This window comes from Rosa rugosa, chromosome 3, assembly GCF_958449725.1.
Source record: "Rosa rugosa chromosome 3, drRosRugo1.1, whole genome shotgun sequence".
Classification (NCBI taxonomy): domain Eukaryota; kingdom Viridiplantae; phylum Streptophyta; class Magnoliopsida; order Rosales; family Rosaceae; genus Rosa; species Rosa rugosa.
Genome location: NC_084822.1, coordinates 31,910,971 through 31,979,265, shown reverse-complemented (window position 1 = coordinate 31,979,265; position 68,295 = coordinate 31,910,971). Strand labels below are relative to the sequence as shown.

Genomic DNA, 68,295 nt, shown 5'->3' with positions numbered 1-68,295 from the left:
TATTCTAGTCTAGAAATGCCTATTATGGAGGCAACTTGGCAAGGCCGGAAAGGTGGCTTCCCGGCAGCGGATTTGCGACTTCCGGATATTGTAGCGTAGCTTGAACATAGGGCTACAAGATGCAAGTAGCGGTTGGGCCTCACCATGGCTTGTGGGTGTCCCAAAGGGGGTATTACTAATGCTTGGTGAGATAGCAAACTAGCCTTGCTAGTAGAGGTATCTACAAAGGGTAAAACTGCGTCATGACCAAACATTAGTGCATAGGGTGTTGTAGCAGTAGGGTTCCTCTTGGAGGTGCGATAAGCCCAAAGTGTCTCATACAACTTGTTGTGCCACAGGCGAGGGTTTTCAACAAGCATCTTCTTTATCATGGTGATAATAATCTTGTTACTGGCCTCTGCTTGACCGTTGGACTGAGCATAATATGGTGTACTGTGGACGAACTGGATGCCCAAGTCGTTCACAAGCTGCTCTACCTCCCTGCCCATGAACGCTGCCCCCCTGTCTGAGACAAGCACCTCAGGGATACCGAACCTGCAGATGATGTTCTGATAAATAAATTGTCTAATAGTGGCACCGGAAGACTCTTTCAAAGGATCAGCTTCGACCCATTTGGTGAAGAAATCAGTGGCCACAATGATGAATTTGTGTTGGACAGAAGAATGAGGGTGAATCATCCCAATCAAGTCCAATGCCCAGCCTCGTGCAGGCCAAGGCTTGATAATAGGTTGCATGGGAATGTTGGGAATGTGTTGCACTGGACCATGTGCCTGGCACTCTTGGCATCCTTTCGCGAACGTGATACAGTCCTTCAAAATGCTTGGCCAATAATATCCATGTCTGCGGATAAGCCAACGCATCTTAGGGCCCGCTTGATGGGCGCCACATACTCCTGCATGGGCTTCGCGCATTAAGCGCTTTGCTTCGCGGCCAATGACACACCGGAAGTCTATGCCATCTTCCCCACGTCGGCGCAACTCGTCACCCCTGAGGAAATAGTTTAAGGCAAGAAAACGAATTTTCCTGTCTGCTGTAAGATCTGGCTGCTTGAGGTAATCGATCAACGGAATTCGCCAATCGACGTCAATAGGCTCTAGGACTGCGACGACCGGATCGTCCGGCGGGTCAAGCCGCGCGAGCCACGAAAGCAACGTGCGGCGCTCGACCTTCAGAATGCGCTCGCGAACTCCATATTTCAATGTATGTATTCCAAATCCGCATCATCAAACTGATCCAGAAGCTCAATGGCGCGATTCAAATATGGAATGAGCAAACAGCTTGCACACCTATACTTCTCTTGGAGCTGATTTATCACGAGTAGAGAGTCACCGCGTACCTGAAAATCCCTCACTCCCAATTCCAATAACACTTCTAATCCAATGATAAGGGCCTCGTACTAGGCTTGGTTATTTGTACATTTAAACTCCAATTGGAAAGAATAAGAGAAACGATCACCTGCTGGATTTTCCAGGACAATCCCTGCCCCTGCTAATGTTTCAGTTCTGGAACCATCAAAAAATAATACCCAGGGTTGCAAGGAGACTGTGGCTTGATGCCATATAGCGTACTCTGGAATGCGCGCCAAATTTGGTCGAGTTGCGGTAGCGGTAGCTATCTCTAATTCCTTCACTGGGGGAATATCCAACATAGGGTGATGGGCCAGAAAGTCTGCAATAGCCTGTCCCTTCACTGCCTTCTGTGGAACGTATTGTAGCGAGAATTCGGATAGAGCCAGTACCCACTTGCCAATGCGTCCTCTCAGAATAGGTCGCGACAACATGTACTTAACCAGGTCAGTTTGAGCTATGATGCATGTAGTAAATGATAACATGTAGTGTCCGACTGAGGTACAATGTGAGACACAGCTTTTCCATAGGAGTATACCTTGTCTCGCAATCCGTAAGTGTCCGACTGAGGTAGAAGATGGCATGCTCGACACCTCCCTCATCATCTTGGGCAAGTAGGCTACCAATGGAAGCCTCAGCTGCTGAAATATATAGCTTCAATGGAAATCCAGCTCGAGGGGGAACAAGCACTGGTGGACTCGCTAAATAGGCCTTGATTTTGTCGAAAGCCTCTTGATGTTGAGATTCCCAGACAAACTCTTTCTGTCCTTGCAACTTCAGCAGTGGAGAAAAGGGCTGGATCTTACCTGCAGAGTTACAAATAAAACGTCGCAGGAAGTTGATTTTACCCAGCAAGCGTTGTAGCTCCTTCTTCGTTCGCGGAGGGGATGCGTTGATGACTGCGTTTGCTTTATCTTCAGGGACCTCAATTCCCCTTTGATGGACAATGAATCCCAGGAAATCTCCTGCTTGAACTCCGAACACGCATTTGGCAGGATTTATCTTAAGTTTATGTTGTCGCATGCGCTCGAAGACTTTCCTGAGATCTGTGATGTGATCCCCTTTCTTCTTGGACTTCACCACTACATCATTGATGTAAACCTCTAAAATCTTTCCCAGGATATCGTGGAAGATCAGGTTCATGGCTCTCGGATAAGTGGCCCCAGCATTCTTCAGCCCAAAAGGCATAACCACATACTCGAAAACGCCCGCGAACCCAGGGCACCTGAACACGGTTTTATGTCTGTCCTCCTCGGCGACTGGAATTTGGTGATACCCTGCAGTGCCATCCATAAAAGACAGCAATTCATGTCCTGCTACGGCGTCGACCAACATATCCGCCACCGGCATGGGGTAAACATCTTTAGGTGTCACGAGATTGAGGTCTCTGTAATCCACGTAGACCCTCATCTTGCCGTTCTTCTTGCGAACAGGCACTATATTGGATAGCCACTGATTGTATTTGGCCACCCTGATAATGCCTGATTTATGCATTTTCTCGACTTCCTCTTTGACGAGGACTTGGGTTTCTGAATTCATTCTTCGCGACTCTTGCTTCACAGGCCTCTTGTCAGGGAGTGTTGGCAGCTGATGGCAAACCAAGTCCGGTGACAGGCCGGGCATATCTTCATATTTCTCTGCAAAGCAGTCTTTGAACTCCAGTAATAGCTCAATAAGCCTCTGCTTTTCGCTAGGCTCTAAGTAAGCGCTGATAGCCACTTCCATAGGCTCATCTGTTGTTCCAAGATTGCCTTCTCGGTAGGGTCTCTGACCTTAGGGGGTGTATCGTCCAGCGCTGTCGGAGGTAGCTGAATTCCAACCTCGTCTTCGGGTTCCTAATCAGAGAGTTCTTCATTGACGGTTTCTAAGGTCGCGATTCGATCATAGGCCTCTCTTTCCACTAAGTACGACTATAGCCGTTCATACAACGAGTGGAGGGCCTCTATCCCTTCCTCCGGAAGGTCGTAATCCATTAATCGTTTAAGGGTTTGGGCACAGCGTGGCCAGGCCTTCTTTTGTGAGCGTGAGCCCCCACTGTGCCAAATCAGAGGCCGTCACCCCTGTGGGGCGGCCCTTGTTATCGATGCCACTCACTTGCAATGGAGTAATAGGCTCCAAGTAATACCTAGCATCTACATAATTCGCGGAAACTGGGAATGGACGAGGGTCCGCTTTGATCACCTCACCCTTATCTGTCTCCCTGTTCCACATAACGAGTTCCTGATGGAGAGTTGACGGAACACAATAGCTCCGGTGGATCCAGTCTCTGCCCAGAATAGCGTTATAGGCTACATAACAATCTGTCACAAAGAAAGCATAAACTCCCTCTGCAGGGCCAACCTTGATGCGCAAGAAAAGTAACCCCAAGGTCTTTGTTACAGTCCCCGCGAAGTTCTTGAGTGTAAGGGACGTAGACTAGATTTTCTCTTTCTTGATCCCGAGCAAGTGCATGGTCCTGGTAGTGATGACGTTCACGGCAGCTCCGGTATCAACCATGATCTTGCTAACCTTGGTACCGCCAACTTCTGATGTGATGTATAAAGGTCGCATGTGTTGGACCATAGCGGGTGTTGGCCTGGTGAAACGCATGAAGAATTCTCTGCTGTTGGCATCCTCTGTTTCAAGAAAGACAGCCTCTTCCACAGGTGCTGTGACCGCTGACGTAATCTGCAAGGGCTGTGCACTACCTTCCTCATCTTCTACACAATCCTGCGCAGTGACTGGTAGCGCATACCTCGCGGGCAGTACGTAGACCATGTTGCAGGACATATCAGTCATAACTGTCTCATCCATGTCCTCATCCAGGTTCAACTTGGGTTCGTTGACAGGGGTGTCAGTGTTGAATTGCTTAGCCAGCCGGTCCACCAACGATTCTTCAGTGAGACCTTTTACCTCAAATTGCTCATGTTCCGGTATCCCGGTAGCCTGCTTAGGAGAGCTTGACTTTGGTTCCCTGGCTACGTTCGCCTCAAAAGGGACGACTACTACACTCTGGACCTGTTTAGGTTTCCACTATGAAGTATCGGTAGTCCTGTCCTTGCCCCCCAGTCTCTCAAAAACTGAGGATTTGGCCTCTGGGTCTTCACGAAACAACTTGCGTGATCAGAATGTCTTTGTGCTTGATCGTAGCCTTCTCCTATTGTTTCCGATCAACCACGGCCGCTCTCAGCTTCTTGAACAGATTGGAATCCTTTGGGGATGGCGGTGACTCCACTTTCTCCTTTTCTCTTGGGCTGGCAGGTTGATAGTTTCGCGATGGCGAGGCCCACTTGATGGGCGGGAGAGAGCCAAAACGAAATGTCTGCTCGACCTCTTCGTGTGACACTTGGATGCCACACTCTTCTTTGCATCGCGAGCATAGGACCACGGATGAAGCTTGGCCTGCTGGTTCAGCCTTCTTCTTTGTAGGGGCCATATCTTTGTCAGATTGGTCTCCTTTCCCCTTTGTATGCAAATCCAGGGTTGGTTTCCTGTGGTTCTGCTTGGCCCAGTTCACGTCGACCATGTTGATCCCAGTGTCAGAAAAAGGGTTTAGGTCAACGAGCGCTGCGGCTGTTACTGGAGCTTCTACCTGCAAACTGCCATTATCAAGCCATACCTGAATTTGGTCTTTGAGTTTCACACAGTCAGTTGTATTATGATTCCACAGGTTGTGAAATTTGCAGTATTTCTTCCCTTTCAGCTGATCTGGTCGCGAAAAAGGTCCAAAGTCGGTCTTCACCATCTTCGCAGCGATCATCTCATCTAGAATCTCATGCGCTTTATTGGCATCGTATGTATATGTCGCGAATTCAGGTTTAGTGAAGGCCATTGATTTGAGCTTAACAGGTTCCGTGGAGATTTTCAATTGTTTCAAGGCTGGATTCTTCCTCCCTGTCAGCTCATAAGCAGCGATGTCATTATCCTCTTCTTCATCGATCTTCTTCCTGAATCAGCTCTTCTTCGTGATGATGGTAATAAGGGTCATAAGTAGCTGGCTGGTAGTGCAAGGCTGCAACGGTGCGATGTTTTCCTGGCACATATGTCCCTTTGGACGCATTCTTTCTTGCGTCAGTTTCTCTGAGAAGATGTTCAAAGCTGCCCACTTCTGTGATAAGCTCTCCCATTGACTGGATCATGCTGCCATGTTGCTTCTTTCGTTGGCGAGGCTCCAGGCCCTTGATCGCCAACTTGATCAACTCTTTCTCAGGCAGGATCACGTTTAGTTTGGCCTTCTGAATCTGGAAGCGTTGAAGGTATGCGACACCGGACTCAGTAGGTTGCTGGGCCATCTGAGTGAGAGAAGCCAAATCCACCTCAGGCTCAATGGCTCCAAAAGTTTCTCGAAAGAGCTTTTCCATTGCGGGCCAATCTGCCACTGTTCCTGGTCAGAGTTTGGAAAACCATCTAAAGGCAGCTCCCGAAAGAGAAGTACCAAAGATCCTGCACTTGAGGATGTCATCATTCTGGTATTGGCCGCATTGCACCTTGAACCTGGCCAGGTGAGTTATTGAATTCTCGGTGTCTTCCCCTGAAAAAGTAGAAAATATGATATTTTTATAACCTCTGGGGAAAGGCGCGAGCATTATATGCGGCGGGAAAGGTCCCTCATAGACCCCATCCATTTGGGCCCTAGGGTTAGCCAGCCTGATCATCTCCTCTACCTCATCTCGTCTCACATATTCTGGGCCCGGAGGGGGAGGAGGAGGTGTCGCCACCGTATGGCGAACAGTCTGCACAGGTATTGCTTGGTTTACAGTCGCTGCCCCTTCTCCTATCTGTACAACGCGGGTTGTAGCTGGTTGTTGAAGAGTCACTGCTGGCATAGGCATTTCTTTTTCCAGAGCTGTTATCTTGACCGGGTTACCAGCCTGGTCAATCCCCTAATAGCTTCCTGGCAGCTCTTGATATATGTTTTCTGCCCCATCGCTGTCGTATTGAACGAACACGGCGGAATCGGACGAAGTTTCAACCCCTTTCGATGCCTGCTGCTTCTGTCTGGTGGTCTGTCCACCTGACAACGTGGCCTTTTCTTTGCTGCTTCCAATAACCAAGGCTTGTTCTTTATTTCTCAATTGCGTGGCAGCAACGGTTGCGGAGGGCGTAGCGGTATTGTTGCTAACCTTCTCTCGCTGATTTAGCGGCACATACTTGCCTGAACCAGATGGTTGGCCAAGGGAACCAAGGATAGCGTTATGATCTCCTAATGTTTTATTCAACACTTCTCTAGCTTGGTTCAACTCAGCTCTTTGCATGGCCACCTCGGTTGCGAGAGTCACTCCATCCTTACGAAGACCTGCCATGTCTGACGCCGTCTGCCTGGTATGGTTCGCAAGAGCCTCAATGATTCCTTTCTGCTGCTGACTCTGGACATCTGCGATGACTGTAGCATGAGCCCTTAATGCACTCTCTGTTTGTGCAATTTGTTGCTTAGTTTCCTCAGCCTGTCGGGAAATACGCTGGTTTATTTCGCGTATGATCTGGTCTGTTTTCGCGTTTTCCCTTTCAAGATCAGCAGCCATCTTCTTGCGATGATTTTCAATATTCTCCAGGATGATCGCGAACGTAACCTTGGAGGTCGCTCCCTCTGGAATAGGCTTCGCAACGAAAGCCTCTCTTTCTTCACTCCCCACTGTATTGGAGACAGCGGTAGTGACAGTTTGACCCTCAGTAGCGGTCGGGTGACTCTCTCCCTGTTCAGTTGACATATCGGAGGATTGGGAATGAAGAGAGAATCTTTGAGTCACTTGTTCTTCAGAAAGACCACGACAATCCGCGCGAGGATGCGGTTTGTAACTGGAGGTCTTATGCTTTGAACAGTTAGCGTAGCCCTTTTGGTAAGGGTTTTCGCTTGACTTCCCAATGGCTAACGTTCACGAAGAGACACTTAGTTGGTCCCACTGGGCGTGCCAAAATGTTTGACACAAAAACCAGTTGGTTTGCAAACTGTCTCTTTTGAGCGTGTGCACAGGCGTGCCAGCACCGTGGGGTGCAGTCGTCGGGGTAGTCCCTTGACCTGACTTCTTCTTCAAGCGTCTGTGGACGAGGAGAGCACCAACCTCGCCACAAGGTTCTTCTCTAGCCTTCCGGGAAAGGAATTTCTGCCTTACGGATAAGGACTTTGGGTGTGATCTCTTCGCGTCACCGAATCAATACTTAGTATTGTAGACTAAGCATAGCAATCACTGGGAAGTTTGGAGAAAGCACGGGTTGCGCTAAAGCGTGACTTTAGCTTGGCTGGGTTGCGAGGGCGTTACCCTTGCTTCGCTGGTAGTAACGGTGGCGGTTGCGCTCGCAGTCGGCTCCTGGGGAGACTGGGACTGGAAGTACGGTCGCCGGGTTGATCTGGTGATGCTAACAGTCGGCTCTTGGAGACACTAGGATTGATTGATTTGAGAGAGTTCTCTTATTCGTCCTTGAAACCAGCTGGTATATATACCTAGGGTTTCGACTGTTCCTTGTCATAGAAGGGATATTGATTGAAGTTTCCTATTCAATCCCTGCTACCCGACTCCAATAAGGTTTCGTTTTCCACACGGAATGGGTGAAGCTGTAACCCAAACCCAAGTAGGCTTATTTTTGGGCCGCAGGTATCGGCCCGCTGTGCTAAATCCACTAAAGGATCTTGCCAAAATTACTTTTGGGCTCAAACACGTACCCTGAACAAAAGTACCCATTGTTGATTATGAAGAGCCCTTTAATTTGCTTTGGAGGAACAAACTTTTTTTTCTTTTCTTTTGGCAAGCCCTTTAATTTGATCTCAACCCAACAATTTTCTCATGTACATACACGTACAAAACATGTTTTCCTTCCATCTGAACATCACCCAGCCAATTATTTGAGCTGCTGGGGTCATACTTCAATCTCAGATTTGATAACAAGTTTCAATGTTTACGGAAGCTACACATTGCTGATTATGAAAAGCTTAGGTTGAACAAAAGCAAAGCTTGCATGCATGTTGATGAATCTCAACGTGGAAACAGATTTTCTCATGAGCTCTGCAATTCGGGAAAATTGAGATTATCCTCTTCTCCTACGATGACTCATGGTTTTTAGAAGGGGCAAAGTTGGAAATAAAATTTTACAAAAATTATGGGAGGTCTGGATAGCAAATTGAGAGGTCTGAATAGAATCACTTTTTTTTTAATCAAATTTTTATTGAAAAAAAAAAGGGTGGTTCTAGTTGGATCTCCAAATTTGCTATTTGGACCTCCCATATTTTTTTATTTTCTTTTGAAAAAGGGGTTTGGAACCCAGCCTAATTGGGAGGCTCAGCCCCACGCCTGTTATTATTTATTATAGAATTATTAGGCATCGGGGGGGGACATAAAACCTGGACCCCGAGCCACAGCATAGAAATGACTAATATCCTCGTAGAGTACATCCTGAATAATACCACGAGTCTCTTCTAACCATACATCATCAATCATACCTCTCCTAGCAAGGTGAGCCAATCCATCTGCTACACCATTTGCTTCTCTGAAAATATGTCGAACATGGACTACCTGAAAAGCAGACATATAAGCCTTGCAGTCATCCACAACCCGACCAACCTCAGATAGGTCAATTTCCTCTCTTTTCAGGGCTGCAATCAAAAGGATAGAGTCGCTCTCAATTTCCATTTCCAACCATTCTTGGTGAATACCAAGTAAAAGCCCCGCCCTACACGCCTCAACCTCCATATTGAATGCAGAGTGAGCGTGGGCAAAGGGCCTGGCTAATGCCGCAACTCCCAAACCTTCATCGTTCCTCACCACGACCCCAATACCACCACAGCCAACATTTGGGTCAAAAGCCCCGTCAATATTGATTTTGAGCCTTCCACGAGGAGGGCACTCCCACTTCATGAGAGGACGTCGCTGTTTACTCCTAGGTTTGTACCGATGCTGTTGGAACTCACCTAAATACGTAACCACCGACTGAGCAACAAAAAATGAATTGAAACATCCCTTCTGCCAAACAGTCCTATTTCTCTCATTCCATAGGGCCCACAAGCATGCAAAGAAAAAGCCTAACTGATCAAACCCCATTGAATCAAGAGAGAAACTTGCGTGGGGCACCCGCACCACGTGTCCTTACGGCAGACCAATCACCTCCCAGCAGGGGGGTGTTTTGGGTATTGTATATTTAAGGAGCAGGGGTATTTTTGGAAAAGACAAAAAAAAATTCTTCCTCCTGATTGGCCTGCCGTAGGGACACGTGGTGGGGAAACCCCCACCTAAGTATTTGCCTTGAATCAATAATAGCCAAGACCCATTCCACCAAATTTGGAGCAGGAATGCTTCTGACACTAACTCCCAAGTTGGTCCCAACATCATCCCAAAAGGGCCCCACTGCCATGCAATCTTTAAACAAATGAAGAGGAGTTTCATGATCTGAAAGACACAAGACAGACCTGGTATCATTGATGGGTATCCTCCTATTGGCCAATGTAGTACGTGTAGGTACGTCGTTGGAGGAACAGCGCCATGCAGACGTCTCCATATGAACACACGTACTTTTGGAGGTACGTTGGCCCTCCAAACCTCATTCCAGTATCTACCCATCCCACTTCCAGGTCCACTGCTCGACGAAGACGCTCGAACACCCCTAGTCTTAGCCTCCCTCAAGACATAGTAGCCACTTCGTACAGAATACACCCCTCGCTTGACAAAGTGCCACACTAACCTATCCTCCATAGAGCGTAAACTAAGAGGAATACATGCAATAGAGTCAACCTCTTCTTGTGTGAACAGTTCCTCGAGTACGGGCATGACCCACTCCCTCTCCTCATGATCAATAAGGTCCTCTACCAGCATCTCCTCCAACCCCTCCATAATTGCAGAAAAATGTTTAAAACTATGGGGCCTGGGTATCCAACAATCGTTCCAAATTGAGATGCGCCGACCATCACCAACTTGAAATCGAACACCCAATTCCAAAACCTTCCTCCCTGCAATAATACTCCTCCATGTGTACGACGCCCCACCTTCCATCGTCGCATCCATAAACTCCACTCTCGGATAATACTTGGCCTTCAACAACCTAGCCAATAACGAGTCAGGCCGTTGGATTAGCCTCCACCCCTATTTAGCTAATAACGAGAGGTTGAACTTGCACATATTTCTGAATCCAAGGCCGCCATCTACTTTGGTTGAGCACAATTTATCCCACGCCATCCAGTGGATCCGTTGCTTATTCTCCGAATCTCCCCACCAGTAAGTAGCCATCAACCTATGCATTTCATCACATAAATGCTGCGGCAGCTCAAAACAATTCATCACATAAGAGGGTATGGCTTGGGCAACGACCTTTATCACTACCTCCTTCCCTGCCGCACTAAGTAACTTCTCCTTCCAGCCTTGCGTTCTCTTCTGTACCTTCTCCGCTAAGTACCCAAACGCTTCCTCCTTTGAGTAACTCAATTCCATAGGCAACCCCAAGTACTTATCATGCTTCTCAACCCTAACCACGCCCAACACACCAGCCAAATACTCCTGAACCTGTAAGGGCACGTTTCTACTAAAAGAGATGCTGCTCTTCTGCAGATTAACCTGTTGTCCTGATCCCTGCTCATAAGTACGAATCACATCCCGTAGAACCACACAGTCATCCTGCTCAGCCTTACAGAAGACAAACGAATCATTTGCGAAGAACAAATGGCTGATGTTTGGAGCCCCTGTACAAATCTCTACTCCACTAAGTCTGCCTCGCCGCTCCTCAAAAGTAATTAGGCATGAGAATGCCTCTGCGCAAAACAAGAACAGATAAGGGGAAATAGAATCCCCCTGCCTCAGTCCCCTCGCTGGTACCACACATCCCTTAGGCTCCCCATTAATTAGAAAAGAGTAGGAAACCGTCTTCACACATCCCATGATCCACTGAATGAATAGGTGACAAAATCCTAGCCTTCTCATCACAGCTTCCAGGAATGCCCATTCAACCCGGTCATACGCTTTGCTCATATCTAACTTCAACGCACAAAACCCTTTTTTTCCACTTCTTCTTCTCTTCAAAAAATGTGCAATCTCAAAAGCGATGAGGGAATTATCAGAAATATTCTGGCGTCCAGGAACAAACGCACTTTGGAATGGCGAAATAATGGAATCCATCAATGGTTAAACTCTGTTGGCTAACACTTTAGACCCCAGTTTGTACAAAACATTGCATAGGCTGATAGGTCGAAGTTGACTCATGTACTGAGGTGTCTTCACTTTTGGGATTAACGTGACAAACGTTCCATTCATGCTTCGCAGTAGCTCCTCCGACACCAAAAAACACTTGACAGCTGCCACCACATCATGCCCCACAATGCTCCAAAAATTATGATAAAAACACGGGGAGAATCCATCAGGCCCCGGCGCCTTCGATGGGTGCATTTGCTTGAGCGCACCATAAACCTCTGCCTCTGAAATCTCATGAACCAACGCTGAATTAATCTCATCAGTAATAACTGTGGGAATAGCGGCCATAATATCCTGAAGATCAGTCGGATAAGATGAAGCAAATATACCCTTAAAGTAATCCAAGACAATTGACTCCAACTGCGAATCCTCTGTACACCAGACTCCATCCTCATTAAAAAAACCCTGTGATAGTATTCTTCCTCTTCCGATTAGATGCAGACCGGTGAAAGTACTTCGAGTTGGTATCACCATCTTTTATCCAGAAAATTTTCGCCCTCTGTTTCCAAAAGATGGCCTCTCGTTGATTGAGTTCATTCAACTTGTGATATGCTTATATTTTCCTATATTTTTATGCCTCTTAATCTTGGTTTTTATGTTTAGTTCTCCTTATTTATGATTCATTTACATCTTTTAGTGTTTTTGTAGGTTTGTTCCATAGAAAGAAGAAAAGAAGCCAAAATGAGCTAAGTAGGATTGAAAGGCAATGTGCAATCTGAGACTGGGAATCTGTCTGTGCAGAACATCCAACTTCGCCAAATTACTGGGAAATTTACAGATCGAATCAGACAATGAATCTTATATCATTGGAAAGATACGGATGTCTACTTTCTGTAGAATTTTACGGATCTCGATTTTGATACTTCTGGAGAAAGTTATGATTATTTGAGTGAAGATAGGTCAGAACAGGAAATCTGCTCGGGAATTTACAACCATTCGTGGAGAACTCAAGTTCCGTGGCACAAGATCATCAATCCTAATGTTTCAAGGAAGTTAATTCAGATGTGGATTCAATGAGGAACTTATTCCTACTTTTACAAGAGATATTTCAAGCTTTTCCCATTCCAAATGAAGAAATGAATCTAAACCCAAGTTTTACAAGGAAACATGAAGCCAAAGATGAGCAGAAATCTTCCCTATATAAGGGAGCACGAATTTACATGAAGAGGAGTCTCGGGAGCACAATGTAGACGCCTAAGGAGTAGAGACAACTCATCCATCTTCCCTTTCTTTTCCCCTTCCATTCTTTTTATGTTTTTCCTATGTTTTATTTAGTTTTGTTAAACTTTTTCTAGGGTTAAGATGATGCCCTATCATGATTGCTTATGTACTTTGATGATTTATTGATGGATTTATAGTTTCTTTATGATGAATTCTTAGTCACTATTTGAATTGATGCTTTATGTTTAAGTTCTTTGATTGATCACCTTAGGGCTTTGCATCTAGTAATTAGAAGATGAATTTGAGGCGTACCTGCAATATAATTCAAATTAGCTTCTTGTGATTAAGAGTTGTGAATTACATTATTGTCGTACCTGAAGTAATGGTTTGCATGATTCTCTTGTTTTCTAGAACGTAATGAGTCCTAAGTGTTAAATTTATGCCGTACCTGGATAAACTGCATGTTAGGATATACGACCTCTGCCGTACCTGGAGAGAATCATACACTTAAGGAAAACTATGGTCTAAGTGCCGTACCTGGACTTAGATACGAGAATTGTCATCAAAAGGAACAAAAGAATCTGTTAATTACATTGAAACATAAATAGGATTGTTAGTGGTTGATTTCGAAACCCTAGGTTTTATCATTAGTTGTTTGATTCTTTAATTCTCAAATTATTTGTTTATTGAAAAAACCTTAAAACCATATCTTCTTTAGTTTGATTGTTTATGTGTTTTTGTGTTTGGATTAATTAGGTTAGGATTTAAATTAATTATCAATCCTCAGTTGGAACGACCTCGTACTTGCACACTATACTAACGATGATTCGTGCGCTTGCGAGTTTTAATTAAAATTTCACAACAAGTTTTTGGCGCCGTTGCCGGGGATCGATGATTGATTTTGATTCTAACTTGATTACCAATCTTGATTTTATATTTTTTTAATTTAGTTTCTATAATTTTTAGTTTTAAGTTTGCTAACATTTATCTTTTTGTATTTCAGGTTCTGTACCTTCTTTTTGACGTAGATTCTGGATATCTTCCTGGAAGTTTTAATAGGCTTATTGCATATCACCAGAAAGCTACACGAGTCTAGTTTCCAACGCACCAAGCAGATCATCATTCGGAGCTGTTAGCTAAGAGATATTTGAGAAATACCGAACAGTGCTCAATCTGCGCGGAAATTTTTCCTGATGACTTCTGCAATCTTTTTTGACTTCAACATCGGCTTTGTGCTATTCTTCAATAAATCCCAGGGAGCTCTAAACTCTTCTCTTTACTTTTCTTGTTTTTATTTTTCACTTATCTCTTTTCCATGCTTTTATGTGCATTGTATGCTTTAATTCTTTCAACATTGAGGACAATGTTAGATTTAAGTGTGGGGGAAGGGTTTTTGATTTTTGTTTCTATTACGTTGTTAGTTTTGTGGGTTTATAATAAAAAATGAAAAAAAAAATTTGTTTAATTTCTTTATTCTTTTATTTGTTTTTTTGTTTTTGTTTTTGTTTTCTTGAGTCTTAAGAGGCCTTTCAACAACTATGATGAGTATATATTTCAAAAATCATGGCTTAAGAGGATCATAAAATTGAGATGATGTTTGACTTTATTCTGTGGTTAATAAAGATTATGATTGTCATATGTATGTGTAGTGGAAGTGGCCTTGCTTACATGGTACAGAAAAGAGCATGTTAGGATAAGTTTTTGATTCATACATAACCTATGTGAGATATTTGAGCCTATTTGCCTTTTCTTTGTTGAGTGTTAAATGAAAAAAAATATATGTAATCTTATTTTCTTGGCGATGATTTTGTTGATCTCATTATTCTTTCATCTTGATTGATTACTTGCCATAGATTAAGTTTAATGGACAATAGAATGCTAGAATTCACTCTTATACTTGTTGAGACTTTTATCAATACATGCTTAGACCTTGGAAATGATAAAGGCACCTTAGGAAACTACCACCATTGCCAAGTTACCATGTGTCCCTAGTTGTGCACAAGATGTACACCCTCTAGATAAAACCCTTTGAGCCTACATTAAGCCTTTTCTTTCATCACCCTCATAATCCTTAAACCTTGAACCTTAGTATAGTTACAACTTTAGCCTTTATTCTAAAGACTTAGTGGAGCTAATTTTTGAGACATACAAGAAGTTTTTGGCTTCAAGAATGAAGATGGAGAAAAGAAGGAAGTTCAAGTGCGGGGGTAAGACTTGTCCATAGAAAAAAATGCATGTATGTATATGCCGTGAAAAGTAAAAAAAAGAAGAGAGAAGAGAAGGACAAAAAATTGAAAAAAATTATATGTGACGGCAAAATAAAAAAATATGATAAGTGTTTATGGATTTTAGTCCCCCCATTGTGGATTTGGAGTTTGCTTTGAATTGAAGGCCTATTCAAGAAAATTTGGTCTTTGTCCAATTCACAAGTGTTCAAAGGAAGTTTTGAATGAAGCATGAGCCCAACAATGATGACATTTGGCCCTTTATGAAGACTTGGAAGGAGTCTATGACGTTTCTATTTGGTGGAATTTCAAGATTGTCTCTCTACATCAACAAGAGCTCTACTAGGTTTTTAGGATACTTTGTGATTTTTCTATCCCTTCGTTTCTATAAACCCTAAGCCTTGGCCTCATTACAACCTTAATTATAATACCTCTTTGATCCTTGAAAAGAGCAGCCTTTGATCTGTGGAGATGAGTTATAAGAGTTGAACCTATGGCTTGGGTTCATTTGTGCAAGTAGTTGGTATCCTTCATGAGATCATACTTGAAAAAATATTTTCAGAAAAAGCTTTTTCTTTCTATTATATGTGAGCTATTTGTTTGTCTTATATATTATCTCTCTCACATATAACTTGAGTGAATATATGTTTTTGCATGAGCCCATGAATCTGAGAGAAGAAAGAGGGTAAACCGGTGAGGATTTGAGTCATAACTTGTTTGAAGCATGCTGAGATTAATATCAACAATGTTGCCCCCATGTCCTACATGTTTATATGTTAAGTTATATATTTTTGTTGACTCTTGAATAAATGTTGGATTGATTCTTGGTTGTTGTGCTAATCTTGATGCCAAGAAAGTATGAGATTTTTTTAGAACGTTGAAAGGCTTCCGTGTGCTTTTGTTTGTTTTGTTTTGTGTCTTTGAGTTTTTAGTTTTCGTTGTTTTGCTCGAGGACTAGCAAAGTCTAAGTATGGGGGTATCAACTTGGACTGAAGTTCCAGATTGACTGAAAGAGGAGGACAATTGGTAGCGTCATCGTAAAACACTGCTAGCTGGGATTTAATCTTATCGATCTCCCGTGTTAGACTACCAAACTTACTCGAGCTGCAATTTTCCAGAGCCTTCCTAGTCTTTGAAATCTTGCTCCGAATTCGGTCAACAGAGTGACTCCCCACACCCGACTCCCATCCTTGTTTAACTATATTCACACACTCTTCCTCCCTCAACCAGAACTCCTCAAACCTAAAGCGTTTGCGCTTACGTTTCCTCTTTTTTCGCGGCACAAACTCCTTCACCTCTAACAAGACCGGTAAGTGGTCTGACTCATTAGGGAGCAGGTGAACCACCCTTGAAGCTGGGAACAAATCCGACCATCCCTGAGAGGCAACGAACCGATCCAACCTAATTTTAATAACATGGCCACTCCTCACTCCAGTCCAGGTAAACTTCGGACCAACATAGCGCACATCCTTCAACCGACAGAACTCCAAAGCCTCTCGAAGACCAGCCATTTGTCTAACATTCCTCACTACCCCTTCGTCCTTGTCCGAGATGGAGGTAATTTCATTAGAATCGCCCCCAACAACCCACAGAAGGTTACCCTGCAAGGCAAGCGTTCTCAACAGCAGCCAAGAAAGATACCTATTTTCCACCTTTGGTTGGCCATAAAAACCAGTAAATCTCCACCGCTTAGGATCTGTAGCCTCGCCCACAACCACATCCACATCCACATGACTATCCGAGTAGGACTGAACCTCGACCGTGACATCCTCGGCCCACATCCAACACAAACCACCCGCCCTGCTAACACCTTTATCATGCTTTTTCATAACAAACTTGCAATCTACCGTAAATGCCGACTTCATCCCCACCTGTCGTCTAATCTCATCCATCTCCTTATCCGTACATCGAGTCTCACTCAAAAACACCACTTTGAGAATGTTTAGGGAAATCAACCATTTCACCCCCCTAACTGTCCAAGGGTTCCCAATCCCTTGGCAGTTCCAACTTAGAAGATTCATTGGGCATGATGGGTCAAATCTGGACCCATCACGGAGGGACGATCAAGAGCACGTCCAGAGCTCACCTTCTGTTGTACAGCCACGGTTCCCCCACCAGCCTCCTTCTTCCGCCTTCCTCCCACAGCAAAACCTCTCTTGAGACTGCCTTTCTTTTCGATCCCCACTTTCCCAGACGGCCTAGTAAACCTCTAATTTAATTTTTAGTTGAAATTGATGACTTGATATTAGTTAAAGGGTCGATATGAAATTGATGGTGGGAAAAGGATTATTTTGATGATTTGAAACACGATATTAAACAATTGGCGTCAAATAAAGTTATGTATGTTTGAGGTCTTTTGGTAAAGTATAAAACCAATTTTGAGACCTGGGAGACTAAAGCGAGGTGAATATGACATTGTGTAATGTGTATGTCTACGTAGAAATAGGTGACTTGACTCATCTAGTATCTTTTATGGAGCTACAGAATGAGTTTGTGCAATGAGATGAGATTTGAGAGGGATCTTTGGCTTTGATCAATGTTGAGCTGACGAGCTCGAATTGTGAGATGACATTCAAAAGATGACTCAAAACTCCCCAAATTGAAGATTGCTAGAAAAAAAAACAAAATTAATCGAATATATATAGTCGATCTCCTTAGTAGTTAGTACCATTTGTTCTAGTATCAGTAGTATCTTGTTTATAAGTGGAAAGTTTTGAGTTTAGTTCACGAACTAGTTGTTGTGTGTATTCTTAGCTGTTATGTGATACATATGTATATATATATTAAGTGACTTGGATTAGAGCCATATTTGTGGTCTATATTAAAATTTAGAGGGGGAAAAATTAATCTATGGTCTTGTACCATGGTACATGTGGTGATATGAATTAATGTCATTGGTCCACATGATATGTACATGTTCTTGATTGTTTCCTTAAATCAACGACATATTAACGTAGTGGTACATCAAAGGTAAACCAACTTCCTCTAGCAGTTAGTAGACCAACTCCCTTAAATCATAGACTAGCTCAAGATCAAGCCAAGTTAGTTTACCAATGCATGGAGTAAGTTTATCTTTCTATCCAATTAATCTACTTGATGTAACGATATAATAGTATGCCATAGACGAAATCAATTAATCTACTTGATGTAACGATACAATAGTATGTCGTAGACGAAATCCATGACAACGATTTAAGCTTGCAACTTTCATATTATGAGCTCCTCTCTATTCAATTATTGTAGTTTAGAAGTTTCATTTTCCAAACTTCCCTATACTTCATTATGTGCTTACTTTCTAAACAGAAAATGATTCGAACTTAAGCTATCAGAACATTACTGCTACCCCAATACCAGATTACTATTGATGCATGATATAATTATAGCTAGTATATTAAAACTCAAATATTTTGTAAAAAGATTTTATATTGTACCAAAAATTAGCAAATGACTGATAGACTGCAGCGCTATTAGCATATTACAACCCACTATAATATGTAGGGTTCCTACATATAAGCAATTATACAAGCAAAAAACTAAATTCCTCAAAACCATAAGGTCTTGTTACTTCTGTGTCTACCTGGGTCATATCCTAAACCAGCACACCAATTGTTGAAGAAGAAGAAGTCTTCCATCATCATTCACAGTAAAGGTGAACTTCTCAGTTACTTCTAACATCTTTAACATAGCAACAGGTCCTGGATTATAGACTTAACTTCAATAGGGTAAAGGCAGCATTCACTTCACTAGAAGTCTCTTCTTCGACTTTGTAAACCTTCACAAGAAATCGAACATGTTGCATCAAATTTGAGGATATTGAGAACCAAGTAGTTCCATTGTCCCACAAATAAATAAATAAATAAATAAACGAAGTACTTCCTGTGAAACTTACAAAAGTCATGTCCAAAAAAAAAGAAAAAAACAATGGCATATCTTAAACTTGAGACAAGCTATGGTACATACCAGTATCTCATGCACTCATTTTACATCTATTTGAACAAAAAATTACAATTATTTGAATCAAAATTACAACATTCAGAACAAAAGTTACCATATTCATTTACACTATTTACATATAGTTAAACAAAAATTACAACATTGACAACGAAGTTGTTAAAAAGCTTGTAACAATGTCATAAGAGGTGTAATTACCATTATTAGAACTAAGATTACACAAAATAGGACTCAACACTACCACTCTGACAACAAATTTGTTGTCACATTTGTAGATGCATGTGTGTATGAGATACTGGTATGTACTATAGAATTTTCCCTTAAACTTTAACGGCCTCACCCAGTGGAAAACTAAGAGATCACCTTCAAGTAATTTGCCTTCCTTACAGAACCTTCTCCACCACCAATCAGTCGTCTATATTTTTTAATATACTTCACTGTATATTCGTTCCCACTTTCATGTTCCAAAATTATTCTTGTGTCATGTCACAAATATTCATTGCAGAAATGATTGGGAAGCGTCTTTCAATATGACAACTAAGTGGATCAGCATAGCTTCAAACACAATTGTCCTTCCAAACTTGGTACATTACGAAATTAGATCTGTTTTTGACAACATCAGAACTTCAGAAGGTATCATACACTTCATAAAGAATGGGCTTTTGGCTTCTAGGATATCTTGAACTTGGTTTCTTACAGAAGGCTTTTCATGATAGTTGGGCTTAGATTTCTTACATTTTTAGCTACTCGATCGATCAATCAAGAGATCACATTAGATACTTCAAAATAAATATTAAAGCTAATTTGCAGAACGCATATAGATAGGTTTACCTACCCTTCATGATCATGAGAACTACAACCATGCTGCAACTTTCTGTTCAAAATCATCAGTAATTTTCTCATTCAATTCATTATGGAGTCAATAGAAAACAAGATTAGCATCAAGATCACTGAACCAGGCAAATGAGTCACGCATCCAGTAGTATACACAGTGAAGTAGAAAAATATAAGGTATTGAAATGCAATTTACAATTCATTGGGTCATTTTACCAAAATGAACTAATCATGGCCACTTTTGGCTCAATGGCACAAAAACAATAGATTCTCTTCTTTTATCTTAACTAACATAGTAAATGGAGAAAAAGTAGATTTTGTATTCTAAGCTCAGAAATCAAAGTGTAATCTTAATTGGAAAAAAAAAAACATAATCTTAATTGGAATAAAAATCAAAATCATTGTCACCCACTCGCTTGGTGTTAGAGATTGGACTTGAGGGACTCTTGAAGAATGTTTCCTTCAAATCCATGTCGAGCATGTAGCTTTAGTTGCCTTTCCTCTCTTATTGAGCCTGAGAGCCTTATCACTCACCACCTTGTCTTTTTGCACGTATGCACAATTTATAGAAAGACGTTACAAATCTATATTTTTTTTTTTAGAAAAATTTCATTTAAGTCACTCAATTATGACTTAGTCGACACTTTTTTGTCACTATATTTTTAAAATTTTCACTTTAATCACTCAACTTAAATACGTCAATCACTTTGGTCACTGCCGTCAACTTCACTGTTAAATTCTTGTAAATAACTCGTATTTTCAGGGCATTTTAGTCAAATTGAGTACTAAATTCCTCTTTTTGCCTTTTTATTTTCAAAATATTTTGGCAAAAAAAAGTTCGTAACTTTTCTCAAAGGGAGACTAAGCTTGATCCTTCTAGCTTCTTCAATAAATATAGCCAAATTTTAATATTTTTTTAGTAATTTGACCAAAATGTTATTAGTTTTAACGGTGTGTAATGGAGTATTTAACGGCTGTTACTAAAGTGAAAAAATAAATCTAAACTTTTTTTTTTTGATCGGGTTAGTTGTTAGTAACTCACACACCCATGCAGTGGTATCCCAGCGCCAGGACACCTGCACCGACATTGCGGCGAAAGCCTGGCAAAGCCAGACTAATCCACTGCACCGCAGACGCACGAACCCAAAGGGTCCCTCAAATCTGCTGGCCACGGGATGGAGCTGGGATTCGAACGCTAGACCTGGGGGTTCCAGACTAGGCCATTCGACCAACACACCACACCACGTGGTTAAATAAATGTAAACTTGAGTGACTAAAGTGATATTTTTAAAAACAGAGCGACCAAAGCGTCGATTGAGTTATAGTTGAATGACTAAAGTGATAATTTTTTCATTTTTTTTATTGAATCACTTAAATCTAGGGGCGTGTTTTGGACAGATCGGATCAGAAAAAAGATGCTCGAATTCCCATATATAAAGTTCGGAGGGATATTTCTGTTCCAATTTCAAATTTGGAATTTTGATTTCTTTTTTCAAATTAGGAATTTTTTTTTTCTTTTCTGAAAGGGGTTTGGAACCTAGCCAGCCCCACGCACGGTTCCATTTATTATATTATAATTATGATTTTGCATCGGGGGGGGGGGGGGACATAATACCTGAACCCCGAGCTACAGAGAAGCAATTACAGTAATCCTTGTAGAGAACATCCTGAATAATAGCAGACGTCTCATCTATCCAAACATCATCAAAATAAAACAAACTAGCAAGGTGAGCCAGCCTATCTGCAACACCATTTGCTTCACGGAAAATATGTCGAATTCTAACTGATTGAAAAGCCAACAAGTAATCTTTACATTTTCCCAACAAAGAACGTATAGTTTCTTTGGAGATGGGGTTGCTCTATTATATATCTATCTTCCTCTTTCTTGCCACTGATGACGTTGGCACTTTAGCCTCCACAGATTTTTTGTTTCCAAAATCTTTACCCTTTTCTTCCACTCTCTTGATAACAACACTGCACTTCTTGGAAGAGAGAAAGAACTCCACATTACCAAACAGAGCAAAGGACAACACTCCTTGATGTTCTAGACCTCTATATAGCTTCTATTTCATCCTCCTCATCTTCTAATTCTTCATCTTCATCAAAATAAGTCAAGTACTTCACATCTTCCTCCTCTGCCATCCTATCAAATGCCTTCTTTAAATCCAAAGCTGTGTCCACCATAAGGTAAGTGGAATTCCACCTTGTTGGAACATCCAAAATGCAATTTTTTTTTTTATATTCTAACTTCACCTTATACACACAATTGTTAACTGCATTTGTTCTAGCCTAGGAACTCCTTACATACCTAACAACATTCCTAATTGAAACTATGACCTCTCCATTATATGCAAACCAGATCTCACAATTAAATTCACAATGTGAGCTAAACATCTCACATGCATAAACTTGCCTCCATAGATTGGCTTTTATCCCAACTTAACATCTTCTTCCTAACATAATCAATAGCATGCTTATTTGCAGCTGCATTGTCTACACTAATTGTCAAAACTCTATCAATGGTCCACTCAATCAAGGCATTCTCTAAAGTATTACCTATGGTAATGCCATTGTGGTTTGGAATTACACAAAATTTTAAGACTCTTCTGTACATTTTCCAACCACAAATTAAATGGGTTGTGATGACCATGTAGTTAATGTTTTGACAACTAATCAATGTGTCTGTCGAATTGCTATTCACTCTTCAACTCATTCTTTTTTTGCTTCATACATCCTCAAAAAATCTTCACAATAACCTTCCTATATTGTACCTTAAACCTAGGAACAGCTACATCACAAATGTGTCTAAACCCAGCCTTTTCAATGAACATAAGGAAGCTCATCCATCATTATCATTCTGGTTGCAACATCTACACATGCCTCATGTGTCTAAGTCCTACTAGTTAAACTCTTTTTACCATTCACCACATCAGTAATTAAGACTTGCTATCCCTCTTCTAAATCAATTCTACCTGGATAACCCTTAGAAATCTGCTCATTGTGTTTCCTAAGTGAACTAGTGCCATTATCTCTGGAATCACATGCTAGATGGGTAGGGCAATACTTACTTTCTACTCATTTTGTGCTCCTAACTACATTTTCCTCCCCATTGATCACCTCAATAAGCGGCTAATCAAACTTGGTTAAGTGCTCCCAAACCCTTGAACGTACTGCTGTAGCTTTTTTCTCCCTATTCCTTTTTGAAGTTCTCAGAGCAGTTTTTACCTTCTTCCCGCTTGGAGTAGCTTCTTGCGCAACAATGGCTTGTTCTTCTTCATCTTCTAAAGTCAGAGTTGTACTTGCAGCAACTAGCTCATAACCAACTGTTGGACTTGAATCGGAGGTCATTGATGAACAGAGGAATAGAAGACTGTAATTGAAGAAGCGAACGATTTGAATGAAAAACTCAGAGCAGCTTGATGGATTAACTGAAACCGAACCACAATATATACTGTTTTAAAAAATTGACACTTCTTAAGTCTTGGAACCGCACCGAACCGTCAGTTTCGGTTCGATTCGAGACGGTTCTTCAGATCCTTGGGTCTAAAGTCCCAGTCATATTTTCTAACTACCCATATGTGTGTCGTTTTTGTCCTGCTTGCTGAAATTCAGTATTTGGATGACTTCTTTTGATTAAAAAGAAAACAATATTATATCATTTATTCTTTAGTACTGTGTTTAATTGTCATGAACTAATTAACTGATGGCAGTATAACTCCATAATTTTTTTGCTAATAAGTATTAAATTTTCTTGTCGTGAAAGTCCTGCAAAACTCATCGTAATTAATGAAAAGTACATTTCTATATGGAATCTGGTAATTAATCAAAACTATAATGTTTTTTAGGCAATATGAAGTGCTCCTCAAGGTTTTGCTAAATATGTGTTTACGTGTGAGCTAGCCAACAGCACGTTTTCAGAACGAAGTTGATATGAAAACGTTTCCTGAAAATATCTGTTTATTCTCATTTTACATATGTTGAGTAATTGACCCGTACATGCACACTGATGAATCGATCCCTTACAATCATCCCTTCTAAAAAGATATGTGGAGCCTTTAGAAGCTTACATAGCAGCTCCATCTATGTACCTACTTGGATGCCTGCAACTTTTGACGTGTGGAAAAGATGTAGACCAAGTGAGGGACATGCAAAGAGGCTAAGACAAATATTAGTCGGTGAACTGCCTCAAATGGGCCTGATATAGGACGAGCAACAGAAGCAGACCAGCTCTGCTTCTTCAATTTCTCTACCCCAAAATGGTTTAGGGAAATCACAGCTTAATGTTTAGTCATCATAATGATAGATGCAGGGGCGGAGCCACGTGGGGACCCAGTGGGTCCCGTGCTCCACTCAGTTTTATATTTTTTTCAAATTTTTGTACATGAAAACGATGATAAATAGCTTGCAGTTTATAAAAAGTCATTGCCAGCCGACTTGGTGTAGTGGCAAAGTTTACATGGTTTTTGCAGCTGGTCTCAGGTTCGAATCATGCATGCTGGGAAGTTAGTTTTTCAATTGTTTTTTATTCATAAAATATATAATTTAAAAAAAATATTAATCTTACCTTAATTTTATTTAATTTGTTATCTTTAATTAAAGTTTTGGTATATATTTTAAATTCAAATTTATTTTTTGTTCTTCTAAAATTTCTGAATGCCCCACTTCATATCATATTTGCAAAATATCTTTAATTAAAGCTATCATAGATGCATCTCATGTTCGGCATCTAACTTTAAGAGCTTGAGGGCATGGTGTTTGTTAAAATTAAGCATCCGCAACTGATAAAAGATATTAAGAAAGTAAATTAATTAAGGGTGAGCAAAGAAGTTGAAATAAAGTGTTTGAAGAATTTCAAACCGATTGACCTACTGGATTTTTGCAAATATACATGATAAGCAAGCTAATTTGTCAAATTGTGGTCTCTCCTCGGTCACATGTTCTAGGGAATCTGAATCATGACAGATCTCAAATAGCACAGAGCAAATTGGCATACTCCACCGTCCATAATGATACGTATGTACTCGGGTCCTTGTCCATCTCTTATTACGCGTATTTGAAATGGAAACGACAAGTTTTCGCTACATTTTAATACTTCACACACACACACACACACCCGTATTATAGCATCAGAAAGTACTGATCATCTCAGCCACGACGGAATTACTGAAACATCTTGCTAGCTGATGCAATAGTATGCATCTGCATTTTGTTTGCATTAATGCCGGCCTTCCAATCCCATCACTATCCGATTTGGTTTTTGTCATTACAAAATTGAAAACAAGAATCAAACTATACCACAACAACGTGTGAGTGAAGGACTAGCTAAGCCAATGAATCCCTAAGTGTCAGTGTCACCCCTCTTTGGACCATTTTTGACACAGCTGCACGGTAATCTCAACGGCCACCGTTCATCATTAATGTTCAAAGGGACTAGTGATTAAGAGTTTCCATCTCCAAGAATTAGCTAAATGATTCGAGCTAAATGTGGTTCACCCAGATTGGGTTACTTTCACTTCTTGAAGCTTTTGATGTGAAAAAGATTAATTATACATGTGTTTGTGTTTCGATCGCTCATATATTGTCGAAGGAACTTTAAATTTCTTATCCAGTTTGGATCGATATTTGAAGTTCATATCAAATAGTTGAATCAACTTGGTCAAACTTGACAAGAAGAAAAAGAAAAAGAAAAAAATCAGCAAAAGTAATATTCATCTTTGTTACTCGTTGAAAGCAGTACATAAGCATGATTGAATTGAAAAGGAATACCAATAATCTCACATTTCTCTGTATACGGTCAATCCCATCAGACTCTAAAATTGACATTGGCATTCGTACTCACTCAAATCACGAGTCGAGAAACATGAACTAAAAACAAGCCTAACTAGCTACACCAACAAGTGGGAAATGCAGAAATTAATTTCTGATGCCATGCCCCATCTTAAACACCATTAACGCCATTTGCTTGCTTCAATTGGTGAGGCTTTTCGAGGCCAAGCTCCACATTGTCTTCAGCACTAGGCTGCTGCTTCTTGGTGTCGCCGCCCTTGTTGTCATGGTAGATGAAATACAAGATGAGCTGCAATGCCCCCAGAGCACACCCAAACCCATTTGGCACCTGCACACACGGTCACACCATAACACTCATCTCAATCATATATATATTTCCAAAGAGGGTTTTGGTTTCTTTCTTCATTTCTTGAGGTGAAAGATTTTGGAATATAGTAAACTTCTACATAAATCTCAACTTTTTTCACTTTAATCAAATCAAATCAGAAAAAGGTAAATCAAGAAAGGACGTAAAGAAGTACACTTACAGCCACGAAAGGGTCATGGCCCAGCAGCCCATAGACGAACCAGGAAGTGCCGCACAAGAACACAAACAGTGACAAGAAGAATGGCATGAACTCCACGCTCTTTGTTTTTACCACAATCCTCTGCACAATTACGCTTCACTACAGTTACTTTCCAAATTTACCACAACAGACTAGGGGTAAATCAGTTGAAAAAGTTTACCATGATTGAGAGAGGCGAGCCGTACATGACGATGGAGAAGATGGTGGTGGCGAGGCCACACAAGAGCTTCCTGCCACTGCCGTGAAGGGCAAAGACGGAAACCAAGGCCACGACGGAGAACAAAGCCATCACAAAAATGAAGAGCCCCAGAATCTTAGCCTTCTCTCTCTTGGGAGCAAAGAAGATGAAGATCAACACGTAGATGGCTTCGATTACAGCACCGGTGCCGTTAATGGTGGTCACCAGAAGGTTGTTCGGGGACACAAACGGTAGCCCGTACCTGTTTGAACAAACCATTCACATCATCAGGGCCAGTTTCTAATTTCGCAAAAATAATATAAAATAATCCGTCACACACAGAAACCCTGACGCTGCTACTCTAACAGAGACGACGAAGAAGCCGGGGATGAAAACGTCATTTTATCTGGTTTTTAGTAACTAACGGTCACGGACACGAAATCCGAAGCAGCAGAAGGGCAAAAAGGTAAAAGTAAGGAGGCAGTTGGAGGAGAGAGAGAGAGAGAGCAGTAGTACCAAGCAGAGAGGAGGCAATTGAGGAAAGTCATGACGTAAGGAATGCCTGAAAACTGCTCTGTGTTTCTCTTCTGTATGATCCTCTTGAATGTAATCCTATCAAAACCAGAAACCGTTCACAGAATTCAGCATCAAATAGCTTCAAGAAAACCAGAGAGAAAGTGAGAGAGAGAGAGAGAGAAGCTTACGTCGGCGACAAGAAGAGGAAGAGAGCGGTGGCATTACCTGCAGAACAAGAAGGAAGAGGGAAATTATTAGTTATAAGGCAGCAGAAAGCAAAAAAACAAGAGGAAGTGAGAGGGAGGAAGATCGATGAGCGCACCGAAGATTCCGAACAAGAACTTGAGGACGTCCATGGAGGCAGAGGCAGGTGATCGGGGAGAGAAGAGAGTTGGAGAGAAAATGGAGAATGTGAGGAAGTTTCGATTTCACAGAAAGGGCGTGGGAGGGGGTGTTTATATAGAGGGGAAAACAAACTAGTGAGCGGAGTCTGTTTGAAGTAAATACTCGACGGGTCTTATTTGGCAAACAAACTATCGATCAGCATCGTATCGTTTCAAAATAATAATAATAATATCAGCATCGTATATAGTATAGTGCGTCACCAAATTTACGGACTCATACTGTTATTTTATTAGTTAAATTGACTAAGAGTGCAATACAATTAGCTAGTTTTTGAGTTATGCGTAAGTTAAATTTCAAGTCAAATTAATCTGAATGTGATAGATTCTCCTCTCGTCTCTAGCTATCATTGGAGATTTGAATTTTAGTTTAATTCTCTCTCTTCTCCTTTTTTTTGGCAGAATGACAGAAAATCCTTTATTGCAGAAAACCAACATCACATACCATGGGAAATATCGGTGGTGGAGATAAGATCACCACTCTCCTCCATAATAAAAATCATAGTTACTAGTCCGTCATTTATAATGACATTCATGAGCCAAATGGGCTCAACCCATACCTAACTTAATCATTCATTTTCTTAGACTACAAAACGATACCAATTATGAATCACGATAAATTCTTATAGCCCCTTTTAAAAAAAAAAAAAAAAATATCGTATAGCCAACACTAAGAACAACCAAGTCATCCTCCTCTATACCATGTCTCAAAACAACTAGACCATATATAAGTATAATTTGCCTCAACGCGGTATTGATAATCAATGCAAGTATGTATCACAGGATTTTTGAATAAAACAGTGAAAAGATCGAGTAACATTCACACCACTATATAAATGGATCTTTTGGATATGATTATAGCAAAATCGCCCTGTAATTCTATGGATGACTTATTACGATTGTATCGCTCAGCCAAGTTCAGGACATGTAGGATGAAGGTTGTCCCCTCAACTAACAATTTGGATTCTATCCTTCTAGAGAAGTTGCGTGAAGCTCGGGTCCTAAGTTCGTCATCTTATTATTGCAACTAATTTCAAGGTCCGTACACGTTGATGTGTCTATTTTATCATTGTTATACAATTGGTAGTTGAACATATATGCATTTGCTTGAGTAGTGATTAATTTTTTTCGTGCCACGTACACAAAAAAAAAACAAGTACTCTATTTTGAAAAAGAAAAAAACAATGTAACCATTTAAAAAGCTTAACATTAAAGAAATAAAATAAAAAGGGAAAGTTGGAGAAGCGGAGAAGAAACGAACACGATCGGCTGAGTGATTCATGATCTCTTGAGAGATGCTTCATATATAATGACTGTTTGCCTTAAAACAATGATATAGAGCAATTTATCAAATGATGAGCCTTCGATTTCTCATCTGAATAGGAGAGTAAACTTATGCATTGGACCACTCATATGTCGCAATGAAGGCCCCTCCCATATGGCTCCATCGACCTCCAATCCTAGCTAGCTAGATACAACTAAGAATTAGATTCCAAGTGGGACGAGAGAGTTTTGAGGACCTAAGTTATTTTTACAAGAGGGGCAAAATAAGATAGAGAAAGTTCAAAATACATGTGAACATGTGTCTCACTTTATATGGCAACTAATGTGGCACATTCACGTCGTTTTATGAAATTTTGTAATTGGATATGCTTTGTGCTTACTGCATAATGTCTGATGCAGCTGATACCCAAAAAGGTGGTTCATCTAGCATTACTCAATACTATTATAAGAAATCTGAAAGAACTATAATAGAATTTATCAAAAAAACTGTGTAGTGCAGTTGGGGCGTTGGCCACATACATACGTAACCTCAAATTATAATCACATAATACAAAATTTCCAGGACAAGTTGCTGCACTAATTAATAAGCCAAACTTAGTTGCCCCCTGTCCAAAGAAGCTTAATTCTAAAAGGCAAATTAGATTAATATTTTTTAGGGAAAAATGCACCAATAGTGTCTGGAGACTCTGAGGATTATCAAAATGATACCTAGACTTTAAACGTATCAATGGATACCTGGACTTTTATTTTGTTGTCAACGTAGTACCTATGCCAACTTTCCATCACGGTGTCGTTAATTATGACCACGTGTGACGCACGTGGGGTGCAAAATGAGGGCAAAAACTACTTTTTCTCTCCATCAAATTCTGAATGAATTAATTCATAATTAAAAATAAAAACTGAATAATTATTACATTAAAAATAAAAGTTGAATAATTTTTTTTGCTTTGTTCTATTACCCAATCCAATACACTCTGACCATGAATCAAAAACTAAAAATCAAAACTTCCCTGACCATGAAATTCAAAGAAACCTTTTTTTTTTTTTTTTTTACAAAAGAGAATTCAAAGAAACCTATTCATTTTGATCTTCTTCGATATTTGGATTTGGATTCTTCGGGAATATATCAGAGCTAATTCAAATTTCATTTGGATTTGGATACCCACTGAATCTCCTCCCGAAACTCCATCTCCAAATCTAGCTTAGCCACCTTTCCTCCTCCACGACCACTCCCACCTTAGTGACAGCGATCAAGATGAAGTATTTGAACGTAGCAATTCTTCATGTTCATGCTCTTAAACCCAGCAAAAAAGCCAAAAAAAAAAAAAAAAAATATCCCAGCAATTTTTCATGTTCATTTTCTTAAACCCAGCAAACCCATTTGAGCTTTCGAAAGAAGGGAGACTGATGATGGGATTGAGCTTCAATTTGGAAGAAACCCATTCCAGCCATTAATCTCAAATTGAACCAACAATCAAGATGGTGATTTCGGTGCCCTTCTCTGTGTGCAGAACGTGGCTGAGGGAGAACATGAATGGGTTGATCAAACCCCACCGATTGGAATCCACCTTCATGCACCGCAGATGCTTATGATTCCCCCACTTCAAATCCCACAGCAAACTGAAATTGTGCACAGAAGCTTCGCCGCTCGCTCCGAATTCATCCCCGCCGCCACCGACGACGACTTAGCCGCCACCACTCTCATTCTCTCCTCCGACCCCCTTGTATACACCATTGATTAGAAACTCAAACCCCGCCTCCCCTCCACTCTCAAATCACAGCTCCAATCCCACCCTGCCATCCTCTCCGTCGTTCGTGACATGCAACACCACCTCCACACCACCCGCACCTACAACTTCAACGGTCTCGCCGATAACTTCGGCCTCTGGCCCAACTTCGACACCGGAAAATAAAGTTTTCAATTTCCCAAACACCAGCCCAATTCAATTTCAAAGAAACAAGCTTTCGAAGTCCTCGTTCAATCTCCTCTCCTCTCTATTAGGGTTTTGAGAAACTGATCAGTCTCTAATGGAGCTGATTAAGATTTTAGATCTTCTCCTTCTCTTCAATCTTCACCAAATACCGTACTGGGTTTCGATTTTCACAAAAGATAATGGAAAAGATAGCCACGGATTTAAGGACAGTGTGGTCAACCTTGAATGCAAGCTCTCGGTTAGAGGCAATTGTAGGCCACAGAATTGAGAGTGAAGTCGGAGGATTCTGGGTACGTAACTGATGATGAATGAGAGAGAAGAAGAATTTTTTTTAATTCTTCTTTATTTCTCTCTCTCTCTTATTTATAAAATCCATTTTAATTAATTATTTTATTCATATAAAATCATAAATCAGATAAAAAAGCAATTTGAGGGGAACATCAGTCATTTAGCTCTCATTTTGCACCTCACGTGCGTCACACGTGGTCAACTTAACGGCACCGTGATGGAAAGCTGTCATAGGTACTACGTTGACAACAAAATAGAAGTCCATGTATCACATTGATACGTTTAAAAGTCCAGGTATCATTTTGACAGTCCTCAGAGTCTCCGGACACTGTTGGTGCATTTTCCCCTATTTTTTATATAAAGAACAAAAGAAAAGCAAAATAAACAAACAGGGTAGATAATTTAACATATTTATTTAGCATATGTGGTTGAGAAATCTTTAATAGACTCTCTATCTTTGGTCTTTAACTATTTTTGAGAGCAAAGCTTTTAAGAGCATTTTTTGCAATACTAGCTATTTTTTTAGATAAATTTTAGCAAAAAGAGCTAAAAAAAAAACTATTTTGGATAACCACTTTTAAAATAAGTATGCATCAATTCTAGTTAAAATGTATTTAAAATAGGGTAGTGCTATTCACACACCTATTTTCTCTATTCACACACCCTCTCTATTTTTCTGTTAGTTTAATTCAATTTATTTTTACAAATTACCCTAACTACCCTCCTTTGCAATTCTGATTATTATTTTTTTCTTTTTTTTCTTTTCAATGATAAATCAATTATTCTAACTATCTTTCTTTGCAATTCTGATTATTAATTTTTCTCTTTTCATTGACAAGTCAATCATGAATCAATCATGCTTTTTTTTCTCTTTGGTTCATCTCTGATCTAATGTTTCAAAGCCTTGTTAAATCATGCTAGTGTAATACAATAATAGTTTCAATGTGTCTAGCAGCTCTGCCTTTAGCCTTGTTAAATCATCTTTTCGCTTTTATTGCCAGCGGAAAACAATTGTTTCTTGTTCTTATACATCACTACATGTAAAACTAGCACAGTAGTATAAGCACAATATATATGCGATGAGGTATCCAGAAGATAAAAAATAAAATAAAAATAAAAAATCAAAGCGTCAACGACTTCAAAATTATCAATCAACTTAAGTCAAAACCATGATTAACACACTGCCCGTACAAAAATCAAACTAAGATGAATAGAAAGCACAAATTTAAAGCTCCTAGATCCACCAAATCGTTGAGAAACTGATCGAGAGCAATGGATTGAAATACACCAAATAATTTGAGTTAGAATCTTACTAGGAATGATGGATTCAAATGGGCTCGAATGATCACTAAATTCATATTTTTCTTCCATATCTCCATTGCAGATCAGATGTAAAATTTTCTCCAAAGATGGGTCTAAAATTGCTTGTTCTGCCATAATTAAACTTCAAAGCATCATATTAGAGAGATGGAATAGCTTTGCTAGAGAAGTTTTTGATGGAAAAGGAAAGAAGAAATCAGAAAGAGTTTTGAAGTCCTCATCCGCGGGAAAATAAGAGTTTAGAATTTGGTGATGATTGACTTAAAAAAAAAAAAATCAAAATTGCAAAGGATGGTAGTTAGGGTAATTTATAAAAATAAATTGAATTAAAGTAATAGAAAAATAGAGAGGATGTGTGAATAGCACCACCCTTAAAATAAAGAGTTTTTGAATTTATATTATATATTGAATGAAGAGGAAATAGTTTAAATGTATATATAAATTACATAGAATTATTTAAAATGAAAGTTTTAAATTAACAAAAACAATAGCTAGAGAGTCTCATCTCGCTCTCTGTATTTAGGAGCAAGATACTAAAAGTTAAAATGTAGAGCCACTTAGAAGTCTGGTGCAGTTACTAAAATTAAAAATGCTAAACGTGCTCTCCAAATAGCTAAAGAGCCAAAATAGAAATTCTACTAAAGATACTCTTAGTGATGTTAGCTATTTTTTAGTTAAGTTTAGCCAATGTAGCTAAGAGCATTGTTAGCAATGCTAGCTATTTTTTAGTTAAATTTTAGCCAAACTAGCTAAAAAGTCATTTTGGCTATCCACTTTAGAAATATATCTGTATTTTTTTATTATTAAAAAAATACATTTAGCCCACCCCAGCCTTACATATGTCAGTGAGAATCGAACACATGACCTTTACAGTGTTGCATCAGTTCTCTCTATCTTAGCTAGATTTGAATTTATATTATTTATTGAATAAATAAAAATAGTTTAAATGTACTTATAAATTTCATAGAATAACTTAAAATGAATGTTTTAAATTCACGAATATAATAGAGAGCCTCATATTGTTCTCTATATTTAGGAGCGAGATAACTAAAAGTTAAAATGAAGAGCCACTTAGGAGTTTGATGCAACTGCTAAAATTGATAAAAAGCTAAACACGCTCTCCAAATAGCTCAGGAGCCAAGATAGAGAGTCTGCTAAGAGCATATTTAGCAATGCTAGCCATTTTTTAGTCAAATTTTAGCAAAAGTAGCTAAAAAATCATTTTTATATTATTTTTTAAATAAAAATTAAATAGTTTAAGTGTATTTATAAATTACATAAAAAAACTCAAAATGAATATTTTAAATTATAGAGAGTCCCATCTCGCTCTCTATATTTAGAAGCGATAACTGAAAGTTATAATTTAGAGCTACTTAAGAGTTTGATGCAGATTAAAAGTTAAACATGCTCTCCAAAATAGCTAAGAAGCCAAAATAAAGAGTCTGCTAAAGATACTCTTAGATGCTTTTGGCTAGCCACTTTTAATATATGTCTTTTAATATACTTTACATGCTGTTCTCTTATGCTTTTAGGTACTTCTGAAATTATATTATTTTTAAATACTAAAAAAATAGTTTAAATTTATTTATAAATTATACATAATAACTTAAATTGAGTAATTTAAATTAACAAAAATAATAGAAAGTTTCATCTCACTCTCTATATTTAGGAGTATGATAGCTAAAAATTAAAAGGACTAAATTCTGCTTACTACCCTATACTTTCAAGAGTTCATCAGTTCAGTCCATGTACTTCTAATTTAATCAAAAACGTCCCTGCACTCTCCAATTTCATCAAATCGATCCAATCCGTCACCACTCCATCAATTTTCGGGGAAAATTTCCAAACTACCCATCTGCTTTCACAACACTGACACGCCGGCGGGCTGTCTAGCGATGGGTAGTTTGGGAATTTTCCCTGTGAGAAGGTCCCACGTCAGCATTTTAACAGCGAAAATTAACGGAATAGTGACAGATTGGATCGATTTGATGAAAGTGGAGAGTGCAAGGACTTTTTTGATTAAATTAAAAGTGCAGGGACTGAACTGATGAACCCTTGAAAGTACAAGGTAGTAAGCATTATTTAATCCAAATTAAAATGAAGCCAAAATAGCTAGGACAATTGCTAAAATGGATAAAAAATTAAACATGCTCTTCAGAATAAATAGGGCAGCTTGGGTAGTGTAGAGGACGTCTCAAAGCTTTGTCAGAGACATTGGCTGGCATAGGTTGTTGCACGATGATGCCTATATTCTGGCTTTGGGAATTGACGGTAGTGGCAGTAGTGGTTGGACACCTAGATCCCTTTCGATGCCAAGAGACTATAAAACATCTGGGTTTGCTACTCTCATTATCAAGTAAGTGGATTGATGATTGCTATACTCTATATTGTGTCTCAAGCAGAGTACTACAATTGTGTGCCTAGATGAGCAATATAAGTTATATTGGGTCGATGATAGTTTAAATTGATCTGCTAGATTTCATCTTTATGCTAAAGGAGGTTCTATTGGTTTGACCTACAAATCTCAATATTATGACAATATTTTGTTGTTGGTAATTATCTTAATACAGAATGAAAAATGTAGTCTCTACAACTTATGACTTTATGAGTTAAGGATTCTTCATGGTTTTTATGAAAATGGGGGGCAAAAAAAACGTGCAATAAAAGGCAACCCTTAGTCCTTCTATAATTTGTACTACCAAACAGAAAAAAGACTCTAATAATAGAAGTTGAAACAAAATTTGGCACTGAAACCACATGCATGCATCTAAAATATTATCAAAGTATGTATATATAGTAGTATTGTCAATTTCCATTGCGCAGGTTGTCAAATTCATCGTATCATCACTGGCAGATCTAGCATAGGGCTAGTGGGGGCTGCTGCCCACACTGCTTCATCATATACACACTGATATATATAAAAATTCTGGACAATTTTATGCATTTGAAAGTATATTATGCAGCTTTTGTCCCCACAAGTGTCATGATTTTGATGATTTCATGCATGGATCTTCTTTTCTCATTACAGTTACATAATGTTGTAATCGAAAGTGACTGCTTAGAAGCACTTAATGAAGTTTCCAGCCCTCAATATGAGTTACTAGCCAATGGAGGTTTGATTGATGATATAAAACAAAGTTGGAGAATGCTGCAAGGTGTGAAAATTCAACACACTCCTAGATCATGTAATGCGGTGGCTCACCGCCTAGCTGCTTTAGGTTTTGAGGCAGAGCAAGGTTTTGTTTGGTTTGAACAAGCACCTGAAGATATTCGAGATGTGCTTCTACATGATTGTAATCAACTCAGTTGAGTTCTATTAATAAAGCTCTTTCATTGATTCAAAAAAAATAAATCTAATATCATAAAAATTTCTCCTTATTTTCATATGTTTTATGCATAAATTGTTTTTTTAGAAATGGGTGGACAAAAATTTCAATTTTCGTTAGTTATTATGGTTTAAATTCGCCCCCGTATAACTAATTTTCTAGGTCCGCCATTGCGTATCATCATGCAAACACAAAATTTGTTGGGCACAGCTTACACTAAATCTTGTCTAGCTGATGCTGTCTTTGACTCGTTTAAGACTTTAATTAGGTCACAATTAGTGGGATGAGGAACCAAATTGACTCATAGGACTCACTATTTTCAGGCTCATTGTACGGAGCATTTTATTACAAGCAACTAGCAAGTGTCCTAATTTGAATTCTCGAAGTCTTAAACTCTATGAAGAAAAGAATAATCCCTATATGCATTGTTTGTCTTACTGAGAAATTGCACGTAAAATTAAACTTAGCTAGCATTGACCCTTCTTCCATGTACCGCGTAGCTCTTGCTCCATGAGGACTAAAAAACGAAAGGGCTCAATGAAAAAGAGAAAGAACAAATGAAAGCAGTTAAGCAGGGTTAATGGATTCCAATTTTTTTTTATTAACTTATGAAGGATAATTAGGAAGGATTTTGTCTTTTTTTTTTTTTTTGAAAGGGGTTTGGAACCCAGCCTAGCTGGGAGGCTAAGCCCCACGCCTGGTTCCATTTATTATATTAATTTCATAATTTTGCAACGGGGGGGACATAAAACCTGAACCCCGTGCTACAGCAGAACTAATTAAAGTCTTAAACGAGTCAAAAAAAAATAGGAAGGATTTTGTCAAAGGGACAAAACATTAAATAAGAGTGAGCTGAGAGAGAGAACGTGAACTAATGTGATAGAATCTTCCATGCACATAAATTCAGGTACGAAATGGAGGAAACAATAATTAGCATATAATCCAAACAAGTCTAGGAACATTTGTATCCATAGTTCATTAATCATAATATTATGAGTGAGCTCTGCATAGGAATAATAATGTTAGGAATTGGCGATCTCCATTATGATTGAACAATGAAATTCCAAAGATGTAAATGGTAAGCTCCTCCGTTCATTTAATTTGACATCGCATATTTTTTGAAATTTGTATTAGTATTGCACCTGTGTCACTTTGATGGTCATTTTGACCGTTAACACATTGACGTTGTGAAATCAAATTCAAAATGAGATAAAATTACAATGCTACCTTTCAATTTGTTGAGCAACAGTGCAAAAAGTGTGCATAGTCAAGTCCTCCAAAAATATATACCTACATGCATGTACAGATTGCTGTCTTGCAAATGGTCGGTTTGTCTGGCAAATGGTCCGTTTGACATGTCAGTATATTTAGTGGTTGAGTTGACAGTTAAAGTAACAAAAGTATGAAACTGTTTCTATTTCGAAACATGTATGTTACAATATGTTAAATTTAGAAAGATATAGTAGATTAAAAAAATTAATCCAAAATAGAAGAAAGAAATTTTGTCTTCCTCTTGATGGAAATTAAGGAATGTACGTAGTAATCATATATTAAACGTAAGTAGGCGGAAAAACTTATATCTTGAGTAACTCGATCAAACCATAAATTAGCAACTTATTTCCACAAAGCAATTTAATCCAAAACTAGGGCTTAAGCAAAAATTAATCCAATTAAGTATTTAAGTGGGATGCTCAGATGCTGTAGAAGACAGTCTAATCTATCTCTTCCCATGCGAAGAAGATCATGCAACTAGTACATCAAAATTTCTTTTGAAAAAAAGGAGCACTTATGCATGCGCTTTAATTGTTCTTGTGGCCACAAGCATTGTGTACGTGCTTGCCACATGCCAAGCACTTATTGGAAATGCCATACCTACTCATATGAAAGTGATCTTCTGGCATAGGTGCCCGCCTCTAGAGATATTTCCCCTAAGAAACTAAGCAGATTAGGTTATTACAATTTGCCTTTTATTTTTCGCCAAAATTGTGACTTCATCACTTGGTTTACAAACGAGAATACTTTGATACAAGGACAAATCAATACTAGAACCACTCTTCTGGTCTGGTCCTCATTTGAAACCATTACTTCATGCATGATGTATTCCATATCAAATTACAACACTGTGATGAATTGTATTATCGTAGTTTTGATTACTTATTCTTCCATCACTAGCTTTAATTACCATGATGAAACCCAAACGTACGTTTCATATTCTGTTCAGTGTAGTTTAGATAATTCTTTGGATTTCTCATGGTGCTTAAACGAGAATACAAACGGGAGCAATTCAAGAAGTTGTTCCTTCTCACTCTTCGGGGCAAACATCATGAGGATGAACAGGTTCATGCAGTGGCGGAACTAGCTAGAAAGTTACATGTAGGGGGGCCGAAAAATGATGAAGTATTTTTGACAAAAAAATCTGTTTTAAAAATTAATTTAACGTATGATATATTTATCAGCTGAAAATCAAGCTTTAATATTTAAGTTACTTATTAATGTTTTCTTTTACAGTATTCATTTAGATCTTCTTTTTATTTTTTCACAAGCATTTATTAATATATTAGATAAATAAATTATACTATACAAGTTTGAAATATATTATTATTTCTTATTGATGAAATCAGTTCATGCATATCTGAGTAATTGAGGGGGCCAATCATGATGATTATGGTCTCAATCTCATTAAATCTATAACCAATTACAGATGCACACGTCTACATTTTCAGAAATTTGGGAGGCCAGGGCCATCTCCCGCCCCCATGTAGTTCCGCCTCTGGGTTCATGGCTTCAATAGCTGCACCAATGCCATTGATGCTTGATATGAAAATGTTGTTTGGTGACACATAGGGCAAGCGATACCTGTTTTTTTTTCTTGCTATGATCAAATTGACCAGTTATTATTAATTGGAAAAAATATATATATGCCAAGAAAACAATAATGAATTGTAGAAACTAGCTAGAAACCCTAGATGCAGTACAGAAATTGAGCCAAATTGAATCCTATTTTACGTAAAATATAAAATGATAAAACATACACAAACACGATCCGCTAATTTAAAACAAATGCTCGATCAATTGCAAGTAATAGACCATTACCCTTTGGACGGAGACAAAAGAAGGAGATACTCGATCAACTATTCCACGCTTATAGGTAAGAAAATTAAAGATTAGCATGCATTCACGACAGTGGTAAGAAAAGTGAAGGGTTATATACCAAGCAGATCGGAGGCGCTTGAAAAAAGTGATCTGGTACGAAATGCTTAAGAGCTGCTCTGTAAACTTGTTCTTTATGATTTGTTTTACTTTACTCCTAATAATACACCAAAATATATTAATCAGTATCTAAATTAGTACGTTAAAGTTTCATAAATCTAACGGTGCTGCTTACATTGGCGACCAAAAGAAGAAGAACGTAGCGATGACATTTCCTGTATAAAATAATAAAAAATAAAAGAAGCGCAGGAACACAAAGATCAGAAAGCCAATTGAAATTAACAGAAATTGAGCAAAGAGTGAGGAGAAACATTTGTTTTGAAAACCCACCAAAGATTAGTCTGAACATGAGCTTGGGAATATTCATAGTTGTTGATCGATCGACTACACTCTACACAGTACTGGAGCCATGACTATCACATAGAGTTTCACAGGCCATTTATAAGCTTATTATTCAAAACAAAAACAAAAATAATAATTAAGTAACCTACTTACGTACTAATAAATATTCCATATTTTAGGGAAAGGATAACCAAGAATTGAGAGATTCCCATGCCATGGTGATCGACTAGCGAGAATTATGACTTAGCTTCACGCAACCAAAGCCTGTACGCTCATGCCTTAAGCGCCTTCATGGCTACCTATCGAGTTTACGATATGCTCTTAATTTTCTAATTGTATCCCTGTATGTAACCTAAATCTAATTCCCAATAAGTATATTAATTACATATTTAGACCAGAAATGGAAGACCTAAAATATGAGCGGCTGTTATTTTTGAACTGTAAGTACTCATATCGATCGCACTTTTGTCATCCGGGATGGATTAGAGGATCCTAAAGTTAGATTTCGTGAATTTACGTAAATTTCATAAAATCTTACTCCTCCTTTTAATCTAATGAATTTTATTGTGCCACATAAGCTAACATTCATTTCTATACTATTTTTTCTCAATTGAATGTTAATGTCGTTAAGATGTGGTAAAAGAAAAAAAAAAGCCAGTCCTCTTTTGACGAACTGGATGGATGCACTTCTCATATCCCCCCTTATATTATTGGTCTTTCTCTCCTCTTTTCTTTCTCTTCCTCTGTCTTCCAGTAACAAAAATGTTTCTCTTTTGCAAGTAATCTTTTTTTATTCTACATATTATTCTTTCAAGTAATTTTGATTTGATTTGATTTTTTTGCTTTCCCTCCTTTAACCTGGCTGCTTTGAAGGTGAGAACATTAATTCTGTCAATGAAACAATCCTGTGAAGAATTGCGCCTTCAACACAAAAGAAGTAAAAATATGGTTATGAAATTTGGCCTTACATATATGGATGAAAAGAAGAGGCAGACTATGTACTTTTTAGGCTTCAATTCAATTTAAGAACTTTAATTTGAGATTCGTAGGTCAAAACTTCATCTGGCCGGTTACTGCATATCAGATCTAGGTTACTCCATATTTGGAATTTGGTGAATAACAATTTCTCAAATAAGCGCAAATCAAATCTAGGTTTCATCATATATGAGGAATTAATTGAAGAAGAAAGACGTAGCTGGTTCATATGCATACGATGACAAGACAAAGCTGCATAAGAAGAAGTGCAGATGGAACAATAGGTAACGGCAGTAGTTCCGTCAAGTTTTAACTTTTAATTTTGTCTTTTAAATCTAAATAAGATATCAACGTGGTCTAATCTAAACAGTTAAAATAACTAGATGGTGTAGATTTTATGAAATTTACGTAAATTCATGAAATCTAACTTTAGAGGATCCAAATCCATCTGGGATAATACCAGGAAAGAGGCTAGACCTCCATAAAACAGTTGCCAAGAACTTGTATATGATATCATAAGATATTTGTGTGTGAGGGATCAGGACATTAGGTATCACATCTCAAATGCGTGGGTTGGTTCCGTAACTATTACCAAAGTAATTTTTTTTTTCTCCCCTAAGACGATCGATTACCCCATGCCAAGATCACATCACCCCTTTATTTTTGCTAACAATCCAATATTCTAGTTAGTTGTGGTTGGATAATACACGGCGAGATTTTTTTTTTTTTTTTTTGAGAATGAAAAACTTTTTATTCCAAAATAGTAAAATTACATAAGTCGGGAATGACCGGTGGTGGACATAAGTTATCCACTCTCTCCTCCCTAAAAACAACCTTAGTTATGGGTCCGTCATCCACAGTGACATCCATGAGTCAAATGGGTCCAACCCCTAACCAAACTAATCGCCCCTCAATTCGGGCTACAGTATAAGACCAATTCCGAGAGTCACGATAAATCCTTGCAGCCAACATTACGAACAGCCACTTCCCCTTCATCAACACCGTGTCCCAAACCATCCAGACCACGTGCAAGAGCAAGTCACTACCACATTGATAACAAGAAAACACCGAGAGAAAAACATGTAGTCCCCGGAAATAACGCCATATCAATGAAAAGCAAATTCAGGCACATCATCTACTCATGCAAGGTGCGTGCTAGAACTAGGAGCATCGATCTTCTCAATTCCAAAACAAGAGGTTGTGAATGGCAAGTCAATGAAATCCATTGTCATCAATGTCTTTTAAATAAATTTCACAATTAGTCAATGACCATGGATGAGACTTTTTCAATAAATAATCTCTTGTCTATTGGAACATTTTGTTTAGGGTGAGGCTATTACCATCCTATTATCTTCTCAATTCACCCTATATCTTATATATTTTATAAATATTCCCTTGTTTCCCTTGTGTAAAATATCTAAAAAGCAATCAAATAAAAAAAATTGAACAAATAGAATGATAAGCAGTTATACACACCAGAAGTACTACAGCAGCTATAAACAACACACGCAAGTGGTGGAGGATGCAATCTACTCCTTGGTCTATGAGGTCGATCGATTCGCTGAGGCGCATGTCAAGCATAATATGTGAACATTTGCTCTGGAGACATTTCTATCATCTATAGCCATGTCCAAATTAAAAGCTCCAAAGAAACTTGATGCTGTCATTGTTAATCTCATCCACTATATATCCTCAATAATGGAGGTCTGGGTGATTGTCATAATTAATAAATGATAGTCATAACCCTAATTCACTATCATCTTCCATAATTAATAGTTATTGTCATAACCCTAATTCTGAGCATAAAATAAATAGGAAGAGAAGAAACTATCAGATGATTTGAGAAGGAGGTCTGGGTGGAAGACGATCATGTTCTTAAATTTTTACTTTTCATTTCTTTCTGTAATTATTTTCAATTTTATTATAGGTTAAAAAATATTAGTTTTTCTAATTTATGAGGGCAAAATTGGAACTTTGTGGGTAAAAATTTTGTTTAGATTATTGGCATCAATAAAATATAAATGGTTTGATGTCACCTATTCTCTAATGATTGCGGTGTACTGTGTACATGTAATAGCTAAATCTTTCAAGATGTCACCCAAACTCCCAAAGGCCAAAGAGACAGGTCAGTACACATGTCAAATACAAAATGGCCCTTTATTTTAGACATCCCTCATGACATGCAAAGATCAATAGTTAATCTTTCATTATGAACCTAATTTATTCCTCAAGTATCCCGAACTTTGTTTTTTTTTTTTTTTGATGACAAAGTATCCCGAATTCGAACTTATTTATAAAACAGATAAAGGCACTTTGTTGACATATAGCTAGACTGCATCCGAAGATGCCCAGGTGGAAAACTTAGGTCGGTCCGTCTTCGAATCATGTCTGTGCTTGGACCTAGCATGGAATGGTGGCTCGATCTCTACTGAGAATATATGAAGGAGGAAATCAATTACCTAGCTAGTTAGGCATAGTACGTAGCTAGCTTCTAGTTCAAAGTTGGGACTCTTGTAGAAGTTAGTCCACTATCATGATGTGATTTTGAGCTAAACAAATGAATAACATGCATTTGCATTTGATGACGTGAAATATATATACCTTTGGCATGGATAATTAAAGTAGTTATATATTATAACTTAAGTAGAATTAATGGCCGAGAATGAATTGAGACTCAAAATACCCGAAATGGCATGGGTACTTCTTTCCGATTTTAAGTTGAAAACTCCAAAGCCCCAATTGATGTGATAATTTAGTTTGGAGACATCAATTGTAGGCTCACGTCAATTTGGTTTCAGGGGGACATGTAAATCCATGCAAACCCTTCCTGCCTCCAGATGATAAATTAGGCTTAAATTCTTTTTTTTTTTTGCAATACAATTCTTTTTTTTTTCTTTGCAATACAATCTATACTGGATCAAGTGTATAATGTTATTGATCATAACCCTGGAACCCTGGATATAATGAATTCAAATGAAACGAAGGAAAAATATGCCCACAATTATGTTCATACCATATGGCATGGGGATGGGACCATTAATTTAAGTATATTGAGACCCCAGACAAGGTTCAAATCATATAGGATAACTGAGGCTTCTGGTATTGATGAAGGTATTGAAGGCTACATTGCCCTAAAGGGAAAGGAAGCAGGACTCTGTCAGCCTAATTTTTCTCACCGGTTTTAACTGCATCCACCAATGTCTTGTCGGCATCTTAGTTAGCTACGACCACATGTACAAATATTCTAATTCGAATTAGCATTTGTGATCCTAGCTAGCTATTACAGGATAGGAACGGATCGATTTAATTTCATGGTCAACACAATCCAATTATTTTGATATCAAAGTTATGGACGCAACTACACATTAATAATTGATGAGCTACAGGTTTATTTCTTTGTTGCAAATTCTTTTGGATAGTTAGCCGTACGTTTCTTGCAATTGCAGCGGTGCCCTAGGAGATAAGTTAAGTGGTGCATGCATGAAATTAATGTTTCAAACATGCATGATTTGTTTTTCCCTCTTCCTTATATTTGAGGCAAATGTGTTCATAAATGCTGGATCTTTCGAGTAGCATGCAGCAAAATGGCAATTGCATAGTTTGCTTTCAATTTAGATGGAAAGCTTGAGACAAATGAGGAACATTTTGAGTGTTTGGCAACAAGGGTAATTAAATAGCAATGGGGAAATATCATATCATCTTTCAATGGTGATCCAATTAACACAGTTGAATGCATCTTGCAACTAGTAGCTCTTAAAACCTCAATACTTTTAAACCCTTGAGGTAGCCATTGTGAAGGATGGTGGAAAAATGGGTTAGGATTAGGCTTAATCCCCTCCAATGTAACAAAAAAAGAAAAAGATTCCTTTATAGGTGGGAAAATAGATTCACTTATTGGCAAGTGAATGCTAAAGAGATCATTGAAATAGGGTGTCCCTATGACTTTTCCCGACTTTGTGCGATATTGCGAGCAATATATCTTTATTTTTTAGGGGCATTCGTGGTGCAATTTCGATTGTACTTATCCCCTAGCAGGTTGCCTGGTATATGTGACTTTAGAAAAGGTATTGCCGAGCATGGTGCATGGCTGTTTCCTCTACTCACAAGGATTCTTTTTTATGCCCAATGATCTTCAATATATCACGATTCTTTCATTTGATATGCATGAATAAGATTGATGTATTTTCTCAATTTTCAGCGCGCATTATTATATGGTGAATAGCAACAAACTACAGATATTGACCGTAGAAATTGTTTGATGAGGATCAAGACAACAATCAAATAATTCTTATAAGAACAGTAATGGGAAAACTGGAAAAGATTGCCAACTTTACAGGCAAAAAGAATAATCTAAGTTCGTCTAATTTCATTATCACCGAAAGACGTTTGAGTCTTGTGGGTTGGCATACGTCTACACATGCCTTACCAAAACAGTTATTCTTTCTCACAGTTCCAGATTTTATAGGTTCATATTATCAGAGATTTACCACCATATATATGAACTCTTGCACAGCGCATGTATATATGACAACGACCAATATAAAACAAAAGGCTGAGAGAGAGTGTAAAGAATTTTGGTTTTTGCATGATGATACTTTACGAACATAACAAATGGAATTGATGGCATCGCATGCAATTGGAGTACCTATAGATGAGGCTGAAATTTTATCAACCATTTCCATTATTTCACATCATCAATCAACAGATTGCGTAAAGATTTTGGTTATGCAGATAGCTTGATCGTATACGATCACAACTCAGACAATGGATGCGATGGATCATACCGACTAACCTCCCGTCATGTTGACATACCAAAAATAAATAAAAATAAACCTTGAAGAACAAAAATATATTTTGAGTGGCAAATGGTGCACATTTGTTTTTTCATTATTGAAAAAATTGAGCTCTGACATATTTTAATTTTTTTTTAAATACACACCTCTAACTACTTACTGCACACTCCCTACTCAATACATCACCCATTTAATTTCTCATTCTAATATTTTACTAAATACATAACTCAAAGTACCTAAAATATCTTTAATCTCAAAAACCATGAAATATCCTATTATTTGACTATATTAAAGTAGTGTTCGATATGATTAGTATATTGACTGAATGACCAATTAATTACTTGTGTTAGTTATTGGGAAATCTATAAAAATTTATTATTGTTCCCTTCAAATAGATGACTAGAAATATGTTTGGTATTATTTGAGTTCTCATTCACCAAACACCCATGTTGATCAAGTACAAAATTATGAGTTGAACATTCAACCAAAACTATATCACCAGTTTCTCCACAGTGGTGGTTCGAAACTACGAAATTGTCATTGGAGGGCCAAACAAATTAACAATTACAAAGTTTTCTAACTGTGATGTTTTATATTAGAAAATAAATTGACTAATCATAACATTTAGAACCAAAAAAATAAAAAACTAAGAAAAAAATGGGAGAAAAGCGATCTATTTTAAAAACATTTAATGTTATTTCTGAAATTCTAAATATTGTGGTTTCTCACCTCTAGTAATATTTTAATTACAATTTATTTACGAAAAAATTCAAAAATTAAATTAGATGGTTTCTAACATTATTCTTGTATTAAATGGGAAGGTCTTGTATAGTAATTTTTTGTGTAATTGTGTTTACCTAATTACTTATACATAATTATAGAATAATATAAGGAAAATATGATTTTTTTTCCTTCTAATGCATAGATGTCTGTTTTTGTAATATAAAATATTTGAGATGTGTATTAAGTAGTTAGAGGTCGTATATCAAACTATAGAAAATCCTAAGGCACCGTCGTCACCCTTGTACGCTGCCACCAAACTGCCACACCTTTGTCGGCTACAAATCTGCCCAACTATGCTTCAGAGCAACATCTTGGTATGAAATTGCAGAGGAATAGTCAACAACGAGACCTACGAGCCCTAGTGGATATTGTGCTTGCTAAGAAACCTGCACTAATCTTTCTTTCTAAAACCCCATCTCAGAAAAGCACCATTGATTTGATCACACGCCAAATTGGTTTCAAGGATAGCTTTTGTGTCCCTCATGAGCAAGACTCCCAAGGACTTGCCATTCTATGGTCAGATAACACTCATGTTGATGTATGTAGCCACTCGATCTCCTAATCAAATAGATGTTGAAATTGGCAAGCCTGGCATTGATTTATGGAGATTCATTGGCATCTATAGGGTGGCTGCACAGCGAGGTAGAGACCAAACATGAAAATTGATTTCATCCCTAGCAGCACAGAATTGTATATTGCCATGGTTGATGGCTAAGGACTTCAACGAGGTTATGACACACAGTTAGTCATAGTTCTGGAGAACTATGACTAACTGTGGACTCTTTGATATGAGTTTTGTTAGTAGTGATTCACCTGGTCAAACAGACACACAAAGAAGAGGCTGGATCAAGGATTTCAAACTGTCCAATGGCGCAATAGATTTTCGTATAGCAGGGTTACGTTATTACTCTCAGCCCTTCTGAGTCTGACCATAGTCCTTTGCTTGTTGAAAGCCTACAGTGAACAACCAAATCGAAGAAAAATAAATGGGCCCTTTAGTTTTGGGGAATGCTGGTTTGGCAGAGAGGATTGTTTGAACATCATCAAGCAAGAATTGGCCATGTCTACTACGGGTAATGCACTACAGCAAATTGAAAATAAAACAAAGGCTCTTGGAGACAAATTGAGTAGTTGGCACTGTATTGATTTCAATCAACAACAAACTGAGATGAGAGTGATTCAGGATAAGCTAAATGACTTGATGAAACTTCCTCATTCTCCTCAACTCTATGAAGAGAAAAGGAATTGAGCTTCATGTTCGCTACAACCAATTACTCTCCTTGCAAGAGAAATATTGGAAGCAAAGATCTAGAGCCTTGTGGTTGAAGGAGGGGGACATAAACATTGCCTACTTCCACAGAAAATCAAGTAACAGGAGAAGTCATAATACGATCAAGGGTCTGATGGATGAAAACAATGTTTGGCAAACTGAACCGCTTGAAGTGCAGAGGCTTCTTATAATTTACTTTCAGAACATCTTCTCGGCAGAACATGCTAGCGAAGACGCCATTGCAACGGTGGTTGTTGCTACTCCATGTCGAGTAACACAACAAATGAATGAAGCATTATTATCTCCATACACGGATGAGAGAATCAAGTGTGCTCTCTTCCAAATGCATCATTCGAAAAGTCCTGGACCTGATGGTATGTCTCCTTTTTTTCTACCAGAAATCACTACACCAAAAGTGTTATTTAGTGACGAAGTCTAGTGACGGATTAAAAAAACCATCTCTAGTGATTTTAATAGAGACAGATTTTTTGTGATTGTCTCTAATGATAGTAGTGGCGGATTAAAATTTATCTCTAATAGTATTAGAGACGCCCCTCTAATTTTTTGGGCGCGACCTCAAAATTTTGAGTCTAAAAATTTGAAAGCCCGACATTTTTTTGGCGCAAAGTTTTGGAATTTAGAAATTGAAAAGAAAAAAATCTATATCTCATAAGTAACAATATCAAACCCCAAACTTCTCTTCTCGTCTTTCATCAGTACCGACTCATTGTAGCCACCGTCTCAGTCAAACCACAAATCTCTCAATGGTGAAGCCACAAACCACCGTCTCCTTCACAACCATTCTTCAACAAGCAGTAGAAAAGAGTACTTCAATTCAGGGTTAATTCGATAATTCTATTCATCCCACAATGAGGGTATATATACAAGTACAAAGGAGTAGTCTAACTCTAATAGGAAACAATCTTTCCATAATTACAGGATATCCTAATTAAATAAAATCGTAATTACATACAGATTTACAGTGATTCTACGCTCCCCCTCAAGTTGGTGCATAGATGTCTATCATGCCCAACTTGTCAACTGAGCTGTCAAATACCTTCCTGGACACTCCTTTAGTAAGAACATCAACTAATTGCTCCTCTGAGTTTACAAATGGAAAGCGAATAACCTTTCTGTCAAGATTTTCATATTTTCTTTAATAAAATGACGGTCAACCTCCACATGCTTTGTTCTATCATGCTGAACTGGATTATGTGCAATCTCAATGGCAGCTGTATTATCACAATGCAAATCCATAGGCTTTTTAAGCTTGTAACCCAGGTCTTTCAAGACATTACGAATCCATAACATTTCACAGACTCCGTGTGCCATACCTCGGAACTCAGCTTCTGCACTTGATCTGGCAACAACTTTCTGCGTTTTGCTACGCCAAGTGACAAGGTTCCCTCCAACAAAAGTGAAGTACCCAGATGTAGAACGTCTGTCAGTTTTATCACCAGCCCAATCTGCATCTGTGTACCCAACAACTTCCAATTCATCTTTTTTCTGAAACAGTAACCCTTTACCTGGCGCCATCTTCAAGTACTTCAAAATACGAAAGACTGCATCCATATGCTCTTCACTAGGACAATGCATAAATTGACTAACAGCACTCACAGCATAAGCAATATCAGGTCTAGTATGTGAAAGATAAATCAACCTTCCTACAAGACGTTGATACCTCCCTTTGTCAGTTGGAACTTGATCAGGATAAATAGCAAGTCTGTGATTCATCTCAATGGGTGTCTCCATTGGTCTGCAGTCCAACATCCCTGTTTCAGCAAGTAAATCAAGGACATACTTCCTTTGTGAAAGCAAAATCCCCTTCTTAGACCTTGCAAATTCAATACCCAGAAAATACTTCAGTTGTCCCAGATCCTTCATTTCAAACTCCTTTGACAGATACTTTTGCAATTCATTCATCTCTTTCAGATCATCCCCTGTAACAATCATGTCATCAACATACACAATAAGATCTGTAATCTTACCATTCTTGCGTTTGATAAACAAGGTATGGTCAGAATTGCTCTGTCTGTACCCAAAGGCTTTCATGGACTTTGAAAATCTTCCAAACCAAGCTCTTGGAGACTGCTTCAGGCCATACAAAGACTTCTTCAATTTACACACCTTGCCAACGTCACTTGGGTAATTCTTAACACCTGGGGGCACATACATGTACACTTCTTCCTCCAAATTCCCATTAAGAAACGCATTCTTCCCATTAAGAAACGCATTCTTCACATCAAACTGGTGCAAGGGCCAATCTTTGTTTGCTGCAAGTGAGATTAGAATCCGGACAATATTAATCTTTGCCACAGGTGCAAAAGTCTCCTCATAATCAATCCCATAGCGTTGTGTATATCCTTTGGCAACCAACCTTGCCTTGTATCTATTAATAGTTCCATCTGCATTAAGCTTCACAGTAAATACCCAACGACACCCTACAGTCTTCTTTCCAACCGGCATAGGTACTAACTCCCATGTTGCATTCTTTTGAAGAGCTTCCAATTCTTCATTCATCGCCTTTGTCCATTTTGGATCCGTCAATGCATCCTACACGTTACTAGGAATAGATACAATAGATAATTGATCAACAACAAGTGCATGTGACCCAGAAATCCTATGGTTAGACATAAAATTAGCTATAGGGTATTTAGCTTTGGCTTTGATATCTGGTTCATATTGTTTCTTAGGAATTCCCTTGGTAACCCTTTCTGATTTCCTAGGTTCGACACTTTCTAACCCAGAAGATTCATTAAAGTTTAGGGGTACCTGAGGAGGATCATTCTGACCGGGATCTTCAGTTGGTGATGCAGAAGGGGGAATATCTTGTGTGTGAGCTTCAGATACGTCTTGATTTTGATTCAAACTATCCAGAAAAGTCGTCTATTTTGTCTCGGAATTCACAACACTCTGTTCGGCAGTTACATTTTCTGTTTCGGAATTCATAACACTCTGTTCGGCAGTCGCATTTTCTGTTTCGGAATTCGCAACACTTCATTTGGCAGTCGCATTGTCTATTTCGGAATTCACAATGCTCTGTTCGGCAACTGCATTTTCTGTTTCCAAATTTCTACCCTCAAATGTATCCTCCAAATTTTCCAAGTCTTCAAAGACATCAAAATCAATAATAGAATGAGGATTCCCTTCACAACCTCTCTCCCCCTGAAGGGAAGACTGAGAAGCTCCCCCTGAGTAATAAGGTTTGGATTCACGAAAAGCAACATCAAGAGAGACATGTATAATGCCAGTAAGGGGATCATAACATCGATAACCCTTCTGGAAGTCAGCATAACCAACAAAGATACACTTACGGGCACGGGGATCAAGCTTGCTGTATTGAGGCTTGGGAATATGAACATAGGCTGTGCACCCAAACACCCGGGGCTCCAAATTAGGCATAGAAGGGATGGTCAAAAGTGTATGAAGCTGCTGATGAGGATTCTGAAACTCAATCACCCGTGAAGGAGTACGGTTGATAAGATATGCTGCTGATTTTACTGCTTCTCCCCAATAGGACCGAGGTACATTCATGCCAAATAAGGAAGCACGAACAACTTCCATCAACTGCCTGTTCTTCCGTTCTGCTAAACCATTCTGTTGAGGAGTATAAGAATTGGAGGTTTGATGACGAATTCCATGTGACCGGCAAAACTCAATCATAGGACCATTCACAAACTCTCCACCATTGTCAGACTGAAACACTCTGATGGATTGTTGATACTGAGTTGCCACCATTTTGTGAAATTCGGTAAACATTCCAAATACATCACTCTTATTCTTCAGTAATGACACCCATGTCATGCGAATGCAATCATCAATAAACGTTACAAAATACCGAGCTCCAGAAAGAGAAGGAATTTTGGCAGGACCCCAGACATCGGAGTGAATCTTCATAAAAGGAACATGACTTTTATTAAGACTTGGTGAATATGAAATACGGTGACTCTTGGCCAGTTCACAAATGTCACAGTGGAAATCCAAATCACTAACAACTGAAAACAATTAAGGTTGCAACTTCTTAAGATAACGAAAGGATAGATGACCTAAACGGCGATGCCATAACCATACAGCTTCCTTCGCATTCTCTACCCCGTTGATCTGATTAGCTTATCCCAAAAAATGCTTATGTTTCTTTCCAGTCTCTGTCAGATCCAGATAGTATAATTTCCCCCTTCTAACACCATAACCAAGAATCCGTCGAGTCAGAATGTCCTGAAACACACAGAAAGACGGATAGAAGGTCACAATACATGCAAGAGCTAAAATAACTTGACCAACAGACAGGAGATTATAAGCTAGTGATAGAACAACTAAGACAGATTCAAGGGTTAAGGTATCAGATAAAGCAATAGACCTTCTCCGGTGACCGGAGTTGGAGTACCATCAGCAGTAGAGACAACGTCTTGAGGGGAACGTCTAAGGTTTTTCACAAGACTTGGGTCATTGGTCATATGGTCAGATGCACCTGTATCAATTATCCATGTACTATTAAAAGTAACCTTACCCTTCATACCTGACTGCGCTACATTAGCGGAGGCATTGTCTAGGTAAACTTCCTCTTTAGTAGCAACAGCGGCCTTGCCCAGATTCTTTCGCGGTTTCTTGGTGAAGTCCCACCAATCAGGGTAACCAATCACTTCATAGCACCGCTCCTTGCTATAACCTAATTCCCCACAGATAATGCACCTTTTGTTTGCATATGGATTTGGTTTACCTAGAGGACGGTGTGGAGAAGGTCCTGAGAAGCCTGGAGGACCCTGTTTGCGTTGAGCCATAACAGAAAATTCGGTAGTCACCGAATGCCCCATAGCCTGTTTCTCTGATTGCATCATTGAGGAATTCATGATTTTCGCAGGATTGGATTTTCAAGGGTTTCAAGATGGATATGAATGTTTTTGAAAAAAAAGTTTTTTTTTTTTTTTTTTGGAAAAAAGGTAGGGTGATGGTGGTTTGAAATTCAGGATGGTTTGATTTCAACGGTGGTGGTACGCAGCGGTTTGTGGTGTTCTTCGGGATTCAGGATTCAAAGGATTCAGCGCAAGTTCAAAGGATTGAACCTGCTCTGATACCAAGTAGAAAAGAATACTTCAATTCAGGGTTAATTCGATAATTCTATTCATCCCACAATAAGGGTATATATACAAGTACAAAGGAGTAGTCTAACTCTAATAGGAAACAATATTTCCATAATTATAGGATATCCTAATTAAATAAAATCCTAATTACATACAGATTTACAGCAATTCTACACAAGCAAGGCCAATAATCTTCAGTGTTTCGTTTAGTTTGATGTAAAGGATCAGAAGAAGCTCGCACAGACCCAATTCAGACCCGAGCCCTTCACCATCAAGGACTACAAGGTTTGTATTCTCATCTGAGACTTTTGCTCATTGCAAATCTAAATGGGTTATGACATATATGCTAAGTGGGTCCTTGAAATTTGAAGAGAAGTTAGGGTATGCCTATTAGGTGTTTGTAAAATGTCTATGTGGAAACGGTTGAAATTTGCAGAGAAGTTAGGGTATGCCTATTAGGTGTTTGCATAAATGTCTAAGCGAAGCACTTGAAATTGGATTGGTTTTCACTATTGAAATGGCTATATTTTCTTCTCTTTTAGTATGTTTGAGTCACATCTTTGAGTATGTTAATCATTCTACAAGCGATAGTATGAATTGAAAGTGGTTTTAAGGCTAACTAGTGTTTTTTTCTTTTTTGATTTTGATAGGTTTACTTCTATGATAAAAACTAATATTGATATAGTATACATGAAATGGTCAGTGATGTTGTATTGGTGACTTTGAACTTGACACATGATGATGAAGATTGGAACATCAAATTGAAATAAGGTCAGTAACTTGAATTTAGCAATTGTTCCTTGTACTCATTTTTGTGCCACTTATGCTTGCTTATATAATTAACTGCACGCAAACATCTTAACTATATTATGGGTTTAAGGTGTTCCTTTTTGTAGGTTATTGAGGATTCTATTGCGTTCTCATTTGGGTTGGCACCTATATTTGCCATTTGCTGGGCTTGAATCTCCTTGAGGTATTTATATATGTGCTCGCATCATTTTTCTTTTCAACTCATGCATCTTAAGTAATATTTTCTTTCACCTTTTTGTGCCTCTAAGAAATACCCTTGAAGTCTGCTGGTTTAGCTTAATCTCTTAAAAGAATTGTATTGGCTTGTTTTTTTTCTAATTAATGCTATATGTCCTTCATTCTTATGCTATCATCTTATGTGTCAACTTTGTAGGTAATGGAACTACAGCTGCCATCATTTTTTGACAATTTTGATCCCTGGGCTGCTGCTGCTAATTTCCATCAAGTAACTACCCGCTATTGTTGTCGGTATTTGTTTTTAGATAAAAGTTGGTTGGCTAAAAGATCTTACAAATTTCATCCTAGAAAACCGTGACATTCTAGGTGTTCAAGCATATCTTAGCTGGACTTACATTTGCTTTAACAGCTTCTCTATGGAGTATACAAGTGCTAACCACTACTAGGATATGTACCAATGTCCAAGGTAAATTAAAATGTTTGATTGTTGGCATCTCTGTTTATAAGTAGATAGATACATGAAATTGATCATTTTAGTACAATTGCTTGACTATTGCTTGATAGACTGATGTTGTTTTCCATCTAGGTGTAGACAAAAGAAAAATGTGTATGGCATAATTCATAATTAGCATTGACCAGAATATGGTGAATATGTAAGGCCTTGTTAGTTTTATTTTTTCTTATTATTATTATTTTTTATTTCTAAGTTCTTTTCAGGCCTTATTAGTTGTTGTGATTTACTTATTTCTAACAAATATAATCTGATAGGTCTAGAACAAGTTTGTCTACTTGTTTTCTTTTTGTTCATACAACTTCAGGTTTGAGATTTTTTTTTCATATCTTTAAATTCATGATTTTTGGCTTCAAAGTTCATCATCTATGCAAAGAATAGCAGAGCTTTGTTTATGTATTCAATATAGTTTTTGCAGCTTTGTAATCTTACATGCTATTAATAAGTGAACTATTTTCTTTTGTAGGTTGAGATGCAAGAGAAGTTAGCAAAAATGGTTGCAATGTAAAGGCAAAAAGACTTTGGACTAACATGATTGTTTATAGGGGATGCAGGTGTCTTGAAGCTCAGTTTAGAAAGTGGCTAATTTGTATCCAAGTATATTCAATACTTGATGAATTTGTATTCTGTTTTATAACAAGTAATCCATGGATCTGTACTCAACAGTTATTTTTATATATCAAGTAGATTGTTATCAACTTATCAAGTTTATTTATTTATTATATATATATATATATATATATATATATATATATATATATATATATATATATATATATATATTGGTTTTGGTCTGGCAGATTGTTATCAAGTTGTTGCCCAGGATAAATATTAAAATATTATTGATATACATTTGATCCAACAAAATAAAAAAATATATATAATTATAGGCTAATTGAATTGGAATCATTGGATTGTAATTGGCTGTCGTCGTATTCATTCCAATGCATTAGAGGCATTTATTAATATTAGATATTCGTCTCTAAAAGAAGTAGAGACGGTTTGTATTGTCAGTGGTTGTTATTGTACACGTGTCAGAGAAATAGCAATAGGGACGGATTTTTGTTTCCAGCTGTCCCTAATAACCATTAGAGACGCAACCTTTAGAGACGAATGACTAATTTGTCACTCCTTCTATTAGGGACAAATTTAGTTATATATTAGTCACTAATATATTTTTAGAGACGTTTTATGGTTGTCTCTAAAGCCCACATTAGGTGTAGTGAATATTGAGATATTGTCAATCAAGATGTGTGTTTGGCAATTCGAAACTTACTGACACATGGTGAAATGTGGCCGGAATCAAACTACACTTATCTGTGTTCGATACCTAAAATTCAAAACCCTAAAGAGGCAATGTATTTTCGTCCCATCACTCTAGCTATGCAATGTCATTTGTAGAATCAGTTCCAAAGTTGTGGCTAATAGGCTTAAAGTCTGGCTACCGAACATTTTGTCTCCATTGCAAAGTGCCTATGACTCCGGCACACTTTGGTGGCAAATGGAGCAACTCATTTCATGCACAAACTGAGGCATCAGGAAGCAGGTTTCTTTTCTTTGAAGCTTGACATTAGTAAGGCCTATGACAGACTTGACTGGTCTTTTATTTTTGCTGTTCTGACAAAACTTGGTTTTGCCTCTCAATGGATTCAAATCATCATGAATTGTATAACTTCTGTGGCTTATTCCTTTCTGCTTCATGGTGAACCTTCTCCTTTGATCACTCCTACTAGGGGCATTGGATAGGGTGATCCACTATCACCCTATTTGTTTATATTATATAGTGAAGGACTATCAACACTCATATCACAGGCAATACAACAGCAATCCATTCAAGGCCTTACCATGTGTCTTCAGGCCCCCACACTGCACCATTTATTTTTTGCAAACGACAGTATACTCTTTGGCTTTGTTCAATCGAGGAATGTGTGCACTACAAGTAGATTCTTGACACTTATGAAAAAGCCTCAGGACAGAAGGTGAATTTTAAAAAAAAAGCAGTTTTGTTTTTAGCAACAATGTCATGGAGGGAAGACAACAAAAATTGGCTGCCATTTTTGCTTACATTCAAGAGAAGCTCACCAAGAAGCTGGTTAGTTGGAAAGCCAAAATACTAAGTGCAGCAAGAAAAGAAATTCTCATCAAGGCAGTAGCTCAAATCATGCCTTTGTATGCGATGAACTATTATTTATTACCAAAGTGTCTTTGTGATGACATCCATCAGCTTTGTGCTTCTTTCTTTTGGGGAGACACAGATGACAAAAAGAAAAAAAACACTGGAGGAGTTGGGAGAAACTATGCCTAACAAAGAATGAAGGTGCAAATGGGGTTTAAGAACCTTTATGCTTACAACCTTGCTATGCTTGGTAAACAGGTGGAGACTAATTTCAAACCCTCACTCTCTAATTGCAAGATTGTATAAAGCCAGGTTTTATCCAAATAGCTCTTTTTGGAATGCAGACTTAGGTGACTCTGCATCATTCTCTTGGAGGAGCATCCTCTAGGGAAGGCTGGTACTCAAAACCAGTGTACAATGGTGCATCGGCAATGGAACCCAGGTTAGCATTTGGCATGATAAGTGGATTCCAAACTGTCAACAAGTCGTACTCTAAAAGCCTTCAGGATGTGTCTTTGATCTTGTCTCCGACTTGATTGACTCTATTACAAGGCAGTGAATTCCAGCTGCAGTCCATGCCATCTTCCCACCTGAGATTGCTCAAAAGGTACCATGCATCCCTCATTAGTCGTAGACATCTGCTTGATAAACTTTTGCAGCCCAGAATAGAGAGGCTTTTATATAGTTAAAACTGCATACTAGATAGCTAGAACAAAAGTGCTGGAGAATGTACTTGCCTCCACCTCCCAAGGAGACCCTTTTAAAGAATTGTGGAAAAGAGTTTGGAAAGCAAAAGTGTCTGGTAAAGTACAAATTTGTATCTGGAGAGCTTGTTCGAATCTATTACCTACAAGAGCTAAACTGAGCACAAAGTGATATGTGGGAGACTTGCACTGCCCCTTATGTCCTCATCCATATGAGGATGTAGCTCATGTCCTCTGTAAGTGTCCTACTACAACCTCTATCTTAACTGCCCTTCACCTAATATTGATTTCAAGGAATGGATGCTCGAACATGCATTGCATATGAAGAAAGAAGCCTTTGCAAGGCTGTTGATGATTCTTTGGGCCTTGTGGAAGAATAACATGATGTGGAATTCCAAGCAATCTGCAGATGAGTTGGTTCTTAGTTCGTTGGCTTGGCTTGAAGATTTCAGCCAGGCGAATAAGATTACCAAATCGGACCAACAGAAACAAAAAAAAAACCAATTGAAAACCAGCCACTCAAGAAGATGGAAGCTCAACGTGGATGGCAGCTTTCTTCCCAATATAACTCATGGAGGTGTAGGAGGCATATTGCGAGATTATTTACAAACTTTCAGAGCTGCATTTGCAACTCCAGTTCATCATGTGGCCTCAGCAAAACATGTGGAGCTCTGTGCCATCAAAGAAGGGCTAAAGCTTTTGCAACACCTGCAGGTCAGCAATGTCGTCATTGAAACAGATTGCCTAGAGGTCGTTTCCAACATTGCAAACACATAGGTTACTCATGTCAATGAAGAAGGAATTATTGATGACATTCGTCATGAACTGCACTTAATGTCACGCCCCGAATTTTGAATAATAAATTCAAATCCGAAACATGAATAATTACAATTACAAAATCCAAATCTCGAAACTTCGAGTTCATTATTACAATTCACTCTCACAAGCAATATTGTAAAGCTCAAATGAGCATAACACACCTCACAACGTACAATTGCTGTAAAACTCTAACAATTGCTCTAACCGCACGATCACCGTCCTGGTTCTCCTGTCCTGTAGGATTACCCGCTACACAATTTGAATAGTGTACCGGGAGTTGCAACAACACAAAACCCGGTAAGCTTTTTACAGCCAGTATGAGTAAACAAGAAGAACTGTTGATTTAATAAAATACATTTCCTTTAACTCAAGTATAGAAATGTAGAAACATCACAATTACAATGATCACCACAAAACCACTTCACTTTCTCACTCTCATATATATATAAATATATATATATATATAAATATTATACACTTATGAGTCACTCCCCGTTACCCTCATAAGGTCACTCAACATTTGGCAGACAGACTAGAGCTCTAACTGATCGTTTCCACCTACCCGGCGCGAGGGCGTGGTTCACGATTTAATGCTATTAGTTTCCACCTACCCGGTACAAGGGCGTGGTTCACTAATAGATGCCATGGTCACCCCCGTGACCTATTGATCTCCACAGATCAATATATCTCAACAAATCAACAATTTATTGTTTCTCAACAATAAATTTAATACCTCTCACAATATTGTTGCTTTTCAACAATAAACTCAACACAACCATAACAGTACATAATATCTCACAATTTCAACAATACATATTATTTCACATAAATAATATATATATAGATAGACATTCACACAGGAATGCCCATTAATACCAACTATAGTTCATATGATTGCAACAAAATAAAGCAATTAATTGTATTGGGTTCGTAATATGAACCACGTGAGGTTTACTCACCTCGATATTCCCGCTGCGTCTTCAATTCAACACAATACACACCGAAATCTTTCACCCAAGGGAGACCGTCAATCACCTAATCACACATGACCTTATTTTAGCCAATAACTCAAAAACATACTCAAACGACAATCCAACGGTCGGATCGAAATTAAATGATGATCCAACGGTCGGATCCTCACGGATCGCCTTTAGGATCACCCTCCAAAAATCATCACGAAGATCCAACGGTCGGATCTTCCTGAATCGTCCTTACTAACATCTTCACAAATTTATACAAAAATCCGACGGACGGATTCTCACGAATCGCCTTCCGAATCACCATTTCTCAATTATACGAAGATCCAACGGTCGGATCTTCGCCCATGACCACACAAAGCCACTGGGACAGTCATAAGATCATCATATCAAAACTACAAGTCCATCTGACGGTCCTAACTTCACATATCACGAATCAAACGATCGAAATCGATCGAAACGTAAAAATTCATAACTTAATCATATGATATCCAAAAATTGCGTATAATATATCAAAATGATCGTATTGAAATATAGAATCTGAAAATGTACAGAAACCATATTTTTGATCCCCGGAGGTGGCCGGAAAGGGCCGCCGGAGTTAGTGGCAGAGCCGCCGCCGACCACCACCAATGGTGTCGGGGCCGGGCTGCTCTTCTTCCTCTCATCATGCTTAACAACTTTCATAACTAGCACGAAGTCTGAAAATGACCGGAAGGGGTCGAAAATTACCTTGAACAGTATGAAGGTGGCCGGAATTTTCCAGAAACCGGCGAGAAACTGCAGAAAACGGCGAGCTCCAATTCGACGTAAAAACGTCAATTTAAGGCTTCGATTCCTTCTTAAGAGTTGTTAAGAAACTCAAGAAGAACTCACTGGTTCAAGAATCACAGAAAAATATGGTCTGTAGCTCGAGATATACCGATCGAAAGCTTCGGTGGTCGGAAAAATTCCAGAATCCGGCGAGCTTGAGTTTCGACGTAAAAACTTCAACGAAACGCTTCGATTCCTTCTGGAGAGTTTCTCAGAACTTCAAGGTGAGCTCACTGGTTCAAGAATCACTCAAAAATACGTCCTGTAGCTCGAGATATTTGGATCGATAGCTCCGGTTTCGTTCTTGGCGGGGTTGACTTGTAGTTGCTGCTACGGGATGCGCCGCCGTGCAAGGCTGCTTCTGGGGGCTTCAGAAGGTTGAGGCGAAACCAATGAGACAAGAATCAAGAGATATGGTAACCTGTAGCTCAAGATATTGAGATTGAACCAAAACGAGCTCAAACAGAAACCGACTCCTCCGCCGCCGCTGCTGGCCGTCTTACGGTACGAGGCTGCCACTGGCAGCTGCGCAAGGTCAAGGTGAAGGTATGGGAAGTGGTCTGAGGTTGATTGATGGTCTATGGAGCAAGAACAAGCTTTGGAGAAAATGCTCTGTTTCTTTGAGTGTTTTCGGATGAGAATGAGAATTGTTTTTGAGTTTAGTCGACTCAACAAGGCCAAACAGCATTATACAATGCTTAATCATGTAAGTAAAGCACCGATAATTAATTAAATTAAAGCACTATCAATCAACTAAATTAAAGCATCGGAAATCAACTAAAGTAAAGCAATGGCAATCATGTTTTTGCTTTGATAAAAATGAGGTTATTACAATCTACACCCCTTAAAGAAATTTCGTCCCGAAATTTAAGCGCACTACCTATCAATCAGGTAAGGCATTCTTATTCTCAAATCCAGTCCATGTTCTCCTGCGTTGTAATAATTGGAAACGAGATCTTCATTCCATCTCAAACAACCTACCACTCACAACAACACTCCAGGACAAGGAAACATAGGCTAGAGTTTAACTACCAACATTAGCCAAAACTCAAGCACACAAAACAATGTGCAGAAAATATTGCTTCACTAAATCAAGAATTTATAAAATCCAAACACCTCCACAACGTCTTCTTATTCATTATGGGCCACTTGGGCCTTCTTGTGGGCTCTGGGAGGGTCCACTAATCTGTGTTTACTCCCAATAATGATAGCTTGGGCTTGCCCAATCCTTGGGCTAAGCATTTGAACCGGCCATTTGGGCTGAACATTTTCAGCTCGGCTCGGCTCAGCCGTACTGTTTGGCTAACCAGCCCGAACCAATTTGGGTTTAACATTTGGGCCTACCATTTGGGCCGAACAATTGGGCTTAACATTTGGGCTTACCAATCGGGCCGAACAATTGGGCTTACTATTTGGGCCTACCAATCGGCCCACCAACTTCCAGCTCGGCTACGGTATGAAATTGTACATACCGTATATACGTATGCATACCGTACAGACCGTATATACGTATGCATACCGTACAACCGTATATACGTATGCATACCGTACAACTGTATATACGTATGCATACCGTACAGACCGTATATACGTATGCATACTGTACAACTGTATATACGTATACATACCGTACAGACCGTATATACGTATGTATACCGTACATACCGTATATACGTCCGTATATCAAGCATATACGAGATCCAAAAAATATTTGTAAGAGGTAAGGTTCGAACTCCCGACCTCGAACACGAAGGTTTTGCTCCCAACCGCTGAAGCAAGAGCTGCCTTCATTAATATATGCTCACGTGTTATATTTATTATGTCATAAGCGACATAAATAAAATAACGGGGAAGGCAAGGTTCGAAACCTCAACCTGCCGCACGAAACCTTTGTCCCCCAACCACTGGAGCACAAGCTGTGCTTAATATAATGTGTACAAATGTTATACTTATTATGTCATAAGCGAACATAATAAAAATAAACGAGAGGCAAGGTTCGAACCTCTGACCTCTTGTACAAGAGCTTTGCTCTTCAACCACTAGAGCACCAGCTGCTCTCTTTACTATCCATGCAACTCCTTTTATTTATTCTATCATAAGCGATAGAATAAAAACAAACTGTCGGTACACTCCACGTGCCACGACACGTCTCTTCCGTGATTTACGGAAAGCAAATCACTTTCGGCTAAAGCTGTCTGCCACAGCGTCTCGAGATTCCCTCGGTCCCCTTACACGCTCTCCACGCGCCAACAGCTTTTCCGTGTTTTAGGGCGACTTTAATCCAACGAGTAGAATGAATCACAGGAGTCGTCCATCCAACGGTGGAGATCCGCTCACCTCGCTCTATAAATAGGTGCATTATGAGGGCGCAACTGTTCATTCCAAAGGAACGAGAATCTCTCCTGAGTTCCAGCCCCTCTCTCCCAACTCTTCAGCTTTCCTCTTCACAAATCCTTTCTTCATCAATTTCGATCCTTCTCTTCTGATCTTCTCTCCCATCTAGTTGATTCAATCCCATCTTTCCTCTGAACTTTCAGATCTTCAATCTTTTCCTCCAAATCTTCAATCCTTCTTTCTCAGATCTTTTCTTCCATTTGAAGATTCGATCTCATCTTTCCTCTGAGAATCTCAGATCTCCAATCACCAGTTCAACAACTCCAATCTTTCTAACAAAATCTCCCTCAAACACTAAACCATGTATTCCTCGATTTTCACATCCTCTCACTCCATGACCCAAGAGCCACGAACTCTGCAACTAATGGAGCTCCAAACCCCGCAACAAATGGAACCACAACAACAGCAACCAACAGAGGAGGGAGGAAACACCCAAGCAGCTGGAAGTAGTGCCAACATGGATTTCTGGCGAAGCCGTACCAGGTGGATTCCTACTCCAGAACAAATAAGAATCCTCAAGGATCTTTACTACGTCAAGGGATTTAAGTGCCCAACTACAGAGCACATTCACGAGATCTGCCTCCAGCTGAACCAGTATGGACATGTTGAGGGTAAGAACATTTACTTTTGGTTCCAGAACGTCAGGGCTCGAGAGAAGCAGATGAATAGGTGTAAACAGGCTGCTCCAGTGCCCATGGAAACTAGTTCTCTTGGTACTGGTGGATCCATTGATCTCAATTTTGGGTCCACTGGTTCTACTGGTGCTGGTGGATCCATCGACATCAATTTTGGGCCAGCTGGTGGATCCATTGACATCAATTTTGGGTCCACTAGTTCTACTGATAATGGTAGATCCATTGATCTCAACTTTGGTTCCACCTATTCTACTGGTAATGAAGGATTTCTTGATTTAAATTTTGTTTCATATTCTTCCTCACACTTCAACACTAATACCAGTACAACTCTTTTGGCACAACAGGAGGACAAACATCCCTGCAACAACGAGGAGGAGATCACCAGGAGGTTCAAACTCTTCCTCTGTTCCCCGTGCACGGCGAGGACGTCTTTGGTAACCTGAAGGCTACTTCCGAGGAAGGTAGCGCTTTTGGTTACTATTCTGGTGGCTCAGGCGGTTACCACAGTGGCTCAAACGTTTCTCTTGAGCTCAGCCTCAATCCATCCGGAGCTGCTGACTAGGCTTAGTATAGCATGGTCCTCGTTTTCCTTTTTTTTTTTTTTTTTTTTTTTTTTTTTTTTTTTTTGTAATGTAAAATCAATAAGATGGTGTGCATGTTTTCTTTTCTTTTTGTTTAACCAACAACAACACCAAGGATCGAACCTTGGTCACCCAATACTATTTTCAAAACCATAAACAACTCTACTGCACACATCTTTCATAATGATGCAATAAAAACAATCACTCAAAAAGAATCCAACAATCAATTAAGTCGCATCGAGGTCTAGCTAGTATCCTCTGAGTCAAACCAAACACAACAATTTCATCGATAGGATTAGGGATTTATAAAGCTAAACACATCCTGAGTTAGCTAGGAAAAACCCACGTCTTTAGAGTTACTCTTACAACTCTTATAGAATCTCGATAATTCCATCTATCAATTGCTTCAACAAAAACTCACCACAATTCAATCCCTAACATTTAGCGATTCAGAATTCGAATCAAACTCCATATCACATAGTAATTCACTTGAACCACCATGGATACCTAACAAAGTCACTAAAATCAATATCCGAAATTGCGTTTAACTATATCACCTAAAATCAATCACCAAAGGCACACACTCTCGTCCAATATCATTCACAAGAGTTGATTCCAACTCTCCCAATTATTTACTGACCAAAATTAACTCCATTGCAAAACCTTAAGTGTCCCGCCTACTCACACTTAAACACAAAACAACTGCGAAACTCACTTAAGTCCATAACCATACTCACTACGATCCAAAACTTAAGAAAACTAGTTCACAAAATCAATTTCCTTCACTTAAATAAAACTATGTCCACAAGTCATAGTCAGGTCAACAGACCAAGGTGTCCAAACGGAGAATTTCCAATCCAGTTGTCTTTGTGACACGCAAAATATCAATCAAAAATGATGCTCGCAACATCAACCACGTATACAAAACATGTTCCTCGGATCTCGATTTAAATTTAGAAATACTAAAACTACCACTAGTCCCACTTCAAATAGCCCTTAAGATTTTAGGTACTCGGAGAGAACTCAAATATATAGTCGTTCGTCTCAATCACTCAACACGAGATCAAACTCCGTTCTCGCACCTCAAACTCTGCTCAACAATTTACAAGCACATGGAAGAATTAACCACAATAATTTCTTCCCTAACCGCAACACTACTCACAACTCCACATGAGTCTAGAATCTATTCAAATGCATCTGTATGTCCAACTTAAGAAGGCAAAATTATTATCAATTAATACTCGTATCCACACTAGGTACGTGCATAGGTCCACATCATGCCTTCAACCAAACACTTCAACATCCAAAAGAACCTTACTTCCATAAAACAATCCTCGTTGACTTAACAGAGTTGAATCAAGAGGTTCCTATTCCTCAAAGATTGTAACTCGCGGCCACTGAACTTATTTCAATACGAACCTACAAGACAACTGTAAGGTTCTAAGTACAACCCCTTCGAATATCCATCACCTAAGGGGTATAGTATGCTTGGCTAATACATGTATAACACTTAAAACATAGTATAAGTCAAATACAAATTCATATTAACCAAGTCAATACTATAGGGAAGGTATTCACGTTCCTAAAACGACCTAGCGGCCTAAACAACTCCCAACACTCACGCATACCCAATGACTTAGCCAATACCGAAGAGCACACGATGGGGATCCGCTGCAGACGGGCCATCACTCGGAAGGTATTGACACATCACCAAATATGCACCTTACGCTCTGATACCAAACTGTCACGCCCCGAATTTTGAATAATAAATTCAAATCCGAAACATGAATAATTACAATTACAAAATCCAAATCTCGAAACTTCGAGTTCATTATTACAATTCACTCTCACAAGCAATATTGTAAAGCTCAAATGAGCATAACACACCTCACAACGTACAATTGCTGTAAAACTCTAACAATTGCTCTAACCGCACGATCACCGTCCTGGTTCTCCTGTCCTGTAGGATTACCCGCTACACAATTTGAATAGTGTACCGGGAGTTGCAACAACACAAAACCCGGTAAGCTTTTTACAGCCAGTATGAGTAAACAAGAAGAACTGTTGATTTAATAAAATACATTTCCTTTAACTCAAGTATAGAAATGTAGAAACATCACAATTACAATGATCACCACAAAACCACTTCACTTTCTCACTCTCATATATATATAAATATATATATATATATATAAATATTATACACTTATGAGTCACTCCCCGTTACCCTCATAAGGTCACTCAACATTTGGCAGACAGACTAGAGCTCTAACTGATCGTTTCCACCTACCCGGCGCGAGGGCGTGGTTCACGATTTAATGCTATTAGTTTCCACCTACCCGGTACAAGGGCGTGGTTCACTAATAGATGCCATGGTCACCCCCGTGACCTATTGATCTCCACAGATCAATATATCTCAACAAATCAACAATTTATTGTTTCTCAACAATAAATTTAATACCTCTCACAATATTGTTGCTTTTCAACAATAAACTCAACACAACCATAACAGTACATAATATCTCACAATTTCAACAATACATATTATTTCACATAAATAATATATATATAGATAGACATTCACACAGGAATGCCCATTAATACCAACTATAGTTCATATGATTGCAACAAAATAAAGCAATTAATTGTATTGGGTTCGTAATATGAACCACGTGAGGTTTACTCACCTCGATATTCCCGTTGCGTCTTCAATTCAACACAATACACACCGAAATCTTTCACCCAAGGGAGACCGTCAATCACCTAATCACACATGACCTTATTTTAGCCAATAACTCAAAAACATACTCAAACGACAATCCAACGGTCGGATCGAAATTAAATGATGATCCAACGGTCGGATCCTCACGGATCGCCTTTAGGATCACCCTCCAAAAATCATCACGAAGATCCAACGGTCGGATCTTCCTGAATCGTCCTTACTAACATCTTCACAAATTTATACAAAAATCCGACGGACGGATTCTCACGAATCGCCTTCCGAATCACCATTTCTCAATTATACGAAGATCCAACGGTCGGATCTTCGCCCATGACCACACAAAGCCACTGGGACAGTCATAAGATCATCATATCAAAACTACAAGTCCATCTGACGGTCCTAACTTCACATATCACGAATCAAACGATCGAAATCGATCGAAACGTAAAAATTCATAACTTAATCATATGATATCCAAAAATTGCGTATAATATATCAAAATGATCGTATTGAAATATAGAATCTGAAAATGTACAGAAACCATATTTTTGATCCCCGGAGGTGGCCGGAAAGGGCCGCCGGAGTTAGTGGCAGAGCCGCCGCCGACCACCACCAATGGTGTCGGGGCCGGGCTGCTCTTCTTCCTCTCATCATGCTTAACAACTTTCATAACTAGCACGAAGTCTGAAAATGACCGGAAGGGGTCGAAAATTACCTTGAACAGTATGAAGGTGGCCGGAATTTTCCAGAAACCGGCGAGAAACTGCAGAAAACGGCGAGCTCCAATTCGACGTAAAAACGTCAATTTAAGGCTTCGATTCCTTCTTAAGAGTTGTTAAGAAACTCAAGAAGAACTCACTGGTTCAAGAATCACAGAAAAATATGGTCTGTAGCTCGAGATATACCGATCGAAAGCTTCGGTGGTCGGAAAAATTCCAGAATCCGGCGAGCTTGAGTTTCGACGTAAAAACTTCAACGAAACGCTTCGATTCCTTCTGGAGAGTTTCTCAGAACTTCAAGGTGAGCTCACTGGTTCAAGAATCACTCAAAAATACGTCCTGTAGCTCGAGATATTTGGATCGATAGCTCCGGTTTCGTTCTTGGCGGGGTTGACTTGTAGTTGCTGCTACGGGATGCGCCGCCGTGCAAGGCTGCTTCTGGGGGCTTCAGAAGGTTGAGGCGAAACCAATGAGACAAGAATCAAGAGATATGGTAACCTGTAGCTCAAGATATTGAGATTGAACCAAAACGAGCTCAAACAGAAACCGACTCCTCCGCCGCCGCTGCTGGCCGTCTTACGGTACGAGGCTGCCACTGGCAGCTGCGCAAGGTCAAGGTGAAGGTATGGGAAGTGGTCTGAGGTTGATTGATGGTCTATGGAGCAAGAACAAGCTTTGGAGAAAATGCTCTGTTTCTTTGAGTGTTTTCGGATGAGAATGAGAATTGTTTTTGAGTTTAGTCGACTCAACAAGGCCAAACAGCATTATACAATGCTTAATCATGTAAGTAAAGCACCGATAATTAATTAAAGTAAAGCACTATCAATCAACTAAATTAAAGCATCGGAAATCAACTAAAGTAAAGCAATGGCAATCATGTTTTTGCTTTGATAAAAATGAGGTTATTACACTTAATGCCTAGCATCACTATACAACATGCATCTAGAATTTGTAATCGAGTGGTGCACTGTTTAGCCAACTCTGCTTATGAAGCCAGTATGGCTTGTACTTGGCTTGAACACCCTCCAGACTTTGTCCTGGAGTTTATCAAAGGTGATTGTAAACATTTGGGGTGATCCATCCCTCATTTTTAATGAAGTTGGTTGTTTTGATTCAAAAAAAAAAAAATAGTTAGAGGTCTGTATTTAAAATTTCTCAGAAATCAAAGTATTCAAATATTTCAAATTGGGAATGTAGCTCAATTGGTAGAGGGCGTAGAGCATCTGGATTGCATTCATGCAACTTTCACAGTTTATCCTAATAAATTTTTCTTGGTAGACTTCTTATAAGAACTACTCTCTTTTAGGGTTCAATTCTTGCATCTCCAAATAATTTTTCTTTCTTTATCTAAATTAAAAAAGATCCCCTTTTTTTCGATACAATTATAAAAAAATAAAAATGAGGCCATCACAAAGCAAATTCTCTAATTTCTTTAGAGATTCGATTACGTGGTTAGAGATATGTAATGGAATCCCCATATTTTCATAAAGCCTTTGGACAGTTATTCTCATTCATCTTTCTCTAATGATAGGATTCAAAATCTTCTGACCTAGCTCTGCTAGGGTTTGCTCGACGACTTCCGTATTCGATAAAATTCTTCATCATGGCTTTTGGTGATGCTACTGTGGCTAGGAGAGCGGGGTTCTTCTCCTTTATCTTTTCTGGTTGGCCTGAGGATCATGGCGGCGGTGTTTTCCGTCAACGTGTCTCCTTGAATTGTTAGGGCTGCTGGGTTCTCTTCTTCGGTGGTGCTCTGATCTCTGGATGGGGAGCTTTGCCTCCGGTGTCGGTTCAGGCGCCGTCTACCCTAGTTACTGGGGTGGGGGTAGATCGTTGTGTTCTTGACTCGGTTTTGGGTCGAAAGACTACTACAATGAAGTCCTTATTCTTGGTGCCGGGCTTGGGATTGGGATCATCTTTTGAGAATCGCATTGGGATCGGCTCCGGCTGTCGACTTTAGTTCGTGCCGGCTGGTATACTAGGGTCAGAATCAAGATTGGGATCGCGCGGGATCGGATCTGGATGCTTGATTCGGGATCATGCTTGTGCTCTGCTCTGGAGTACTGGTGGTAGAAGTGAAGACCTTATTGGGCCTCCTGAGATCGGGGTCGGATTTGGGATCCCGATTCACGAGGCAGGTTGGGATGCCTCGCTACAGGGATTCAACGAGGACGGCAGCGCTACAGATGGCGGCGGTGTGGTGATGGGAAAAACCACTGCTTGGGGTGTCCTTAGCAGATCTGGTTGGGTCTGGGCCCTTTCATGGGCTTTGGCTTCAATCTTTACAAGGGTTCAGGATGCTTTTTTCATTTTTGTTTTTTCTTTTATTATGGTAGATGAGGACTTTGCGACCTCATCTACTAGTAATATTTAAATTTCCTTTGGGTCGCAAAATCTAGATGCTCGGTTGTTATATTTATTTAAAGTGCTTTTGAGTTTTCTAGGTTTTGTTAGAAATAAGGTGCGTGAATTTCCTTAAAAGGTGGGTGTACCCGAGAGTGTGAGATTCTATTTTCTCTAGAATAAGTACTTTGTATGTCCTAAGGACGGCTCTTTCTGTCGGCCCCTCAGGGGTGTGTCGTTTCTGGTACTGCTTGCTGAATATTA

At 39.0% G+C, this 68,295-nt stretch overlaps 2 protein-coding genes and 2 long non-coding RNA genes across 4 annotated transcripts; all 4 read right to left on the bottom strand.

Annotated features, from left to right (window-relative positions):
• Positions 1 to 11,422: 11,422 nt before the first annotated feature.
• Positions 11,423 to 16,895, bottom strand: LOC133737569 (uncharacterized). The gene is made up of 2 exons (XM_062165101.1): positions 15,974 to 16,895; positions 11,423 to 11,859 (listed from the first exon to the last, which is right to left on the bottom strand). Exons 1-2 carry the CDS (start codon positions 16,893 to 16,895, stop codon positions 11,423 to 11,425), a joined length of 1,359 nt encoding a protein of 452 aa, XP_062021085.1.
• Positions 16,896 to 25,351: 8,456 nt separating this feature from the next.
• LOC133740939 (bidirectional sugar transporter SWEET1) lies at positions 25,352 to 27,156 on the bottom strand. The gene is made up of 6 exons (XM_062168871.1): positions 27,029 to 27,156; positions 26,895 to 26,931; positions 26,707 to 26,802; positions 26,173 to 26,452; positions 25,974 to 26,093; positions 25,352 to 25,774 (listed from the first exon to the last, which is right to left on the bottom strand). The coding sequence occupies exons 1-6, from the start codon at positions 27,060 to 27,062 to the stop codon at positions 25,598 to 25,600; spliced, it is 744 nt and encodes a 247-aa protein (XP_062024855.1). The 5' UTR covers positions 27,063 to 27,156; the 3' UTR covers positions 25,352 to 25,597.
• A 10,885-nt stretch (positions 27,157 to 38,041) lies between these two features.
• LOC133738401 (uncharacterized) lies at positions 38,042 to 38,685 on the bottom strand. The gene is made up of 3 exons (XR_009860107.1): positions 38,645 to 38,685; positions 38,471 to 38,566; positions 38,042 to 38,115 (listed from the first exon to the last, which is right to left on the bottom strand). It is a non-coding gene; the product is annotated as an uncharacterized LOC133738401 (long non-coding RNA).
• An 18,199-nt stretch (positions 38,686 to 56,884) lies between these two features.
• LOC133741351 (uncharacterized) lies at positions 56,885 to 59,352 on the bottom strand. Its single transcript, XR_009861834.1, has 3 exons — positions 58,557 to 59,352; positions 57,807 to 57,882; positions 56,885 to 57,096 (listed from the first exon to the last, which is right to left on the bottom strand). It is a non-coding gene; the product is annotated as an uncharacterized LOC133741351 (long non-coding RNA).
• Between the last annotated feature and the right edge of the window lie 8,943 nt (positions 59,353 to 68,295).

What these genes read in the sequence shown, in the direction of transcription:
- LOC133737569 (XM_062165101.1), bottom strand. Translation starts at nt 16,895, where the DNA reads ATGAATCTTCTAAGTTGGAACTGCCAAGGGATTGGGAACCCTTGGACA. An exon ending in TCTGGAAAATTGCAGCTCGA is followed by an intron (nt 11,860 to 15,973) that starts GTAAGTTTGGTA and finishes TCTGGTGTACAG; the next exon opens with AGGATTCGCAGTTGGAGTCA.
- LOC133740939 (XM_062168871.1), bottom strand. Translation starts at nt 27,062, where the DNA reads ATGGACGTCCTCAAGTTCTTGTTCGGAATCTTCG. An exon ending in GCTCGCCTCTCTCAATCATG is followed by an intron (nt 26,094 to 26,172) that starts GTAAACTTTTTC and finishes GTAATTGTGCAG; the next exon opens with AGGATTGTGGTAAAAACAAA. An exon ending in GCCATGACCCTTTCGTGGCT is followed by an intron (nt 25,775 to 25,973) that starts GTAAGTGTACTT and finishes CCGTGTGTGCAG; the next exon opens with GTGCCAAATGGGTTTGGGTG.